Consider the following 69,993-nt stretch of genomic DNA (forward strand, 5'->3'; position numbering starts at 1 on the left):
CGGCCGCCCCTTGAGTGGCCGGCCACCCCCTCCCAAACCCTAGCCGCCCCCTCTCCTCCATAGCTCCCGCGTGCTTTAGCGAAGCTCCGCCGGAGTTCTCCACCGCCACCGACACCACGCCGTCGTGTCTGTCGGATTCAAGAGGAGCTACTACTTCCGCTGCCCGCTGGAACGGGAGGTGGACGTCGTCTTCATCAACAACCGAACGTGTGACCGAGCACGGAGGTGCTGCCCGTTCGTGGCGCCGGAACCGATCGTGATCAAGATCTTCTACGCGCTTTTGCAAGCGGCAAGTGAACGTCTACCGCAGCAACAAGAGCCTCATCTTGTAGGCTTTGGAATCTCTTCAAGGGTGAGACTCGATACCCCCTCGTTGCTACCGTCTTCTAGATTGCATCTTGGCTTGGATTGCGTGTTCGCGGTAGGAAAATTTTTGTTTTCTATGCAACGTTATCCTACACGAAATCCCCTGCCCGCAAAGGCGGCGGCATATTGCGGGCGAGGCGGAGGTGAGTGGTGGCGACGGTGGCAACTTGAGGACGGGTTGGCCTGATGGTCGTTGAGCACCTTTTTAAACTACCCCGAAATCTTCGGCATTTCGAAGTGTGAGGCGGTGCATCAGAGTAGGAGGCGATGGTAGTTTGGCTTGTCAACGTTGGCGCAGGGACGATGGACTGTGCGCGAGAGGCCACCGCAAAGGGTTGGCATATATGGACGCACCATCAATGCCCCGGTGGTTCCGGCGCCTTTTGCATCAATGGCGTGCTAAGAAGCCTAAGTGGCGAGGGCATTGATGGAGGCTGGTGTGCACACCGTTGGTCATCCTTCTGCCACCTGCACTCAAAAGCGCATCGGTCCACGCGTGCTGCTAGCCGGCCAGTGCCTGCACATAAGGCCAGGCGTCCAACATCGACACTAATGACTCTGGCGTCGTCGGCCAACCTTCTGCCAGTGCGAGAAGAAAGGCATTGATGGTTCCACACGCGCTCGGGATACAAACTTATTTGGGCGTCTCGCGCCCGCGTGCACGTGCTTGCCCATGGCGCACCACATTTTGGTGCCCTATGTGTATGTTAATCGCCCATGGCGGACCAGAGTTTGGTGGTGCGACTCGGTCCAATGTGGCCGCACTTAGCCGTGGTGCACCAAATTATGGGGTTGCTCCACCTGTATGGGCATACTAGCGGACCACCCTTTTTTGAGGTGTGCCACAGGTACTACCAACGGCGTACCAAATTTTCGATGCGCCACGGCTAAGGTGTCCATCTATAGCCTTTTTTCTAGTAGTGGCGGGATTTGGCCGCGGTGTAGGTGGGGAGAAGGACGCGAGACACGAAGAGAACGCGAAAGGGGATAATATATGAGGGGTCACGCGTGGCGTGGAACTTTGGGAGGGGTACAATGTAATGCATCCAACGACGCTCGACCCGAAGGATGGGAGCGAGCATTTCTCCGGAGCGGGGGGGTGGGGGGTGGGGTTAAATGGATAAACGTGGGAGAAAAAAAAGTGCTACTCCAAACGACTATTTTATAACATGCACTGGCAAATTATATATAAACTATTTCCTCCGATCTAAAATATTCATCACAAATCTAATTTAAGTGTAGGCTAAAATATGTCTAAATTCATTGACCTGCGGTAAGTATTTAGATCCAGAGAAATTATTTTATTTAAAAATCATGGTATTTTAAGGCAAGACTGAAACACCCCAGTCCACGAAAACCAGCGTGTGCCAAAAAAATATTCAATAGGTTGGTCATATAAAATTAGCACTATGTAAGAATGCAGAAAATCATATATTTACACATTTGTTTGGAAATCTTTAATCGCTTCGAAGCTAATTGCTTTATATTGCCATGGTGAGCTGGATTCTAATTTGTAAGCAGAGAAGGAAGAACCTCATGTCTCCCCAAATTTTAGTGGAAAAAATATGCATTGCATTTTTCTACGAGCTGAATTGAGATGTATTTCATGTCTCTTTATTTTTTACTGAAACAATGGTTATAAAGTTGACAGATACAAAGCATATATGTGTTCAACAATCCAGCAATTATGTACGAAACGGCAAATGGATTTAAACGTTTCTCTTACTATTCCCATAAAGAGCATTACATCCTTCCGTTTCTACCTCTCTCAAGAAGTCTATATAAGACGGCAGCACGTACCATTCTTCACACCACACACCATTGTTCTAGTTGTTCTAGCGACGGTAAGGAAATACTATTACACCAAGATATACACGGTATTTCTGTAACAGTGTAATGGATACACGGGTTGTAGGTGTTTTCGTCCTGGTGCTTCTGTTCCTAGGAAGCCCAACTTCAGCAGGTGTGTTTTTTCTTTCCTTTTTGTTCTCTCAGGTACCGTGTATATGCCGTAAGATTTGGGGAAGATTGTATCGTCTACACATTTCAGTTCTACGCACTATGATTTCACGGTTTTTTTTACGGATCACATGCACGTAACCTTGATAAATTTGCTGCGTTCATACAGATAACTGCCGCACAGACGGGTACAAAGGTTTGATCTTCTGCACCAAACTGTTCTGCAAGTTGACTTGTGCCGATATAGCGCGAGGACAGGGTGGCCATCAGAAAGAAGCTCGGTGCCATGGCCGCGACTGTGAATGCACGATTTGCTTCAACCAGTAAAATTACGTGTATATATAGATTGAATAAGGATGTCTACTACCACTATGTATTCCACGACAATTTATGTCGTTCTTGCAAAAAGAAATAAATAATACACACGACGGTGTTCCGTTTTCTGCGTAATGTTTTTTTGCCAACTCTTGGAACTTTTTTTTGGTTCCAAAGGACAATCTTCACAATAGTTTCTGTGAGTGTGGCGGTACAATGTTGACCACGCTTTGTGGTAGAGAAAAAAACGTTGGCCGTTATGACCCCACGAGTCAGTCTGACTAGGTGGCGGGGATCAGAAGTCAGGTGACATTGCCTGGACCCACTGTCAGAGAAGGGGTCTAGCGGTCTACTGCCGTCGCCGCCGCCGCCGCAGCCCTCCGCTCCGGCGACGGCCGCCGATCACATCGCCGGGAGGAGGAGGGAGATGATGCAGCCGACGCGGATGCACTGGGCGAGGGCCGACGCCTCCGACTTCGGAGGCCAACCCCCCGTCCCTCGCAGGTAATCCCCTCCCCCAACCCGGCCGATCCGCCTCGCTGCCGCCCCCCTGAACCCCGCCTGAAAACTGACGCGTCTCCCCGCAGCGGGCACACGGCGGTCGGGATCGGCAACTCGAAGGTGGTCGTCTTCGGCGGGTTCGCCGACAAGCGCTTCCTCGGCGACATCGCCGTCTACGACGTCGGTAAATCCCGCCCCCCCGCGCACATCCGGCTCCAACCGCCCCCTTTCCTGCTCTCCATACGATTTCTCTAAACCGAACCCGCGTTGCAGAGAACAGGCTGTGGTACACGCCGGAGTGCACCGGCAGCGGCCCGGACGGGCAGCCGGGCCCCAGCCCGAGGGCCTTCCACGTCGCCGTCGTCATCGACTGCAACATGTTCGTCTTCGGCGGCCGCTCTGGGGGCAAGAGGTCCGCGCAGCTCTCCCTCTATTTAGAGTTCTGCCATTGTCTCTCTGTTGCTTACGGTCCGGTGTTTGCCTCGCAGGTTAGGCGATTTCTGGATGCTCGACACTGGTAAGGCCCTCCGTTCCTATATTTATAGAATCCCATGTTACTTGTTCTGTCTCAAAATTGTCACCTAAGCACTGTCAGCCTGTCCTGGTGCTTCTTTCGTTTTCAGACATTTGGCAGTGGTCCGAGATGACCGGCTTTGGTGATTTGCCGTCTCCGCGGGAGTTTGCGGCCGCATCAGCCATAGGAAACAGGAAGATTGTCATGTAAGCATTTTATTCCGTAAAAGTTTCCCCTGTCATTAATGGGTCTCATTATTACCTGTGAAGAAGATGATGTTCATCTTTGTTCAGGTATGGTGGCTGGGATGGCAAAAAGTGGCTGTCTGATGTATATGTCATGGACACAAGTGAGCCAACTGCTCCCTTTATTCAAGCTGTACCGAGCACCGAATGTATTTTGTTCATAAAGTTGATCCTTCATTTTACTTGCATTTTCTGTTGGACAGTGTCACTTGAATGGACGGAACTAGCAGTTGCTGGATCAGCGCCGCCTCCAAGATGCGGACATTCTGCCACTATGATTGAGAAGAGGCTGCTTGTATTTGGAGGCAGAGGTAAATACCACACCTTGAGTTGGGGCTTTTTTTGGGTCTGTCAAAGTTGTGTTTTCTAAGATGATTAGCTAGCTAGTTTCCATTTGATATGTTGCTCGAAGCCAGTAATGCTTCTCATGGCTTCCTGACCCAACCTTGTAAAGCTGTCCAACACTACAAAGTACAATTATGTTTGTTTTGTAAATAGCTACCAAACATAAAGATGAGTGAAACTTGAATAACTTTAGTTTGTAAATTGTAAGAGCATTGCTAGTATTATCCCCCTTTTTTGAAGGAAAACTATAAGGGACGCCCTGACAACATGATAAGTATGAATCCAAATTCGAGTCCATGGGTACTTGAACGCATGTTGTGAGACTGTACATGTTCTCTCCCACCTAAGTGAGCCAGCACATTCTATTCCTTGATCTCCACACTTTGCTTGTAGGCTTCCTGCTGGGTATCAGATTCTATTCCTGAGTAGATTTCTAGTGCGCTGCTGAGTTCAATGATTAATGAGTTTCATAGTTTTGTTTGGTCTCAAACATTCTATCATTCATATATACTTTATATCTTCCTTCCAACAGGTGGAACTGGACCGATAATGGGCGATCTATGGGCTTTGAAGGGTGTTACTGAAGAAGGTATCTCTTCCTATTTTGCTTATGTGTGTATTTGCATTTGAGAAAAATATGTCATGTTAACAGCTATGCACAATATATGTTTGCTTAATTGATTAGTACACTAGCAGAACTCATAGTGCAATTATAAGTATTTGCTTAGACAGTTTATTGCGAATGTGGGTCATGATCAGAGGAGGTTACTTATTAGTGTCAATATATGCTTTCTTAATTGATTAGTACACTAGCAGAATTCGTAGTGCAATTGGAACTATTTGCTTAGAAAGTTTATGCGAATGTGGGTCATTATCAGTGGAGGTTACATACCTGTGTTTATTATGTTTACATACTTAACGACACAAGCCAGAGTATCATACTCACATCTTCTTTGCCTTTTAATGTCCATGCCTGCTTCATCGTAGGAAATGGAATTTGAGATGGCCCATTGGTTTTATTTAGCTATATCATGTTCCATTGAGGGACGTGGGAGATCACCTTTTTAGTTGATATATTTCACATGCTTCTTTACAACTAGGCTGTTTCTGCTTTTGTCCTTTTGCAATGGCCACCTCACATTTGTTTGTATGAAATTGTGCTTCTGATTTAAGTAATGGTTCACTGGATTTTTTTGTTAGACAATAACTGCAATGTTTGTTAATTTGCTATTACTGAACCTGATATTGTTTCTTTTGCGGAGATAATGAGGCGCCAGGTTGGACACAGTTAAAGCTGCCAGGTCAATCCCCCTCTGCACGATGTGGTCATTCAGTGACTTCAGGTGGACCTTATGTATGCAATTTAAAACCTTGATGTTTCTTCTTTCTAAATGCATTAGTATTTAACGGCTGATATATCTGATGTGTGCATCACATATTTGGAATGTTGACTTCACTTGATCTTGCTGTTAGATTGGATATCAATCATGAGTGCCCATTAATCTGCATGTTGTTTGCTATCATGCCAAGTCAGTGAAGCTTAGTATCCTGTAAATATGAATATAATGACTTTCAGGGTTGCTTTTGTCAGATATACATTTTTCTAACATGTTTTATCTTCTGGGAAAAATCATTTGCTAAAATCTGTATCTTACATATTCCTTCCGGTTCATAATAATTCCCTAAAAATGAATGTATCTAGACATGTTTTAGTGTGTAGGTACATCTATTTTTTGGCAATTATTTCGAACTGGAGGGAGTAGCGTATTTTTTTTGTGTGGAATACATTAGCTTTGATTCAAGCTATCTTCTTGTCTGGTGAAACAAGGCTTAGCTACCAAAACCTCCCTCCCTTATTTTTAATTGCATGATAAGAAGTTGGTACTTAATGATCCAAAAACATAATCATGTTCGCTCTTTCCTGAACCTTTGAAACAAAAATTCTGTTATTTACTGGGATCCTGTACCCCACAAGCTGGTCATCAAGTCTACCAGAATTTATGTAGCATAAAAGATTTTTTTGTCCGTGAATTGTCTTACATTTTTGTTGTCTATTTTCGTTTGTGCAATAACATATAGATCTTGGACTTTGTTGTCAGCTCCTGCTATTTGGAGGACACGGAACTGGTGGTTGGCTAAGTAGATATGATGTGTACTACAACGAATGTGTTATTTTAGACAGGGGTAAGCTGAAGCTCCCATGAATTCCTGGTTTGATTGTAAAAAAAATCTGCATTGCCTCTTTGGGATCATTGAACATGAGTTTGCATCTCGTTATCTGCTGAACACACCAAATCTTGTTGTTAGTTTCTTAACATAGATGGCTTTATGAAAAAAAAGAGACTGTTCTGGTAATTAAATAAGAGTGTGATTTCATAACTGGAACTTTGAGCCTAACCTTGAGAAAGCGATCTGGTACTAGTTATACCTGAAAAGCCCCAAATATTATTTATTTTCTGAAGTTTTTATCATTGTTTGAATGAAATATTAATTTCATTAATTGCCAAGTTGAGCTAAGGGTCAGGCTGAAATATTTCCCTGAAATATTGGCATGGGCTGCCCACAAGCAGGTTTAGAATCACATCCCACTATTTGTAGAGAAAATTATTAGTGCTACGCTAGTCGACAGGGATTGACTATTGAATCTCCTGATTGATATATCGAGTGCATGCTTGATATGTCTGTGCTTGCATTATCCTCATTGACGTAGATATGGTACATAGATACTCAACCACATAGTCCACAGTCAGTGTGGCTACTAAACAATAAACACCCTTTCCTATGGTTGCTGTAACCCAGATGGCTCACCACTAGTATCACCAAAATTAGCTAACTTAGTTAGTATGAATTTAATAACACACTAGAGACAGCTGAGATTGTCTCCTTAATTCATTTCATTTGTATGCATGTGCACTGTGGTGCTGACTACTAACCACCTTACATGCCATGCATTCACTCATTCTGCACATGCGCATCATATGTATGTCTATCCACTTCCCTCATCTGCATGCGTCCCGCAGACAATTGTAGAGTATTGTAGAGATGTAGGTAATGAGACTCCCTCCTTCCAGGTATATAACACCCCTGAAATTCATATTTTATTTATCAAATTCGTGGTCAAAGTTGGCTAAATAATCGTTGAGGCCTTATATTTAGGAGGGGTATACAAAATCTATAACATCCAAAATGCCGTCTTAGACTGACCGACCTGTTTCTTATCATCTTATGTGTGAACACACATCTTGGCCATTTTTTTACTGTTCTCATTTTGATTTGTCTAAATTTGACTCCTTTCTTCTGTTGTAGCAACCAGCAGTCCAGCATTACCTATAAATATTTGGCATTGTATATGTTTTTTTGCTGATTAATACTTTGGTATCCCAGTCTCTGTTCAATGGAAGCGCTTACCAACAAGTAACGAGCCACCTCCTCCTCGGGCATATCATTCTATGACTTGCATAGGATCCCGGTTTCTTTTATTTGGTGGCTTTGATGGAAAGAATACCTTTGGCGATTTGTGGTGGCTTGTTCCTGAAGGTATAGTAGTAACACATCTGAAAAAGAAGAATCTCGTATCGGCATCTTGCAGCTTTAATTTTTATCGCATACAACAAACTGTCAAAGCTTTAGAAACAATAGGAGTATGTGTTATCATATGCTGGGCCCGTAGTTTGGCCTTGAATCTAGTAATAACTGAAGTGACTGCACTTGACAGATCCATATTTTTCACTCCATCCATTATCATACATGCAACTGTTTAAGCTGTATGCACATAGAACCAGATATTTTCTTAAGCAGAACTGCAAACATTTATCAATTACTAGTGTATAGTAGAGTACTTCAAGAAGTCACATATGTTGCCCCTACTAATGGCATACATATCCATCTCTGTAGCATCACTACATGTAAGTAACAAATGGGGGCATTTGGTGAATTCTGTTGCCTACAAAAAATTAAAACACTTATACTTGCTAAAACAATATCTTGACTATGTGTACTAGTCACCAAGGAAGACAGTAATATGTTTTAAGAAATTGGACCTCTTACCAGGTTCAAACCTGACTTCCACAATACATCAGCTGGCTATGGCACAATAAGTTAAATCTACAGGACCAATGAATTGTACCAAACCCTTTACTGCATCCAGCTAATGTGCACACTGCACACAGACAAACCGTATTTTCTGAGATGATGGAAAAGATTTCTCCCCTGGCATCTGCATCCAAAGATGCACATAGATGAACCACACAAGAAATGATATGTTTGAACATGAAATCTACTTGGATTAAGATGTTTGCAGGTTGCTGAGGGAAAATTGTTGTGTCCCAGTAATCATGCTTAAATACTAAGTACTGTACTTGCATTTGTCAGGACTAAATTCTATGAATACTGTTGATGGAGAAAGATTATTTCTGCTTCTCTAACTCTACCTGTTTAAATGTTCAGATGATCCTATTGCCAAGCGAGATTTGGTTCCTAATGTTGAATCAGACAGCAACCTAAGCACTGTGACTAGTGATGCCCAACAGTATGCAGTGAAGGTATGTTTATGCGTATACCTGAAGTTCAGAAGATCTTTGTGGAGAGTGTAAAATGCGAACTAATGTCGATTTTTTTGGTGATGTTAGAACCTTGCAATTACTAAAGGATAGAACTGCTGCAGGAATCACAATCTGGGGAATCTCCAATGGTGGACTTGGCAAAAAGATTGGGGATTCCACTTTCTATGGAACCTCCAGCAAGCTTTGTTGATGAAATCAATGATAAAGAGCTAATGGAATTATCAACTAGGCTTATTGGCGAATCACTTCCTACTACTGACCAGCTTGCATGTATTCAGGTGCTGATATCTTTCCCTTTCTGCAACCCTTTGCACTTGTGATGGCTTCTGAGGAAACGGGACATTATTTACAGGCACTTCGTGATCATTGGAGAAGTTCCCCATCAAGCTCCATACAGCTCCAGGAGCTTGGCCCTCTGCTGAGGGACTATCAACGTCTCATTATCCGCCGTTACGTGTATGGTTTCACTCCATTTCCCCTCTGCATCTGTTTTACACACATTTGAACCATTCACTTTTCCATAAAATCAAGAACAGTGTGCTAGAATAATGACATGACTTTGCGGATACTTCTTTGTCTTGTCTATTTGTATTCTCTTCTTGTCATGATAATCATTTTAACGGTTAGATTTTAATCCGTTCTGTTGTCTTTTGCACAAACAATAACCTGGAATAATAACTAACGGAATATTGCCAGTTAATCTCATAAATTATGTGTTTTATCATGTAACTTATGGCATGTTTTGATGACACTTACTTGATTCGAAAGGAGAAATGCAAACCAATCAGGAGTACAACCTGCTTTTTTTTTTTCTGTCAGAGACTTGTTTAGCTAAAAATTGAGACTGAAGAAATTAGGTCTGAAGAAAGACTGGTGCTTATCTAACTACTCAGTAACTCTTTTTGAAGTCCTGCATTTGAAGTAAACGATATTTTCTGCCAGTCTTTCGCATGGACTATATTTTCATTTCCGCCAATTAAATGGATGCAGGGAAAACCCATCCCCAAGGTTCCTCGAAAGGGAAGATCACCGCCTTTTCCATTTGAAAAATGCTTCGCAGGTATGTGAACTCCCATGCCATGGGCGCCTTATTATTGCCATCTGATGCATGTGCTCGTATCAGTTTCTCCTACTGTTTCTCCTACTTACCAGTGCTTTATATTTCTGCTACACTTCAGTTGCGCATGGATGACATCCCTGTCCTGCTGAGCGAATACAGAACTCTGCTTTCCACCTGAGGGGGCTCCACTTGCAGCTCTTTTACTGGCAGGTGCTTGTGGGCTAATTCATTGTGCTAGGACATAATTATTTCTGCTTGTGTGGTTTCTGATGACGCTGACCCTTGTGTCAGCAGCGTGCAGGTAACATATCAAAAAGTCAAGCGCACCGCACCTGCATACATGTCAAGTTAATTGATGATGAACGAGTTGCTAACCAGAGCATTGTGCGCGACACTTCCCCGAGGATGAATGTGTCGTCACCATGCTTTGAGGACTTACATCTCTCTCCTTAGAGAGTCAAAAGAAAGTTGCACAAAATTATTGTGGATAGCAGACTGTAAATGTAACCTCTAATTGTAACTGGAGCTGACGGCTCCCGGGTCTGTGGGAGGTGTTGATAGGAAAACAGTTTCCTTTTGCTCTTTTGGTCCATGATTAATTGACAAGTGGTCCAACGTTTGTTTGCTAAATTCGTGTGCAGTTCCATTTTTCATGGCACGTGCTTTCTAATTTCCTCCATATGCCTTGACCAAACTTTGAGGTCAAGTCCAACATAGTGTGAAGAAAGATACAATTCTCAAGTATTTCCACATGTTAGCGTGACCAACTTGAAATGTCTCAAACTAAATTGGTCAGTTTTGACCGGCTGGCTTTAGAGTTGAGATGCACAAGTGCAAAAATCTACCATTTGCTTAGGAATGCATTCTATAAAGGATTTGCTTTTGTTGGTAAACTGAAATAAATTCAATATAAGATGAACCATAGGCAAACACACCAAAAATGATTAAAATAAACGTCAAATTGAAAACCCTCAAAGTCGTCCCTAATTCATCATCATACTTATAAAATATGTTTACACGAAAGAGATTAAGTGTAAAGGGGGGACAGGAAACCTACCTACCCTTTCTTTTGTTTCTTTTCTGCGAGGGATTTTTTTAACGAAGAACTTGGGTATTGCTTCCTCTGTTCTTTTTGTTATCTTACGCCCGAAATCTGCTCCACTTTATTCTGCACTCTATGGTAATAAACACGTTTTCCATCGCGAGAGTGGATTTTGTACACATGTATGGGTGTAGGTGTTTTCGCCACCGTTCATTTATTTCTTGAGATTCGTACTCACCACGGTAGATAGGAATCTCTCTCTCTCTCTCTCTCTCTCTCTCTCTCTCTCTCTCTCTCTCTCTCTCTCTTGTTAATCCGAATCTCAAATCATAATGGACGGTGATGGAAACATCACACCCATACATGTAATTACAAAAGTATTTTCATTTCCACCGTAACCTCCTCCATCTTAAATCTTAATCATTAAAAGGTTTATCTGTTGATATCTTTTCGATGCATGACACACATTTTTGAACTTTGGGGCACCAGAAAGCTTTCTATTTTACCAGATTATGAATAAATGGCATTGAAAAGATATCAAATGATGTAAAACAAGGCACGGCACATTCGAACTTCGATTTCGACACACTCTAGTACATAGATCAATACATATAGAACTCGGCTACGAGCCTAGGACACACGTTACTACATAGTTCGAAACCCTAAACTCGACTCCGAGTCTCCGACACACTACTACATAGTTCACACACATACTACTCATCACCAGTTCACACTGTCGGAGTCCTCTGACTCCACTTTGATCATCGTGGAGGGGGGGGGGGGGCAGCCTCCGATGTCTTCTTCACATGTTCGTCCATTGCATCGTAGAACTCATACTCCCCATGCACGAGCTCTAGATGCGCTTGGGCGAACCTAGGCACTGCCGCACCATCGGACTCATGGGCGTGGAGTTGCTGCATGACGTGTCGTTGTTCCTTCTCGTCTTGGCGGGACACCACCCACACTTCGGGAGGAAGGAACTTCACCTCCTAATGGCACTCGCGGCTAGCTCCAATGAGTCGAAGGTGCCGATCCACACCCGCTTCGAACGAGACTTTCACGGTGTAGCGGCCAGACTTCCGTAAGCAAAGGACGCCGCAGAATCCGGTGCAGCCTTGACACGACACCATCCCGCGCTCAACGCGGCGGCAATGACCGAGATGGCACGGCATTTTTTACTTTGCGGCAGCCGCGCCATGCCCTAGTATGCGACACGACGGGGCAGAATTTGGGGCTGCCAAAAAATTTGCTGCAACACGAGATAACAATAGATTGAACTTTTTTTTTTGAAAAGCAGTGCACCAAAACTATTCTGCATTTTCTATTGGGTTGCTCTTAGCCGAATGACATTCCCTGAAAGAAAAATGTACCGCCGGCCGGACGATCCATCTAGTCTAGTAGAAAAGAAAAGAGGTGATCCAACCAGTTCTAGAACCTTCCTGGGCCAAAACTGGAAACCACCCAGTCGAGTCGAGAGCACCCGGGTTGGTCACGCAAGGCGGCCGGCTGGCGAAGCGTAGCGTCGCACGCAGGGGCAGACTCGTCATTTCACGCCCGGACTTTTTCGTGAGAATTAATTTTTCCGCGTAGAGGAAAACGACGGGCGGCAGGGCAAAGGGCAAAGGGCAAAGGGCAAAAGGCAGGCACTCTCTCCGCTCCGCCCGCCTATTAAAAGGTGGCCGCCGCCGCCGCCCACTCCCACCAGAACGCAGAGGCGAAGGGAAGGGAAGCGTGGTGGAGGCCGCCGGCAAGGGAATCCGCCGTCTTCGTCCTCGGCCGTGGCAGGTAGCTTCGCCGGCATCCTCGATCTGTTTTTTCTTTTCCTCGCTCGTGTTCGGGTTTGTTTTGCTGGCGACGAACCCTACCGTGGTCTGGATTAGTCCGCCTCTCGTGATTTGTATGCGGCGAGAGGTCTAGTTCCGGGATGGGAAGGGGCGCCGGAATCTCCGACCGGCGAGCCGCCGGAAAATTTCGAACCGCCCCGGCGCCTCGGTAGGTCCGCCCCTGGTACTGCCGGACGGGGATCTCGCTATTTCCTTGTCGGATCAGCGGCTGGTCTGCCGGGAAGCTTTTACCACGCCACTAGGCCTCCCTTGTACCACACCTGTTACTGTAGGAATAACAGCACTACTACTAGCCCACCCCTTGTAAGTTGTAACCGTGGCGATGCAGGTTTACCACTTCTGGGTTTAGGTGTACATCTTTCTCTGCTGGCTTTCCCGATTCGACAGCGATTCCAGCACCGTATTCGATTTTGGGTTCAGTACCGGAGCTTCGAGTGAAGGGCGGGGACGCGATGCCCGCCTTTCTCATACTGCTCCGAGAGTTAACTGTGGCCTTGCAATGGAGGGAATCGGAGGCTTGTCCTCGGTTTTTTCTTCCTTGGTTAAGATACCATTGCCATACATCAGAAATTCAGAATCGGTTGCTAGTGTTGTATAAGCATGTCATAGGTGCGCAACAAGCACGAGCTTTGGTGATGTTCTTTCAATTATATGCATAATTAAGGTTTAGCTGTTTCGTACTAGAACATGAAATTGGTTGCTCTATTAAGCAAAGAAATGGATGCTTATGTTATGTACTGTTGTGTCCTGGAGCTTCGAGTGAAGAGCAGGGACGCAATGTCTGCCTTTCTCATATTGCTCCAAAAGTAAGTATGGCCTTTTCGTGAAGAGAGTGGATGGCTTGTCCCCATTTTTCTTTCTTGGTAAAGATACCGTTGGCATATATCAGCAGCCCATTTTCGTTAAAAAAAGAGAATCAGATTTAGGTTTAGGCATGCATCTTAAGAATAGAGTTCTTTGTTTCCTGTGCCCCAGTTCTGATTGTATATTACATGCATCATCTATAATGGGGCTGATTTTGTGTACTGTGTCCTGGAGCTTCGAGTGAAGGGCAGGGATGCAATGCCTGCCTTTCTCATAATGCTCCAAAAGTGAATATGGCCTTCTCATGGAGGGAATGGTGGCTTGTCCCTATTATTCTTCCTTGGTAAAGATACCATTGGCATATATCACCAGCTCATTTTGGTTGACCTTAAGCTGAAAACAATGTATGACTTCTCTAGTGTTAATGTAGGATATATTGTCAGGCCCAGTGCATATCTTTTGTTGCATATTTTTGTTTTACCTTGCTTAAGTCAGTTCATGATGGTTGAGATCACTGACTTGCTCCTCCTTTGGATTTTATAATTGCAGTTTTCAAGATGTCGACCGGCACACTTGCAACTTCCTGCTTACTCTTGAGCAATGGCAGAACTGATGCCTCACAGAGGGTGGCCAAGAGCCCTTCGTCTGTAGGCTTCTTTGGCCGAAGCATGCTGCAGGTTCCGGGCCTCAAGTCCTCCAGGAAGCTTGATGTCTCTGCCATGGCCGTCTACAAGGTGAAGCTGGTGACCCCGGAAGGGCAGGAGTATGAGTTTGAGGCGCCCGACGACACCTACATCCTGGATGCTGCGGAAACGGCGGGGGTGGAGCTGCCCTACTCGTGCCGCGCGGGAGCGTGCTCCACCTGTGCTGGCAAGATCGAGACCGGCGAGGTCGACCAGTCAGATGGGTCGTTCCTTGACGACAACCAGCAGGAGGAAGGCTACGTGCTGACCTGCGTTTCGTACCCCAAGTCTGACTGTGTCATCCAAACCCACAAGGAAGGCGACCTGTATTAGGGGGCTTGTGCGTACATGTCAGGATCGGTCTTTTGCCCGCTATGTCTACTACTAGCTTGTAAACTTTGATGGTTGTGTTTGGTTGTTAGTTCATTAAGGTTTGTTGGTGCATTGAGATTGTTGGGGAACCCATGGAAATACCAGCAAGGGGAATAAGAGGAACAGCCGCCATGGCATTATGCAAGTTTCTTTGTTCTTGATGTCTTCGGAATACTGCCATTTTCACTACTTGATCTTCAATGTTGCTGCATGCCTCTTGGTTGCTTCCTTTTGAAAACTGATTTGCTCATGACGCTGCTGTCGTCTGGTTTGCTATAGCTGGATGCCGCATCTGCCCTTGAAGTGGCTCATGCATTTTGTGTGCATGTACATGTTCATTATTCATTTATTTTATGCGTAAGTTATATACTATAGTGCAGTTTCCTGGTTTTGCATGCCTCTTCGAGTTACACACTTACACTGCAGTTTTCCCTAGTTGATCCTGAACGTTGCTGTCCCTTGGGTGTTTCCTTTTCAAGCTGATTTGCTTATGAGGCTTATGTCGTCTAGTTAGCTAAGGTGGATGCTGCATATGCTCTAGGCGGTTCATGCATCTTTTGTGAATGTATATATGTTCACTATCAATTTATTGTAGTGGCAAGGAGGTGCAAATGGGATGATTGTGTCCTAATGCCAAGAATCTCGACCCTGTCAAATGGTTGGGGTTGGTGAAGATCCCTGTGATGTTCCTTTTGTTTTGATTTGTTTCTGGGACAGCCTCTCCTTTCTTTTTTCATGACAGCCTCTCCCTTGGTAGTTCCTGAGTTGTTTTTTTACAAGGTATACTTTATGTTTTCAGCTTTGGTTCAGGTCTCCACAACTTGGTGACGCTTTCGTACCGTTTGGTGGCCGGCCGGCGGCTGAGTGATCCGCCACTTATTCCTTTTCTCTCTTGTCCCTTTCATCCATGTGAGGTAGCAGCCGGCAGGGCCATTTCTTCCACGGTGCACAATTATTTTGTGCCAAATTTTCTCCCGGGTGTTGTGACAAGAACAGATCAAAGCATCAAATCAAACTGGAAGCCGTAACAGGGAAAAACAATATAATAACGAATGAAATAGCAAACCAGAATAGACCGATGACCAGCCTGGCTGACCACAACAAATAATAAAAGCATAATAATTCCATACCAATATGGTACAAGACAACATGGAAAGCCATCCCAGCAAATATTTATACATACACAACACAAGCTAATGTTCTGCAGCCACAGAACAGCCATCGAAGCCAAACCCGGCTCAGCAATTCTTCCGCACGCACCAACAGACTAATATTGACATATATGACTAGAACGGACAACATCATCACTAATATAGGAACGTCTCGAACGAACGAACGGAACACGGTTGCCTTCCATCCAGCCAGCAATACACCCCTGCATCTGCGAAAACGGTCGCAGCGACTCGGGGAACACTTGATGCAGAGTTGGGGGAGAGCGTGGGAAATCTCAGAGACTGGGTACGGCGGAGGAAGCCAGGACCGAAGGCTTAGAAGCACTTGCGGTGGACGATCGAAGGGCCAGATTCGTCGTACTCTCCCTTCGATATCCACATCTGCGAAAAAGGAGATGAATCAGGGCATAAGGCCGCAAGTACATCACTTTATTTTCCTATATGACAGCAAATATTACTTGCTAGTTCATGAACCGACTAAAAACTGTTCAAAGTACGATGTTATCACAAGATTAATTTGTTGTATGGTTGGTTCAGGTAAGACAATAAAGTAGATAAGGATAATATAACATCTTCTCCAGAATAACATGGTATGCACCATGCACAAATAAAATGCCATGTAACTAAGTACCTGCTGGAATGTGCTGAGGGAGGCAAGAATGGAACCACCAATCCAGACACTGTATTTCCTCTCAGGAGGTGCCACCACCTTGATCTTCATGCTGCTCGGTGCAAGCGCCGTGATCTCCTTGCTCATCCTGTCGGCAATGCCAGGGAACATAGTGGTTCCTCCACTGAGCACAATGTTGCCGTAGAGATCCTTCCTGATGTCCACGTCGCACTTCATGATGGAGTTGTATGTGGTCTCGTGAATCCCAGGAGCTTCCATACCGATTATCGAGGGCTGGAATAGCACCTCTGGGCACCTGAACCTCTCAGCACCGATCGTGATGACCTGCCCATCAGGCAGTTCGTAGTTCTTCTCGACAGAAGAGCTGCTCTTGGCAGTCTCCAGCTCCTGCTCATAATCAAGGGCCACATAGGCAAGCTTCTCCTTTATGTCTCTTACGATTTCCCGCTCTGCAGTTGTAGTGAAGGAGTAACCCCTTTCCGTAAGGATCTTCATCAGGGAGTCAGTCAGATCACGGCCGGCAAGATCCAGCCGAAGAATAGCATGAGGAAGGGCATATCCTTCATAGATTGGCACAGTGTGGGACACACCATCACCAGAATCAAGCACAATACCTGCACAAGACATAGTACACTCAGAGCATCATATAACTGATAAAAGATGTCACAAAAGATACCATGGCATATAGAAAATGGACACGTACCAGTTGTACGACCACTGGCATATAGAGAAAGAACAGCTTGAATAGCCACATACATCGCTGGTGCATTGAATGTCTCGAACATGATCTGGGTCATCTTCTCTCTGTTTGCCTTTGGGTTTAGAGGAGCTTCTGTCAGCAAAATCGGATGTTCTTCAGGGGCAACACGCAGCTCATTGTAGAAGGTGTGATGCCAGATTTTCTCCATGTCATCCCAGTTGCTTACAATGCCATGCTCAATAGGGTATTTCAAGGTCAAGATACCCCTTTTTGATTGTGCTTCATCGCCCACATAGGCATCTTTTTGGCCCATCCCAACCATGACACCTGTGTGCCGAGGGCGGCCAACTATACTAGGGAAAACTGCTCTTGGGGCATCATCACCAGCAAAGCCAGCCTACAGTGTTCAAAGAGGTTTTCATTTTCCAAACAACTAATTTTATGTACTGAGAAGCTGGATGAAACAAAGGGATTAGCATCGAACCTTGACCATTCCAGTGCCATTGTCACATACAAGTGGCTGGATATCTTCACCGTCAGCCATTGATCTGCACAAGACAATCGGAAACCATATCAACCATTTACTCGATATCACATATTGATTGCAAGATATCTTGCAAACCAGAGTTCAGTTCAATGAGAACAAGAAACATAACCAACTGACCCTTTTATTAAGAAGAAGGTTTGAATTTATTTGTAACGCAACATTCTTCAGATATCTAAGTAACATCAGAAAATGTTTTCTGGTAATCAGGTGTAATACAATTGGATCTAGGTTACTTCTAGATCCCAGCATATCAGGTATTTTCATCCCTTATGAGGTTACTGGACAAAGGGTAGGCTGGCGAAACGAACCACAATTTGTGAAGAAGAAAGCGCACAACACTCACTAATGGGTCATCCTTTAAGCTTAAAGAAGTAAAGAGAGCAATAAGATGTGATAAGCTGTCCTTGCAGGCGGGCATGCTCTACCCATGTGCAACTGTGCCTACCAAAGTTGAATAAAACTAGTGTAGCGGTACTGGATCACAATTATTGCTGTTGCTAAACATTCAGCCTAGTAACAGTTATTGATCGCTGTTTAGGCATCAAACACAAAGTTATGGAGGTGTAAAGTCCATGTGCCAGCAATACTGGCATTCTTCAAACTGTATTTTAAATAAGAACCAGGCACTGATCCGCGCAAAATCCAGTAATCACTAGGCGAAATGCCAAAATCGGAACCAATTTGCATGATCAACGCAGATCGCGCGGTGCGTCAGCAGATCACGCTTCACGCTCGTAACTGAATAAATCGAACTGCTAGGCCGCGGTCCTCGAAGGGGACTAGCGACTGCGCGGACGGATCCACCCCAGTAAGGAACGATCTCACCGAGTCGGTGCGACCACCCACCACCGCGACGACGACGAGCAGGACAGCAGCAGCAGCAGCAGAAGAGCGGGACGACGAACGCAGGGACGGAGTTTAACAGCGGGGTCGCGGCCGGCCAGATCCGCGCCACCCCGGAGCAGCGAGACGGGGAGAGAGAGTGGGAGAGTGGGAGAGGGATCGGACCTTGGGGAGCGAGGCAGTTGGGTCGCCGGCGATGAGTAGACGGAGGTGGCTGGTGGCTGGCGTCTGGCGAGAGAGAGTGGCGTGGTGTGCCGGAGAAGACGAGTCCCTGCTGCTGCGTTGGACTTGAGCGTGCCGTGTTAAATACTAGTACAGGAGAGAGAGGAGCACAGCTGTTTGCCGTTACGGATTTTCGAATTGGGAGGAAGAAGATGTGGAGGAGTTATTGGTGGGATTCGGTTTCAAACGGATCTGCCCGCCCGGAACCGCGTAGGGCCCATCCTGTCAGCCTGTCCAAAATACTTCCCAGAATTTTTTTTCCTGCTATACACTACTATCTACCATCATAAACCTTTTTTTTTCTGTATTGGTTTTTTTTTTGCGGGCAAAAGAGGATATATTAAGCAGTAGGGGTTACATTGAGGTCAAGGTTTAGCTCCTGAACAACACAATCAGGACCCGAACCAAGCCACACCATAGTTCGCGCTTCGGATCTTGCAAAGTTTGCAAGACCGTGACTAACCCTATTCTGCAAACGATCCGCTTTTACAAAGGATATTTGTCTAGTACTACTCAAAAATCTAATCTCTGAAATAAAATGCACCAGGACGGAGCGGTCTTGTGACTTCCCTGTAGCAGCCCTGACTAAGTTTGAACAGTCTGTCTCGACGATAATGGGTTTGGTAGTCAATTGTAATGCTAGCCGAAGACCCTCTTCACATGCTTTAACTTCCGATTCATATGGATCATCACATCCAAGGAGCTGGCGGCATGCACAGAAGATGACTTGGCCTGTTTCATCACGCAGAACCATTCCAGAACCAGCAGTACCATCTTCTAGCTTAACTGATCCATCAATATTCAGTTTCACCCAGCCAGGAATAGGACGCTGCCATCGCTTAGCAGGGGGCACTGTCCAATGCTGAGCAGTGTCAGTCGTTTCGCCTCCAACTGGCTTTTTGCCTTTCAGAATCTCTTCAATAGACATTTCCTTTACATTCCTTAGTGTGTTTAAATAATTGGTTAGGAATCTCTTGGACCCTTCCGTAGATGGTAGGGGCTTTTCATGAGTTGCTTCATTGCGTTCATACCAGGCTCGCCATAACACCAAAAGGAACATATCAATCATGTTTGATGGGATTACATTCAACACAGTTTGCATCCACTTTGTTGAGCTGAACTGAAATTCAGAGGCAGGTGGGATGTGCCAAATACCACGCATTGTATTCCAGAGAGAAGCAGCATGCGGGCATCGCAGAAGTGCATGTGTAATGTCCTCCATCTCATGACAACAAATTTTGCAAATGCCAGTTACCTTCATACCTCGCTGCCGTTTGTTGACTTCAGTAGCTAGAGCATTTGTCGCGGCCTTCCATGCGAACACTTTGACTTTCGGAGGCACTGACGCCTGCCATATTCTAGACCAGCATAAATCTGCACCAGTTGGTCGGTTACTACAAGTTGTAAAAGAGCGTTGTTCTGGCAGATCTTGTAAGCCAAGTTTGTACGCACTACTGACCGAGAACACCCCCGTTTTCTCAGGTTGCCACGCAATGATGTCTACAGGAACACGTGTAGATGGCTTGATTTTGAGGATCAAATCAGCGTCCACGGGTAGGAATATCTCTCTAATCTGTGCTTCCTTCCAGTGAAGATTTTCATCGAGGAGCTCTGAAACTCGCCGGATGCGATGATTGCGTTGAGGAGTGCTATGTTGATTTTTTTAACACATCGACTTTATCGTGAAGCACAACCTGCACAGGTGAACTACGAGGCAGAAGCGTCGACGATAGAAAAAAAAACCCATCAAAGTCATAAAGGTGGAGCCGCGGCGCACACGAATGGGGTGACGATGCAGAATTGAGGAATGATTCTCTTCGATGTTAGGTTAAGGATGGGTTTGTCGATGTGAGAGTTGATAATACTTGTCGGAGATGAGATGTGTGCGACGGAAATGCAGACACAAAGACACCGATGGAGTCAGGGTAGAAAGTAAGGAGACTGCTAGAGAAAATAATAATTGCGGAAGAAGAAATAGATGGAACGTTGCGGTTTGTGGAAAGGAACATGGTTTATTTAAAGCGATTTAAATTACTATGTTTTTTTACAAAATTACTACAATGGCTTTCTTTCGAGGCAGAATTATTATGTTATAATCGAGCATGGGTGTAAATCTGAGTAGATCTTGTTGTTTCCACTTTTCTAGGATGTCCCGCTTCCCTTGCCTTGGCCCTCGGCTGTGGCGGGTCTCCAAAACACGAATGGATTGAGCGTGGACATTTGGCACATCTAAGGGTCTGTTTGTTTGGGCTGCAGCTTTTGAGAAGCAGCTGTAGCTGGTGAGCTGTGAGAAGCAGCTGTTGGAAACGAGATTTGATATTTGGTAGGAGTGCTTTTTATGGCTGTGTTGTTGGTTTTAGGAGTGAAATGTCTGAAATGCCCTGAGTGCTGAAGATGTTGAATATATGCAGATTTGAAACAAATTTTCTATTTATAACACTTTTATTACATAATTATCATGTTTAATAACTAAAATACTTTAATTTGTCTTTTTTTGTTAAAATGATTTTAAATACGTTTTGAGTCAGAATATTTTAGAGTGTTTGTTTAACTGCTCGATCAGCTGAACTTAAGGAACTAATCGGTCGATTGTCAATAAGCGGGGCTGCGGAATATTTACTAAAAAAGCGTATAAGAGATAGAAAACTGATGTTGCGCATGCAAGCTGCAATTGGGCAAATAATTTTATTCAACTATTAGAATCAAAACATAACCAAGGTAACATATGCATTGCAGATTATGATTTTGGCGATAATTCTGGACTGGATGCGAGAAGAGCGAAATTTATACATTAGAAATAGCATCCCGAGTTCACGGCAGTTCATTACTCCATATTACATAACCAGATCCACGAAATAAATCATAGTTCTCTCACAACCAAAATAAAATATTACATAACCAGATCCACAAATAGGATTGTCAAATCCTTCTCGTCTTTCATCGACATGTATTACGAAAATTGGCAGTGCAGAACACCATACAGAACTGAAACTAGCAGCAACCATATACAGTACGCGAGAGGAAAATAAAATTGCATGAACACCGTGCTCTGTACCAACCGACGGAGATGAAGAGAAGCTCCAGGCCCCGCGACGCCTCGAACAACTCCTGTCGCCGGCGGCCGCACCTGCCTGCTCGGCGTCCTCCTCCTAGGCCGCGCCTCCCTGCTCGTCCTCCTACGCTCGGAGGAGGCGGTCGACCTAACCCTCGGCCTCGAGGCTGACCATAGGGCCGCGCAGGCTGTCGCGACGGCGCGCTGCTGCAGGGGCTCTTGCACCACGCGCTCTGGCGCTCCCGACGAGCCTGCAAGCTGACGACAGGGAACGGCGGCCACGCGGGGGACGATGGCGGGGGCGGGGCGGGGATGGCGACGGCCTTGAGGAGGACAGGAATGGAGCGGGGGCGTACTACTAAGACGACGGCGGAGGATACTGGCGACGCCGCCGGCCGGGAACGGCGGCGGCCGGAGCAGGGAAACCCTAACCCTATCCTTCCATTGGATAGGACGGGGAGAAGGGGGAAATGGGCATGGGGCTATCGGGCTGGGAACAATTGCAAGGGGCGGGCTACGCTTATATTCGAGGGCAGTTTTCTGTAATTAGCAGGAAGTGTTAGGGGTATTTTAGTCCACCGCTGCTCAGGAAGCGGGGGAAGCTCGGGAAGCAGGTCTTGCCCTGCTTCGCGGTTGCTAGTTCATTTAGAGGCTGTTTGGGGGATATCATTTAGGGGATAAGGGCACCTCCAACCACTTGGTTAGGGGTAACCATTTTTCTGTTTGGTTGGGTAGGATGAGGAGTGGTTATGGATAGCCATTTTCTGTTTGGATCAAAAGAAAAAGAGTGGATTGATCCATCTGGTCACCTCTTTCATTGAGTTGGTGAGATTACCTCTAAAAGTATGAAATAATATCAATCGATACAAATTTTACTCATACTGATAACAAATTCCAATAAACAAATCTGCTGAAGTATTCCACTTGATGAGTAAAAATGGGTAGTGCATAGAAGATAAAATCTTCAGCGGTATAAAAAACAAGGAAACTTGCACTAGCTAGCTGAAGTTGAGAGAGGACAAGCTAGCTAGTCTCGTCCCCGCAAGCTGCTGTTGCCGTACTCCTGCCTGCATCCCCTAATAAATCTGCTGAAGTATTTGCAGTAGTCAGTGGACTGCCGCCGTCGCTAGACCGGATGTGAGCATGAGAGGCACGAGCGAAAACGTTTCGTCGGTGAGCAAGCGGAGAGTGGTTGACCTCATCCAGCTCTTTTTGCCGGAGCAGCTCAACCAGTTTTTTGAGGCATATTTGTAGAATCTGGTTATCCCTAACCATCTCAACCCTCCAAACCAAACAAGTGGCAACCACCAAAAAAGTGGCTATCCCTTGCCATCCAGTGGATAGCCACTGAACCAAACAGCCCCTTAGGCACAGCGCTTCAACGAAGCGCTTTTCTATTTGTTGCTATTTGTCTGGGCTGCTGCTTTTGGACCTCAAAAGCTCCAAAAGCAGAAGCAGAAGCCTAAGCAAACAGGGTCTAAAAAACTCTACTACTCCGGTTTCCTACAATATAAGCCTTGTATCTTTTGTCTTAAGTCAAAATTTCATAAAAGTTTATAATACGAATAAATACATCATAAACATATTTAATGGTGGATCCACTCATATAGGCTACTGTATATATGTTGAAACATATTGTAAGACTTCAGCTTATATAGGTTTGGCTTTGGACAAAAGCTATCTATATCTTATTAGTACTCCATCCGGCCATCAATACTTGTCGCAACTTCAATAAGTCTAAACATATTTTAGCTTACATCTAAAGGTATATATGATGCCCTCCATAGGGGGCCTCACAGCGATTAGAGCATGTGGATCGTCGGATTTCCCCATATGTGCATCTTGGCCGTTCATTCTGGGCAAAAGGCGACTGTGTTGGTTGGCTCTCCGCGCGCGTGGGGGTATCCACGCTGCTTCCTCCACTAGCTAACCCCATTGAATGGCCATTTCTTACCCGCCTTCGGCTGCGAGTGGGTCCCACCTTCGCCGGGTCCGCTTGTCGGTCGCTGTGGGTTGGCTTTGCTTCGGTCCGGTGTGGCATTGGCCCGTGGAAAAGATCTCCACCCACCGGGGTAGATTGGGGTCTTCCTCAAGCGTGGTTCCTGGACTCCTCCTCTCCCAATCCCCTCGCTTCCTCCTCTTCCAACGCGCTGGCCTCCTCCTCCCCCAATCACCTCGCGTCGATCCCAACCGCGCTTCGTCCTCGTCGTCGCAGCCACCGCCGCCAAACGTCGTCGACCCAGACCACGCCCATCCTCGTCCTGCGTGCCGTCGTGGTTTTCTCTGTAGAGCCAACAGGCGGAGGAGGAAGCCCTCCATGTGCCGCCGGTGCCCTCCATGGGGCCGTCGGTGCTGGAGATGAGGTTTGGCAGCAGCGGGGTGCTTCGTGCCTCTCCTAAGATGCTCCGCCAGGCTCACAGGTCCATCTCTCTCTCTCTCAGCCCTCCTTCTGCACCCAGACAAAGAAAGATACGGGTGGGATGGTGGAGCTTGGGCAGCGTCCGGCCGCCATGAGTCTGAGCATGCCGCCGGGGCCGGGGGTCATGTTGTGCCTCTGGTTCGTCGGTTTTTTTTTTCCAATAGCCCCTGTTCCCCGCTTCCCCTCTCCCCGCCATCGTGCTCGCGTGCTCCTGCACGAGCGCGTGCTGCATAATAGAGGGGTCCACAGCCAAAGCTGACCCATGGAATCTAGGTACCCAGAGTTCTAAACTCTTCCTTATGATTTGTCTCTCTTTAGATCTAATCCCTAGAAGTTCTGTTTATTTGTGTAGATCTGTTTATCTATGCAAACAAGGTGATTGACAAAAGTCCAAGAAGGTTACTCGCTCTTTTGATTTCTTGATTGGGCACAGATGAAGAGGTTGTTGGATGCAGTAAAGGTACTTGGAATCTTGATTGCAGTGATTGGGATTGGACTATTTGTGCAGATCTGTTTATCTATGCCAACAAGGTGATTGACAAAATTCCAAGAAGGTTACTCACTCTTTTGATTTCTTGATTGAGCACAGATGAAGAGGTTCTTGGATGCAGTAAAGGTACTTGGAATCTTGATTGCAGTGATTGGGATTGGACTATATTCATACTTCTGTACCCGTGAAATTAAACCCACTAAAGCATCTCCTCAAGTCACTCAGGCACATTTCCCCTGGTTATTTTCATTGTGATTTGAGGTGCAAAACATTTCTGTATTTTGAAATGGATCTCCTGAGCGGCATGGCTAGTTTGAATACATATGCTGCTTCAATATTCCATTGGGAAGAACTGAGAGGTATTCTCTCTTTGCAAGAAATTCTGCAACCTCTAATGATATGTTTCTTCTCTGGCATGGTATCATTAAGATATTCTCCATGGCTATAGGTATTTGAGACGTGGTTCGATCTACAATGATGTGTGTCCCTTAAGTGATGCCTCACGTGACATACTTTGACCCAAAGGAGGCTGATTCCACCTTATCGAGGTGATCTTTTTTTGCATCAACCTTACTTCTAACATGATTGGGACCTCCTTAATTGTCTTGTGCGGTAGATTAGGTGTATTAACCTAAGGAGGAGCTATGGGGGCAAACCAAGGACATGAGATTCTAACCCATCTGCCTATGAAAGGATTTCTTGATATGTTATAACAATATTATTAACCCTTTTATTTTTCTCTTTACTTCTACCATTTTTTATTCTCTACATATTCCTTTACCGCATAATTTTATATCATCATTCACTTGTTCCTATATATTTTGCATCTAAAATACCGTATGTGAGACTGCAACTAATTTGATATACGTTTGTGTTCCAACATTTATATTTTTATCAGCAGATTTGTTATTGGTTATCGGATGGAGCTAACTAAAAAGTATATTATTCCGTGCTTGGTATTGGTTTATTTTATTTATAAGAACAAATGTATATATGATTCAGGTAGGCACTTTTTGATATCTCATAATTTTGTTCCTGGTGATGATCAATTACTAAAATATATAATATGTTGTTTATGTTAATAATTGGTACTTGCTTGCTTTATGATCTTTGAAAACTTTTCTTGCCAGAAATGATGCCTATTTTGTTGCTCTTCTAGATTCTGGATTGTTATTTTCTATTATCAAATGATATGATTGGAAATTCAGATAATGATTTCTCTTTATTGCTATGCTACACATTATACTTATTATCATTAGAAATTGACATCTCGATGTTGCTCGTGTAACTGCTCATTGAAATCTTTATGATATTTTGTCACTGTAGGTTGATGTCCATGACAATAACTATATTAGTAAAAAAAATAGGCCTATTTCTTATATATGTTTTATGTGTGTAAATTCCACCTTAGTTCTTGTTTTTTCTGCATACATTTGTCTTGATATTGGTAAACGAACTATTCATGTGATGTTGGTTTGTTTAGGTGTACATTGATCTACAAATTCGGATAGATTTTTCTTTTACTGTGCCAACCCATCCTGCACTCTCCCTGGTTTGGTTCCTAGATGTGAGGTTGGCACTTCGCTTTGCTAAAAAATAAATTACAATATCAGGATTTTTCTTTGAATGGGTGAACTACCTCACCTCTCTTGAGAATCACTATTGGGCCTCTTGATGCTTCAAAGAAGTTAGGAGTTCTATCTCATTTTTTGTTTATGTTTTCATCCCACCATGAACAAAATCAGTGGAACAATGTTTGCAAAGAAAAATCACTCGACTCCTGTACCTTTCCAGTACTTTAATTTATAGAATAACTATGACAAATAGATGTCTGTGCGGCTGAATTTAATGGCTCTTCCCTTTGCAAATGCCAGTACAATAATGGCAATGGGATGGCTTACTCGACGAAGTATCATGGTTTATGGTGGTACTCTTAAGGTAATATTACCATTGTTTCCTTGTTATTGACTCTACTGCCTACTGATGCGTAATGCTCTTTGTTCAATAATATGTTTGCGTAGTTTGTAGATGTTGACTAGCTATGATGAAACTGAACTGTTTTTGAGAATTACAAATGATTATGCGGATAAGTAACAATTAAATTGAGCTGTTTGTGCTGGAAACACAGTTCAGTGTGGTTGACCATGTGTTCTCACGGGCTTGCTAATTTAGTCGTGGGTTTGGACATTGGTGTTGCTAAACAGTTTCATAATCTGTTAAATGTGTGCATTAGTGATTCAGTGTTGTTTTTATGTTTTACTGATAATTTTCTCACTTTGAGATTTTGTTAATGCAGCATGGAAACTTCGAGGGAAATTCATATGACATAGTATCTGCTTCCAGGTAAGTGTGTCACCTTTGAGCTGTTCATCAACTCTGTTTCTTATTTACATATAGCTATGTATGCAGCAATGTACTTCTTATGCTTACTTATCTTGATGACTATGCAGAGCTACGGAAATTTGTTAGTGGATCAATCAGCGATGAGGAAAGAAAGAATGAGCTCCACAACTCATGCCCAGGGGGCAGGTCCATGTGGCGGTATGTACACAGCAAATACAGTGGCATCCGCGATTGGGACAATGGGCATGAGCCTTGCATACAGGTGAAAAGCCTTCCATACATGTGCAAATTATATCTTGAAACTTATTACTTCTAGGCAAAACAATGGATCCTTCTTAAATAATTTCACTTTGATCTAACTTAGTATTCTCACTAAAATGGGCATATGAATTGCACCACAAGGTTTTGTAGAAAATATAACTGGCAAACTGGGAATATCACTTTGAGCTAACAGTTTCTTGTTGGTTGATTTTTATTCACGAAGAGAAGCATGGGTTCGTGGAAACCTACAAGAATTTGGAGAGCTGGTATTTTCCTGAACCCTTTATGGTGGAGAAAAGGAGCTTATTGCTTGGAGAATAATATTTTGCGACATTTGGATAGGAGGCAGGTCTAATGTCGCAATGTCGATTTTCAGGTTCATGATTTGTTACCCTTTACACAATCAAGTACATGTTTCATACGTTAGATCGTATTTTACTGAATTTTGTAAATTTCTGATATGTGGTATATTTATTCGCCTATTAGGTTTCTAGATTATTGCCCACTGCCCATCTGCAGTTTGCTTACCGGCGATGGACCATTATTAACCAGATAGGTTTTCCAATTGGCTTATTGACATGAGGTTGTTTCTTTCATTTGAGTACAAAAGCAGCTCTGATAAACAGAGAGCATCATGTGCGCTCCACTTTTTGTAGATGTATCCATGTGCAACCATCTGTCATAGTGTCATGACAAGATTCTCACTATCATTGCTCATTTCACCGATATGTGTGGATACTTATTTTTACATTTGGAGGGACCCTTGCATATTGTTCATCTGGTTCTAAGTTAGCCTGTTTGATGCTTAACTGTGTCTTCTATGTATCACCATTTAGCAATAGTAATATGGAGTAGCATCTATTGGTAGTTTTTCCATCCTCTTGATTACAGAACCAGAAACATGGAGCTGTAAACTATGTTCATTGATTTTTTTCCCAGTATTGGGACCAGCTTAAGCCTTTCTTCATGTTTGTAATATTTTGCCTTAAGACTTTCACGGTTGTAGGCTTTTTTTATATTTTGCCCATGGTGTTGTTTGGGACTTTGGGTGCCCAGAGCAGCTCGTTCACTTGAGCCTTGCATAATAGTGTGTATTATGGCAGATGCTAATTAAGCAAATGTGCTATCATAATGTGTTGTATCTATCTATTTTTTTTTTGAGTTTGCTCTTTATCAAGTTCCACGGGTTACACATGCCTTGATAATAGAACACCAAATGCCCAGGTTTGTCTGCAATTTTATTTGGACACAAGTTGATGCCTTTATTTCTCTCTTGCTTTTTTATTTGCACGGACTCAAACTGAATCTCCCTGGGTGCTTGGACTGATGTTTAGATAATTAAGTTGAACAAATTTTCGAGTCCAAATCTGTTAGCTGCTGCAGTACGTTGCATGTCTTTCTGAATCAATTTAGTGTGACACTCTGCGTGTTTATTAGTCATTAACTAACAACTAATCGTGGATCCTTGCTATATTAGTATGGCTACTGATGCCCCCACATGATTTATGTTTGTTCCTGTATATGTGCTCAAATTAATTTAGTGTGATGTCTTGATTTTCTATATAAAAAGAAGTTTCTTCATTGGGCTGTATAAGAAAGGGTAGTCCTGCCAGAACTAATTATTTCAAACCACCTACAGTTTCTTCTAGATGGCAAGTCACTACAGCATGAGCTATCATCCCTGTCCTCAGGCGTTGTGCGGCCGACCATACTTGGTACGAGAGGCTACGCCGTGTCATAGTGCTACTCCAGCCCACACGACCTCCACTCCGCAATCAAACTCAGTCGCAACATCACTGATGCCGCCTTCACATCACTGAAGGTACCACATTATTTTCATCTAGGGCATGGCATGGACATAAACAAAGAAAGGATATGATATCGTCATGCGGTATTTTGTATACTTGATATGAATCATTTCTAGCAGGCGGTGCTACGACATCGGTAGAGGCAGCTGATACAGAGAACATGACAAAATGCAGCATTGGGTAAGCCCTCGCTGCAACCACCTGGGATTCCTCTCTCTGTTACAACTTTCAATTTCTTAATCCAGGTCAAGAATCATCTTTCTTTAACCAGGTCAAATAGATGGTAAACTCTGTTTTTCCCCATGTAAATCTTAGCGCTAGACAAGTTGCATTAGAGCCATACTGAAATCTCTGAGAAGATTTTTTTTCTACCGTGTTCACATGTCAACAGCTGAAGAAAGTATAAGCGATTTGGGCTTCCATCATTTTTTCTTATTATTAAGCTTCTTTGCATTGAAAAAAAAAAGCTTAATTTTACTTTTGTCAACTGTTGTTTCAGTATTCCTAGCATGGATTTCACTTCACGTGGTTGTGTCCTGATATAATGAATTATGGGCTTGAAGACAAGGGACCCTTCATCTGTTGGCATTTGATTTATTCTCTATGATTTTTAATTAGGAAAGGAAGGTGCCGGGTTTCACTCAAAAGTCCAGGCAGGGTTTCACTCAATTGATCGTTCCATTGGGAAAATATGAAAAAGTTCTTGGATTTAGTACAGATTAAACTTTCATTTTGCCTATATTGTTCTTCCATATTAGGAACTCAATTGGCAATTCGTGTATTTCTTTTGCCTGCTAATTGTTTGATATGCAAGTTAATTGAGCACAAAGATCTTGGTGGTCGCTAACTTAATTTATGCATAACAGATCCTTCTGTTTATGCCTACACGGGTTGACTTTGATGGTTTGCTAAATTATGTACACTAATTTTTGTGGCTAATAAGATGATTGTTTCATTTTTAGCATTGGATGGGTCACAACGCGCCCATGACTATGTTGTGTAGATGGATGTGAAAGAGGAGAAGCAGCTGGCCACCGCCGCGGAAGTTGTGTTGTGGCGCCTAAGCCGTGTAGATTGACAACAATGAGAAGTATATCCATCGCTCCGATCAGTGCTAGGAACAGAAGCTGAAGAGCTTTTGTCCAGTACCAAGGTATCAAAGCCTCCTTCCACTTGCTTCAGTCATCGTCCCTCAATCCCTTCATTTTTGTATAGAATGTTTCCAACTCCACCTCACCTGGGCGTTACTCTCAGCCCTAATAAGTGTATGCAAGGAAGGGGGTGTAGAATTAGTGGTTTAGTTTCCGCTGGTTAGTCCTTAGTGGGGTTCAAAAATGGCTGGAGAAATTTCCCTGTTTCATTTTACTGTACATTGCCACATGCTGAAAAACATATACGGAGGTGCACCGCAAAGCATTACTGACATATAAGTAATCTACAAATAAGAGGTACTCAGGTAGAAAGGAACTGGGACTAATAAACAAATTACTATCTCTTTCTTACAATATTCTTCCATACGAAAGTTTTTACATTCCAACAAAATTAAGTAGAGCAAATGATCCTCAAGACTCGCAGAGTAGTTTAGTAGAGTAGGTAGACTTGCATTTTCCTTCTTTTATGCATTTCAGATGTATCCAGGTTCTAATCTTCTTTGATTTTTTTTAAATCCCTTCAGGTCTTCAGTATAATTCAGTCGTACAATTCTGGACTCTTCTCAAGCTACACGGATGCTATATTGAGAAAAACGGTTTGTGAATAATTTTGGACGAGTTTGGAGTGCTCTGAACAATTGCTGCACCACGCGTCAGTGCTTGCCTCACCCCTCTACGTCTTGAGCGGTTGGATAAGAGAAGTCTACGTCGATGATGCTTATTGCGCAGGCCATATTTCTCCTTTCTTCCTCGCAATCCTCTCCGCTCTCTCCCTGTTCCTTATTCCCTGACCCTTTCTCTCCCTCTAGATGAAACTTATAGGCATTTCTACCTACATCAAAGTTGTGTACTTTAATTTGCAGATGCATACAATATTTTTGTTTTTGCATGCATGTTGGGATGCGAAAGAGCTCCAACACATGTTTCCCAAACAACTTAATTATCACCTTCCTTACAATTCAATTCCTAGCAAATTTTACCCTTGGTTGTTTCCTTGAATCACTTCTTTGGATGTTTAGATACATAATCTCATGTGAGAAGGAAAAAATGAATGTTAGAGTCGAACAGGCTTTGAGTGACAAGGATAACAAAATATCAGATTCTGTCAAGTTGCTTCCAGTAAAATCTGAAAAATGCATTATCATATTGGCAGCTATTTTATCATTGCGAACATTGGCATGAGCTTCACGGGATCGTGCGCCAAGGCGCACATCTAAATCTAGTTTATCTAATTCCGTGACAAGTATTTACAGTTCAATGGAGTAGTATATTTTTGGAATGGAAAATTATTATTCGGCATTAATTGCTGGACTCTGGCTAATAGCAGACCGGCGCGGCGTTGGGCGTTGGCTGGGCCGGGCCAGCAGCCATGGATGAGCGAGCTTCTACCAGCAAGTCATGCCTGCACAAACACACCTGTCTTCAAAATAACTCTCACAAACACACCTGTCATTCATGGTCCACACACGGATCTCCAGAGAGGACCTGACGCGAGACCCCGAAATAATTCGCATGGCCGATCAATTAATCGATTGATCTGATCCCAGGAGAGATTCGGGAAGCTAATCTGGGTCCTTGCTGACACGAATCATAAATAGTTTAGTTTGCTATACCGTTGGTTGCTCTATGGTTTTAGTGTCAAGTCGACATTTCGTAACCACTGCGTTTATATGAGACCGATCTTCATACAATGAACTGATCCAAACTCCAAAAATAGGAGTATATGATTTTGCCTACGTCTCAATAGATCGAGTAAATAGGAGTACTTATTTCTGAGTCCACTTTTTTTTATAAACAGAGAAAGGTCCTGGAAGACAACACAACTTTATTTCATTTCAGCTGTCGGCTACAAATTACAAAGAGGTCGAAAATAAAATAGAAAATGCTAGCATAACCTGCAAATTTGCACAAAGAACACTGGAAATTTGCACAAAGAACACTAGAAAGTGTGGAATGCACCACTTGGGCCGCCGAACATGGATCCTCTGCATAGACATCGAGCTTGGAGGTTGAAGAACAACCATCAACTACTGGCTGAGAAGGGTCACCTCAGGGACGGAGAGAAGGGGGGACTAGGGGGGGGGGGGGGGCTTAGCCACCTCCATGGTTTGGATTTTATGAAGAACACTACTCGCTAGAACTCTAATTTCTTGCTGATTTAGCTAACTTTGCTCCCCTCATCAACTTTACAACACCTTTTTGTCCCCCTCAAGGTCGGAAGCTGGCTCCATCCCTGGGCCACCTTTCGGACATGAAAAGCAGGGACAAGACGACTTCGGGCGTTACGAGTCCCCTCCTAAAGAACTCCTCACAACTCCTGCATCACTCCTGCATCATGATCTCCCCACAACATGGATCGAGGATTGAGCCGGAGATTAGTATCCCCACGCCAACATAACCTTGGATGGCCACACATCGAAGATTGCCAACCAAATCCACAAAATCTTAGTTGCACCTGAGCATCATTGAAAGGGAGTCACCGATGACCACCACCGGCTCCATCCTTTGGAGCACGACGACCAACAACAACACCGTCACCAACCACTAGATGCCGCTTACAAGCTCGTGTGACGAACTCCCTAACGGCATCACGTCAAATGCCACATGGGAAAAACCTAGAATAGGCCCAACCCTACTATTACAGCTATGCACAGGATGATAGGAGGCCAAACTCCTCTCCCCTTGTTCCCGAGCGGCCAGAACCGTCGGAGAGGAAGGGAAAACAGCTCTCAAGCGAGGAGACAGAAAGGTAGGAGAAATGAGAACGGCCAAAAACAGCTCGAGTCCACAGTTGACAGTTCAGTAGACGTGCATCCTGTGAAGTGCGATCGCTCTTCGCCCGACTCAGTGACTCCCATTTCGTTCATTTTGTTTTGACCGAACCCACTTCGTTCGTCTGTGTCCTGTGTGTGAATGTGTATTTTTGGGCTTTACTCAACCCAGAAATATCCATCACCCTGTATGGGCTCCTTACAGAGCATACACGGCCCATCCTGTATTTGGAAGCCAGGTCTCTTCGGTTTATGTACAGATGGGCTTGAAAAGAAAAGGAGAAGTACCACATGCGCATAAGGTTTTGGCCCGATACAATAGAATAATCTCAAGTAAGCCTGGAATGAAGGCAACTCTCAAAAACAAAAAAGTAAGCCTGGAAGGCAGACTCGCCCCTACTCATGAGGAAATCAATGTCTGCCACAAAATTGTGGAGCTAAATTATAGAGAGGAAATAATAGGGTCCCGAAATAATATGGACCCAGGGGCCAGTAACATGCGGGGGCTCCTGTATGCCGACCACTGCAGCACTTGCGGTGTGCCGCACACCCGAACGTCGCCTGACGTGATCAGTTGGGCCGCGGCCCAACATAACAGGTAGTATATTTTTTCCTTTTCCTTTTTCTATTTCTTTTATGTTTTTCAAAATCTGATATTTCAAAATAAATGAACTTTTTTACAATGTAAAAATCTAGAAAATTTTGAATTTTTTAATTTGAATAATTTTTTAATTTTTAAATTTGAGCATTTTTAAAATTTGAACATTTTTCAAAGTTGAACAATTTTACATTTGAACATTTTTTGAAACTTTGCACATTTTTAGAATTTAAATATTTTTTGAGACTGAACATTTATTCAAAATTTTGATTTTCTTTCTTCTGAAATTTTAATATTTTTTGAATATGACCATAATTTAAATTTGAACATTTTTCACATACGAACAATTTTTAATTTTTTTTTTCAAAATTGAATATTTTTAAAATTTCAGCATTTTCGAATTTAAACTTTTCAAAAATTTGAAAAAAAAACAAAGAAATAAAAAACAAAAACAAAAACGAAAACGAACAAAAGAAAAAGCGAAGTTGGGCTAGTCCATACCCAACCACGTGTGTGTTGTGCCTGGTAGGCACCGACCTAGTCGGTATAGATGAGCACTAGTAACACACAGTTTCGTCGAAAAGCATCTAGTAGGAAGCAGAAAAATAATATAAGCAAATTAAAAAAGCATGATGGCTCTACCACCGACCCAGATGAGATAAAGGGTTTAGCAAGAGATTTTTTTATCAAAACCTCTATACGGCTAAAGGGACTCTTGACATGAATGATGTTATTGATACTGTACCTTCTCGTGTTACTGCTCATATGAACGCCTATTTGGTTGTGACATACACGAAAGTAGAAATAAAAAAATGTTTATTCTAGATGTTCCCTACAAAGGCGGTTGGCCCAAATGGATTTTCTGCTCATTTTTTTCAACGCCAGTGGGACCTGTGAGGTGTGACTAGAGTGGTGTTGAATGTACTGAATGGTATTGAATCTCCAGCCTCCATTAAATCTACGTGGATGATTCTTATAACAAAAGTTAATAATCCTCACAATCTAGCTTGGTAGGACAGCATATGTGGGGCTGACATTATCCATGTGTGCTACATCATAAGACCCAATGTCAATGAATTCAAGTACGTCTCTTTGCGATTCAATAATATTTGTGCTCACACATAGAGGGAGTAATGCCCTGCCCTTTTTATTTGCCTCTTATGTTTCGTCACATATTCATTTGAAGTTTCACCTGCATTCTCTTTTATGTCCTCTTTTCCCTTTTTGGTACTTGTTGCCAAGGGGGAGAAGTAGGTTTCTTCGCTCACGGGTTATTTTGTTCTGTGTGGATCTTAATTTGAAGTGTTTTTATTTATTTTGTGATATCCATCTTTTGCTTACAACGGTACTAAGTGTGTGGGGGAGCTCGTTTGTCTCCTCCCGTATTAATACTGCGAGCTTTAACCTTGTTGTCACCAAATATCAAAAAGGGGAGATTGTAAGGGTATTTATGCCCTTAATATTATTTTGGTGTTTGGTGAACACAAGGTTAGAGAGGACTAACATTTTCCTCTAAGATCATCTACAGGTTAAGTCCTCTCTTCCTTTTACGATGTCGGTTCATAAATGAAAAAAGGGAGAAGAAGAAATGAGGAAAGGACTCAAAGTCGGAGTCCGGATGAGTGATTCACGATAGCCAGAGCCTTGCAACAACATATTTTTTCTTTTTCGGGTTTCTCTTGAGTATAGGACCCCACAATATTAAGAGAGGATCGAAGTTTTTTATTTGGTACTTGGCTCAAATCACTCCTCTCCAACCCTATCAAAGTCTGCCATCTTGTTCCCCACCATATTTTGCCTCTTCTCTCTACATTACTCCACTCTCGAAGAGGCTCGAAGTTTGTTCATCTTTGCCAAAGAAAAACATAGAAGAGAAACTGAAAATAGCAAGTTCGGCCTGGCCGATCTCCTTCTTGATTTTTTCTTGGCCCGCAAAGAGCAAGGCGGGTCGGTTTGACCGGGCCTCAGACTGGTCATACCGGGCAGGTTGACTTCCTTGTTTTTTCTTCCCCGCGCGTGCATCCAGTGACTTGGGCTAGTATGACCGGGCGAAAGGCCGGTCATACCGAGCGCCCGCTGCCTTCGTTGCTCTATGAGTCGCCCGCGTGTCCTGCCTAGTAGGTGGGCCGGTATGATGGGGCCCATGGCTGGTCATACCGGTCGATTCAGTTGTTTCCTATTTGTTCATTTATGTCTGTAGCCACTTGGGCCGGTATGACCGGGCCCATAGCCTGTAAACCGACCATCTCTTTTTTCGCACGAATTTAGATAGAAACGTCTAGTTTTTTCTTTATAAAGAAAGGCATGATTTCAGGCTCAATTATCATAGCCATTATTTCTGAGATCCAAATCAAGTTCTTCATTCTCTTACTCTCTCTTGAAACCTTACACGCAAAACCTTGATCTTGAGAGATTCAGCCAACAACTTGAGAGAAGATATGTCCAATCGAAAGATCTCTTCATCCTCTCTCTTTCCACCAATCAAATTCGCGATTTAAGCCTTGTGTTAAGTTCTAGCTTCGATCTTGTTACTCTTGGAGGTTGAGGACTCCTAGGCGGTAGAGGTCGCCGGGAGCAATCGGCTTGTGATTACACATAAATTTTGTACGGGATTGGAGGCCTCCATATGGTCTCCACTAGCGGGTCGAGCTTCTACTTCATGGAAGAAGCTCTCTATCCTTTCAGGAGATGATCCGTGGTGGCGGCTTCACCCTGGACGGACTGGGGACCGAAAGCTAGAGCCAAGGCTATGTCATCGATGGGTTTCCGTTGTTCTCACAATTTGACCAACCAATGGACTAAGAAACTCCCGTGGTCGATGATGGCGAGGGCAATGGCTTTGGAGGAGGGTGATGCCGAGGCCGAGGCCAACGTCGAGAACTCTGGTGATGGAAAGAAGAAGGGCAGAAGCCAAAGGACTGCCGGCGACAACATCAAAGAGAACCTCGTGCTCTGCCATTCTTGGCTCTCCATTGGCCAAGATCCTCGTCAACCTCAAGAATGGCAGAACCGGTGTGCTTCAAGGTAGCGTGGGGCAAGGGCTACCGCATGGTCCACTCTTTTGCATGTGGTGAAGAACGCTCCAAGATAGAAGCTAGGCTACGTGACCTACCTCGTCAACCTTAAGAGTGGCGGAGCCGGTCTTGCGCTGGCCGTCAACGACGAAGAATAAGCCCCAAGCCAACATGCCCTTCCATCTCGTCCAAGGGGCCTCAAGTCCACCAAGGGCGATCTGAAGCGTGAGGCGTCGGTCCTCGCGCTGAGCGAGACCCTGAAGAACAAGATGTGCGAGACACAAGAGGCCCTGGCCAAGAGGGAGAGGAAGCAACACCGGGAGAAGGAGGCGACCATGGCCACCTTAATCGAGCTCTCCAAGCTGGCCATAGAGGTCCCAAGGATGGAGACCTGGCCAACCAAATCATGTTTGCGGACTTGAGCATCATGGAGCTATAACAAATGACATGGTTGGAGAAGAAACGACCATCATCCACGAACATGATGTTTGATCGCCCGCATCTGTATACTTTTATTTCATTCCATTAGAAGGTATTTGGAGTACGTTATGGACTATTTTGGCCTGGGTTCGAACCACTATTTCACTGTTTGTATTGCTGCTTGGCAAATTTGGTTAAAAAGTACTACCTCTGTTCTTTATTAATTGTCGCCAGGCATGTGCGGATGTAGCCTACTTTCTCTGGGATGTAGCATACTTTCTCTGTACAACTCACGTCAATTTAATCCAAACGGAGGGAGTAAAAAATAGGGCATGTGGACAAAATATGGGTCAGACCGTTGGGCTACCCGACCCAAACCTAGAGTTGAAGCAACGGGGCCAATTAAAATAAACACTTTTTTTACCAAAATATATTAAATACTTTTGATGTTCAAAATGCGTCGGGCAGGTGAGTACGCCCATAGAGTTTGTGTACGCGATGTTTTATTGGTTTATCTACGTTGTAGAGCTGTCCTCAATTCTACTCTTCCAATTTTGATGACGAGCTGCTGGTATGTCATGGTTGTTTCTGTCGTAGAGAAAAAAAATGGTCATGCGTGTTGCCCCTTGCCGGTTGAGACGCGGAGATGGCCCTATCCGTGCCCAACAACCTCCCGAGCCGGTGAGTGGACGCACGCGTTCCCCGTTGCTGGGTGGACCCCGCGCGCGGCATCTCTGGAGAAATGGGCCCAGATCTCCGTGACCGGTGGTGGTGGTCCCCGATCTCCGCGCTGGATCCAGCTGGGCCACCGTCAGTACACCAGCTCAGCCCCCGACGCGTGTGGTCTCCCACAGCCAAGCGGGCCCCTCGCTCCCCGCCGCACGCGCTGCCCACCTTTCCCGTTTGCTTTCTCCGTGCGCGGCCGTAGTCACGTGCACGGACGCGAATCTTGAGACACCATCCCCACCAGCAGCGGCAGCTTAAAATACTGCTATAATTAGGCTCGTAATTACGTCTTGATTACCATTAATCACTGCCCCGTAACGCGTTGCGTTTTTTGTTTTGCGAGTAAATTTTGATTTGACCCGTATCCGTGGGGTCAGCTGAGCTTTCTTCTGTGGTGGGGCCAGCTGAGCTGAGCCCGTTACCCTAATCTGGTTGGCCCAACGGTCAGGAAACGTTTAGGCAGGAGACGACACCCGATCGTGGGCCCCACGAGGTCCGGTTGGGCGGCGGGGCCCAGCGGTACAGGTCGGACCTGGTCCCCACCACCACCGCCGGGGCCGGGTTGGGCGGTGGCCCCGGAACTGGACCCCACCACCAAGTGACACCGCTCGATAGGACCACCACCAAGTAACTTCCCACCCACCCCCCATCTCCCTCTCCCGCAACACGCGAAACAAAACACACCCGGCGCCCAGGAGACCTGCCCGCCTGTCCTCCTCCCTCCATGGAGTCTCATCAGGGCCAGGACAGCCCACCGGAGACGGAGCCGCCGCAGCCGCAGCAGCAGGACCACGCGCCGGGGGCCATGGCCATGGTGCCCATGCCCGTGCCCATGCGCGGCAGCGCCGGCGGCAGCGGCTACATGGTGGTCCCGAAGCCGGAGCCCGTGGAGCTCTACGGCGGCGGCGGGGGCGCGGGCGTGGCGCTGGCGCGCAAGGCGCCGCCGCGGAACCGCGACCGCCACACCAAGGTCGAGGGCCGCGGGCGCCGGATCCGGATGCCCGCCGCCTGCGCCGCCAGGATCTTCCAGCTCACCCGCGAGCTAGGGCACAAGTCCGACGGCGAGACCGTGCGCTGGCTGCTGCAGCAGTCTGAGCCCGCCATCGTCGCCGCCACGGGGACCGGCACCGTCCCCGCCATCGCCACCACCGTCGACGGCGTGCTGCGCATCCCCACCGAGTCCGCCGCGTCGGCGTCCTCATCCTCCTCCGCCGTCCTCGACGAGTCCTCCGCCAAGCGCCGACGCAAGCTCCAGCCCACGCGCGCCGCCGGTGGCGCCATGCTCCCGCTCGCCGCCGCCGCCCCCGGCGCCGCCTACTACTCCGTCGTCGCCGACCCGCTCCTGCAGGGCGCAGCCGGCGGCGCGGTATCCGTCGCCAGCGGCCTCGCGCCCGTCGCCGCGGCCCAGCAGGGCCTCGTCCCCGTCTTCGCCGTCCCGTCCGCCGCCGGCGCCGCCGGCAGCCACATGAGCACCGCCGTCTGGATGGTCCCGCAGCCGGCGGGCGCCGCCAACCAGCCCACCCAGTTCTGGGCCTTCCAGCCCGCGCCACAGCTCATCCAGACCATGCCGGCCGGGGCCGTGTACCCCACCGTCGCCGACTACAACCACCACCAGCAGCAGTCCGCCTCCACCGTGGTCCAGAACAGCAACTCGGACCACCAGCGCCACCACCACTTCAACAACAACAACCACAATCTCACCGGCGGCGCCGAGTCGCGCGACGAGCAGCAACGCCAGGGCGACCACCACCCGGAGGAGGATGATGCCGACGACGATGACGAGCCCGTCTCTGACTCCAGCCCTGAAGACTAACCAAGCACTCCAATAGTCGTCAATCCAATGAAAATGCTTAGCTTCTCGTCAGATTTTTATTTTGCCATTATGTATTCTTAGTCAGTGATGATGATATTTATCAGTGTTGCCCCCCTCTCGGACTCAGAGTGTTTTCTAGTAGAACCATAACCATTGTTGGTTGCACCTAATTCTTCTTGACCTTCAAATCAATAAGCATAGGCAACACGGGAGAAAATCTGAGCTTGTAAGATACTTGCAAAATTTTGGTTCATTGGCTCCTTAGCTAGAACAAATGTTGCTAGACTGAGCTCCAGGCGAGTGTCAGCTTGAAAATGTTGCTAGACTCTGTTAGCTGTTCTGTTTCAGGATAATGTTTCCAGACGAAATTGATCTTTAGCAGTAAAATGATTATATTTCTCTTTTTTGCCATGTCAAAGAAAACACATGCTCACATGCAGTGTACCTCTATTCTTTTTTCAGAGCTCACTAATTTAGTTCGATTTTCACACCAATAGCTGCTGCTTGATATGCTCGAATTTGTGAACAAGCTATGCAACTGACTTTGGATCTTTGTAGTATGGTCATAACATTACTGATAAGGATAGTCTTGGCCAGAGTAACTTCCAGTCATTTCTGCTTCTGTAATATTGGACAGTGCACAGTCAGGAATTTTCAGTGTCCTAGCAAATTCCTTCCACCTCTTTTTGTCTCATCTTGTTGCTACAGTCCGGCCTTTTTAATTATTTTCTATAAATCTGCTTATAGTTCAAGGTTTTCGTCTACCGTGCAAGCCAAAACAGTGGCCATGAATCTGGGGAAGTTCGTGTTGAAGTTCAACATGCACGCTGACTGAGATTATTTTCTTCTTGAGTAATGCTGCTAGGATCTGCACATAAAAAAAGAAGCTTGCTTGCTTGCTTGTCTTTGAATTCATTTTTATCATTTGCAAGGTTGAGCCCTGGGATTTGATGCCGGGCCTGAAAAGCCACCTAGAGAAGCTTTACGCCCAATTTTTCCGGATAACGCTTCCATCCTCAGTCTTACCGTGGCTGCTGTACCTTTTTTATATGTTAATCGTCTTATCATCATGGCTTGCTAAGCTGTCTGAGTACATCATAATCCTTGCTCTGTAAATAAACGGTGAAACTAAACACCATTACCCATTGCTTGTGGTAAGCTGTACATGCAAGAATTCAAGTATGCAAGAAAAATCATGTCTTGCCTTAGTCTTGGTTCCTTTGGTGTGCTGTTTCATAACCATAAACAGAGCACTAAAGTACTCCCTCCATTCCATAATTCTTGAACTAAAACCACGTCAAGAATTATGGAACAGATGGAGTATCAGCAAATAAAAATATCAGTACTTGTTTTTTTTGTTACCGGAGTACTTGTGATTTTTGTAAGGAAACCAGTGCCTTAACTGTTTACATACACACATTATACTTTGAGGATTTGCTAAACCTGTTAATCCAATGGTGCAGGATTTGTGCAAATGCCGGCTATCCACTTTGATTATTGTCATATCTTCATGTCCACTATGAACATAAGGCAGTTGGAGAAGACTGGTGTCATTGTGTCTACCTGGAAGGAAGGACTGGTCTCAGAAGGCAGTGCTGCATACAGTTGGTCTAGGTGATCGAAAGTTAACGTTTTGAATTGAATAATTCAATATCCTCACGCAGATGCTGCATTGTTTCTTAGCTTTGTAACTTTGGAATTGGCAATAGTACTTATGGAAACTGCAATGCCATAAATTTCTGAATCTCTTGCTTACACATAATTTAATAATCAGAGCAAGCTAATGCTAATCCATATAGTCTGATAATAGCTATTTTTTTCCTGGCATACATCCGTCTTCTTGTTGTTCTGGTACTGATCTCTTGGGAGTAATTTTGCTATCTGCATCTACAAAAGATGCAGATCATGAGATCTAAATTCTTCTAGAACTCTGCATCTCGATAGAATGGACTTACTGATGTCTGGATGAACCTGGTGGCCAACTTTCCAAACATGGAACTCCTTAAAAACTGTAGTTTTAGCATCAGCGTTCTACAACTGCACTTGCATATTTTGTTTATATCTGCTATGCTATTATTATTTTGCATTTCTATTTCCTTTCAAGTAACTATGGTTTTGTGGTGTTGGCAAGTTGAAATTTGCTGGAATCTTGCAGGTCTTCAGAAGCACAAAGTTTGGTCCAGAAGGCCATTTATAACATTGCTGCACATGGCCTGGAGGAATGTGCTTCTTGGTCCAGGAGGCTGTTCCAGACTTGTTAGCACTAGGGAATGATAGCTATCCTGATAATGGTTTTTCAGTTAAGGTGCCAGTTCTTCAGATAAGGTGTCACTGACGAGTGCGGACGTTTGGGTATGGGGCGAAACAGAGCCCGTTTTTTGAACAGTTCAAAAATGGCGTTTTGAAGTTTCAAAAAATACAGAGAAAAATCCAGGTGTAGAGAATATTGTACTCTACCGACGTGAAAAAACTCTCAACTTGAAATAAACAGTATTTTGGGCTGCTCAAAAAAGACAAAATCTGAGATCTAAAGTAGTCAACATTGCAAAATTTCGAACATCCAAATTCTGTCAGATTTTGTCCTTTTTGTTAAGCCTATAATATATGGTATTTGAGGTCCAGATTTCGTATGTTCATAGAGTACATCATTATCTGCATCTAGGGTTTTCTTTCAGAATTTTTAGAAACTTTGAAATGTTGTTTTCAAATTTTGGAAAAAAGGGCTCCATCCTTAAATTTAATTGCGGATGCATGAAAACAGGCTAGAAGCTGCTATGCAAAGGTTCACAGATCTATCTCTCTGTCCTACAAAAAGCACAACAGGATAATTATGTGTGTTTGCCGTCATATGAATTGGATGCAAGCACTATATCTAGTACTGACCCGACTGAATCTTGCTAGAGCAGATGCCCATTTATTTCTAGTTTGCCAACTTATTGACAACACAGGAAGATGTATTGCACAGGTTCCTCATCCTATATGCAGGTCATCCAACTGTGCTTGCAACACCCTAGAAGCTCTTCACCATTGTTTCTTCAACCTTCGCAAAGTGGACTATGTTGTTACCTCAAGACTTGATGTTGTCTTGACAAAGGAGGCCGGCGCAGCAGCTCCAGTTCACGGCGACGGCGCCTGGGAAGTGTTGTGTATGTATGGAATTTCCGGCAAAAGACAGCCGCGACACCGTCAGGCTGCCTCCACCGGCGGAGCTGTAACCAGAACTATGGACGGGCCAGGCAGTACAAAAGGCCTAATTTTGCTGGAAACGAGAGCCTTTTTGGGCCAGCCCAGCAAAAATAATGAAAAATGAACCAAATCTTGGGCGGGCCACGGCCCAGGTCAGCCCCAACATAGCTCCGCCCCTGGCTGCCTCGCTCTCACTCCTTGCATCGTGGGTGCATCATGCCGTGGTTCTACGAGGTGACCACATGCCCGATGTGTCGCCACGATATGGGCAAGTACCTCATTGCTGTCACCAACACACCAAAGGGGAAGGCTCCAGGTCTTGGACCTTGACTGTGCATTCGCGCGTTGCAAGGATTCAGAACATTTCCCATGTATGCATCTGATGCTGAAACGATCACTCTCCGGGAAGGCTGGAGAGATTTAGCCTTTGAATCGGGCTATCAGGTGCTGGGACTATGTCAGAGCTCAGTTGAGGCCTTGAGGGGCAGGTCAGGTCAGAGGTTATGGGAATGACGCGATAAGTTGAGGAGCTCAGGGGGTGTTTGGTGTGGCTTTTTTTGGCTTTTGGCTTTGGCAAAAGCCACCAAAAGCACCTAAATAGGTGCTTTTTTTGGCTTTTGGATTTTGGAAGCCAAAAGAATAGGATCTTTGTTTTTGGCTTCCAAAATCCAAAAGCCAAAAAAAGCACCTATTTAGGTGCTTTTGGTGGCTTTTGCCAAAGCCAAAAGCCAAAAAAAGCCACACCAAACACCCCCTCAGTTACGGCCAAGGTTTTAGTTGGGTTTCTCTATTTTTCAACCATAGATTGAGAAGCTAGTGTCTGTGCACATCTCTGTGCAAGACTTGCTCTTTTCCCTGACCAAAGGCTTTGGTGTGATGCTGCTCTGGTTCAGCTAGTTACATGTTTTCAGTCTGAATCATGGTCCACTTGTAACATATCTATCCAATAATAATATATTTACTGGAAATTTTCTGGAAATTCGAATCAACATGTCAGATTACATGTTTTGTTGTGATGCTGCTCTGGTTCAGCTAGTTACATGTTTCCTAGAAATTTCCTTTCTTTTTTTGTCTTTCAATAATAGGTTGCAGAATTGCAATGGTGCTATATCAATCCAGCGCCACTGGCACCATCTCCTTCCATACATCATACTAAGGGCATCTTCAACGGGCTGACGCATTTCGGACGTCGAAAATGTCAGGTTGTGTCCGTTTGCATCGGCCCGCGGACGCCATGCGACCCAAGGCGACCGTTTGCGTCGGGTACCTCCAGCGGTGCGGACGCATTTTTTTAGCTGAGACAGCGTCAAGGTCGTTAATGGCGGTTTACGTCCCGTCGAGGCCTGCCGCCGGCGATTAAATGTTCCCGCGCGACGACGGTCGTTCCGCGCGTGCCCAATATATTGGCAAGTTTCGCCGGCGTTTCGCGCGCGAGGGAAACGACCTGCGCGGCAACGCTCACCGGCGGGGGTGACGGGCACACCTTAAGCTAAACCCTAGCATCCATCCATGGCCGAGCACAACCTTAGCTGGGATCAGGTTGTTCAGATGTGCCGCCACGCCCACCCGGAGGAGGACGACGAGCTAGTCGCCGCCGCCGTTCAGGCCGATCAGCTGGACTTGGAGGCGGCGGAGGCGGAGGTTGCGGAGGCAGAGGCGGCAGAGCGCGCGCAAGGCGCCTCGTGGTGACCAGGGCGGAAATCGCCGACGCCAGGGCCGAGCTCGCCGATGCCAGGGTGGCGCTCGCAGAGGCGCGGGCGGCGATGGCGGCCCCTCCGACGGCCCCACCAGCGGACACCGTCATCCACGACATCGCCGACGACGATGCCGCCGTACCCGGCCGCTTCGAGTTTGCTGGCGACCAGTGGGTTCTTCTCTCGTCCTTCGAGACCCTGGCTGAGGATGCCCTGCACCGTCAGGCTTGGGCAGCGGAGGAGGAAGCCCACAACTATGCGGTCGCCATGGCTCTGGGGTACATGTGCTCCGACCTGGACTCGCTCCAGCGGAGGGACCCTTCTCCCGCGCGGGTCGAGCAGGAGAACCGGGAGCTGGTGGACGCCATCGCCGCCGGGGACGAAGCGGTGGCAGAGGCGGCTAGGGACAGGGCCCGCTTCAACGTCTATTTGGCGGGGTTGCAGGTGGCAGCCCAGGCGAATGAGGCAGCGGAGGCGGCAGTGGCCCAGGCGACGGCGGCCCTGGCAGCGGAGGCGGAGGCCAACTCTATGGCCAGGAGAGTCCTGTGGGACTCCTCCCTAGCCGAGGCCCTCGAACGCCGCAGACGGCAGGACAAGACATCCGATCGCCGCCGTGCACGACGCGCGAAGTGCGTGAAGTGCTCCCGCTTCGACGACGACGCTGGCCCCTCCACCGGCCAGTAGTACGCCGCGCGACTGCGAGTAACCCATGTCGTGGTAGGCCGCGCGACGGCGAGTAGGTACATCAGTTGTAGTTTTAGGTTAACTGACTAACCATCTCTGTAAAAATGGTCCTTTTGGCCAATCAATAGTAATGAAGAAATATCCTAGTCACTGACGATCCGGCCCGGATGCATGGGACGCGGACACTTTCCGCGACCGCGCAGCGTCCACGGAGACGCAAACCTGGCGCATATTTGGGCCAGGTTTGCATCGCCACGGACGGCCCAGTCACTATGCGTCGCCCTGCTGGAGGTGCTACCCGACGCATTTTTCGGCCCGGCGGATGCAACGACCGTTTGCGTCGCCCCGTTGGAGATGCCCTAATAACATAATGTACCAGAAAGGGGGTGGCAAATATTATGGCTCCTTTTAATTACAAACACAATTATTTAGAAGATTTGGTTATCTTGGTAACAAAATTTCATTTTCATTTTCAATTTCTCCATCCTTTTTTTTAATTCCCAATATTTGCAGAATTAAATAATATTTGTTCATTTGTCAATCTCATGTATTTGTTGAATATGGGATTTGGCAACCAAGTTAACCAAGGCGACAGGGTGCTAGCTGTTGTAAGCATCTGAGCTCAGACAAACTTATAGCCTGGGTTTAGACAAACAAGACTTCATCTTTGGCATGACCGAATCAACAGTCCAATAATAAATCTTATAATGTTGGCTGAAGACTCTGAGAACAAGTTGGATGTCATGGCATGGACCAAGAACAGGTGGCTTCATCTATGGAGTTTTACCTTAAACTTTGAATAGCTTGTTGCTGATCCCAGGAATATCTTGGGATTTTTGGGAAGCTACCATATTTTTTTTTTTTTGAGAACACAGTACAACGCAGACGCTCACAAACACGCACGTACAAACACCCCTATGAACGCACGCACAACCTACCCCTATGAGCACCTCCGAGAGACTGAGCCGGCATATCTTGAGGTTGACGAAGTCACCACTGGCGCCTCGCTTTTGACGGGCACGTCACCTACCACTGAAAGCATAGCGCCGGTTAAATCCTGGAATAAATCCAGGTAAATGCAAACACCCATGTCAAGTCTAGGACTTGAACCTGGGTGGACTGGTTCCACCACAAGGGACCTAACCACCAGAGCCTACCATATTGTTGATATATTGATCATATAATGGCTCTGCTATCGTAGCATGCATGATTTTCTTCTCCTGTCACAAGTCAAATTTTGTAACTTCCGATAAACTTATGTACAAATTGATCTTGGTACGATCAATTTGATATTGATCCAAAGGATAAAAGATTATACACGTGACTGTACTAAAAACCAATGAAAGATCATTTTCATTTCCTTTGAGTTTTGTGTGTTTGTTAACAACACGCACTGTTAAAAAATCATACAATTTAATGATTAATTGGCTGATTAATCGCTACTTGATGATCACCGATTAGCCGATAAACTCATTTATCACCCGATTAACTTATTTATCGCCCGATTAATCGGCCGATTTGCCTACTAATCACTAATCGCCGGCCAACCGAGTTAATACCGATAAGCGATTTCCTCAACATTGACAACACGCGAACGAATTTTACCGTATGTGCTCAAGTTTGTAGGGATTTAAATCTAGCACAAGACGGTTGATGACCCATAGAAATCCAAAGTTCATCGTCAAGTTCTAGGACTGGATGTGTGGCCTTTGTTCTGATGGTATGTAAAAAGTTGGGGAGAAGTGAAGAAAGAAGAGCAAGAAAGAATAAGGAAGAATCAACTCATGGGGCGGATAGTCCGGCCTGTTGTGGGCCACTATTGCGCGAATCGGATTCCTGCTGAAAAGTGGGGGCCGGAGGCCCAAAGATCCGGCCCCATACAGATGGTTGGAACACTCGTAGAAGGGGGCGGAAGTTCCTAATATCCGGTCCACGGAAGTTCCCTGCATCGGGGGTGGAGCGGATCATCTGGCCCTCACTCCTACTTCACCGAGCCCGGATAATCCATGTGGGGGGGGGGGGGGATATCCAGTCCCCCAACTGTAACGGCATATTCTTACCATACTGGCTATAAAAGGGGACGCCTTCTTCCTCCTCAGGTAAATCCGTTAGAAGAAGAAGAAGAACACACTCTCTTCAATTGTTGTTGAGCTTCAATTGCGTGAATCTCCTTCCCTAGCCAACCAAATCTCTCTAAACTTTGGGAATCGACGGAGGAGGACCCGATCTACCTATGTACCCATGAAAACTCGAAAACCCCAACCTTACCTTTGTGGATACGGAAACCCTAGATCTTCTTGGTGGGGATCCTTGTTGAAAGTTCATCTAGAGGCTAGATTTGGTTTGTACTAGCTCTAGATGTTGTTGGGGAGCCTGCAAGTTGTTTGTGCAGTCTTGCCCCAACGTTGTGTGAAGGTTAGCTGCCTCGATCGGCCTTACTTAGTGGAGAAGTGGACACACCTTTGTGGTGTGCTCACCGAGGAATAAGGTGTGACGCCTTTGTGGCGGTTGGCAACCTTCGGGGTGCCACACCTCCTCAACATAGACGTACTTTCATTGGGAATGAACTACGGAAAACATCTCACGCATCTTGTCTCCACCCGCTCCCCGGTTGTCTCACTTACTTTTACCTCTAAATAGTACTTCCCAACGCTAGATGTACTTTTTGTTTCAAATTTACACCACTAAATAGTACTTGTTCAACCGTCTATCTCATGTATTTGTTCAAATGGTTTCGGAAGATGTATCCAATTGCTTTGGCAACCAAATTACGAAGCCAACAGGGGTGTTGTTGTAAGCAGATGAGTTCAGACAAACATGTAGCCTGGGTTCAGACAAAAAAGACTTTAATAGTCATCTAGTCATCTTTGGTATGGCCTAAGAAGTAATCTAACACTAAATATTATAATGTAATCCAACACTGAATCTTATAATGTTGGATGAAGAATCTGAGAAGAAGTCCTAGCTAGTGGTTTGGATGTAATGGCATGGACAAAAAAAAGGTGGCTTCATCTATGGAGTTTTACTGTAAATCTTAATAGTTTGTTCCTGATCTCAGTAATATCTTGGGTTTTATCAGGAAGCTGCCATATTTTTTAGATAATGGAGGCTTTGTTTTATCGGTGCTGCTATGTATGTGAGATTATGATGAGGTCATGGATGACGTCTTTGTTCCAGACGCCGCGCTATAACATATGCTAGTGGTGTCCTTATAATGGTTTGCTACCGATATGATGTATGTATGATTTTCTTGTCCAGTCTCAAGTCAACATACTGTAACCCCTAAACTTATTTGGAGATTGGTCTTCATATATACCGATCAACTGGATGTCGACAAAGGGATAAAATATATAAGCATGACCGATGGTTAGGGAAAATCGAGACACATTATGATTGACCAGCCTATATATTATATAGAAGAAGTCCTGCCGCGCGCACCTGCTCGACACAAGTGGCTAGATATAACACGTACGTAGCTTATTTGGTTGATCAAGTATTTCAGAATAGATAGTACACCATGTTTTTGTTGTTTCTAGTGGCAAGAAAGTTGACCACAACCTACGATAACTTGAGATCAGTCAGCTCTAGCTTTCAAAATATTTACACATGAATCTGAGAGTTTTTGTAATTCCATGCAAAATTTACAGGTGCACGGCTCGTGAAAAGAAGATACCAGTATTAAGAGTCATTGTGACTATTTACCCACTGTTTGCACATCTGTGACATGTTTTTATCCCGGTTTAAAATGTCTGCAACATTTTACTCCTAGTTGTAACATAGTGTCATGCTTTATCCGATCTAATATTTTCCCCGATTTTTACCAGCCAGGAAAATACATGGTGTATATAATTTTGATACTTCAGAACTCACCTTCTCAAATTTTGTTTATAGCGAGAGCATACTTGTGAGTAGTAGAAAACAAATGTTCGCCTACGTATGTTAACCTCAAGAATAATTCGTTGATGGCCACCATAATCCTTATCAAAGCCTGTCTACGTGCTTTGTGACACAAGTTAAAAACAAAGCTTAGCTCCATGCAAATGACTCACTCTACAAGTCCACAAACAATTTTTGAATCTGTTACAGCTACCTCTATTTTCTAAGAAAAAATGATAGTATGTTTTAGCTAGATGAAAACTGTGAGCAGACATGCATGGTGTATATTCTACTTTGCTTCCCTGGGACATAAAACAAAAACAAGAGAAGGAAAAAACCAAACAAGCAACAAGACAAAGGCTTCCGTCTAAAAACAAGACAACGGCTAAAGCTGAGCAGATTACAATGGAACTCGAGGAATCCTCTGGCATGGCACCAAATGGCTCCCTCTCGTGGTTAACGAACGACGAGGAACAAGAGGACGCATCACAGGACAAAAGACGGCGCTATATAAGAACGAGAACGGCGATGCTGATGATGAGGTGTGAAGAGAGATCCCATCGACCAATGGCCATCTTCGGAGTTCCATTGTCGGTGCTGGTCGCCGTTGCGGCGGCCTGCGGGATGCTGCTCGGGCTGAGGGCCCGGAGGCCGACGGACGACAGGATGCGAGGCATCCCGGGGACGATGGGGTGGCCAGTGGTGGGCGAGACCTTCGCCTTCATCGCCGCCTTCTCCAGCCCCAACGGCATCCTCAGCTTCATGCGCGACCGCCAGAAACGGTAACACACCGCCATGATCGGTCCATCGAAGCTCCAAAGCCAAAGCATGCAATGGTGTACTTGATAAGAACGTGATGGTGTGATGACAGGTATGGGAAGGTGTTCAAGACGTACGTGCTGGGTCGGACGACGGTGTTCATGACTGGGAGGGAGGCGGCCAAGATCCTGCTGTCCGGCAAGGACGGCGTGGTGAGCCTCAACCTCTTCTACACCGGCAAGCAGGTGCTGGGGCCGACGAGCCTGCTCACCACCAACGGCGACGAGCACAAGCGGCTGCGCCGCCTCATCGCGGTGCCCCTCTCCGTGGACGCCCTGAAGAAGCACTTCGACTTCATCAACCACCTCGCTATCCAGACGCTCAGCTCCTGGGCCGGCCGCCGCGTCCTCGTCCTCAACGAGGCCTCCTCCGTACGTAATCGCACAAAGATCATATGTAGTATGTTGAATTGTTGATGGATTTTGGTGAATGTCGTGATGATTTTGTTTACGACTATGTGGTGGATCAGTTCACGTTGAAGGTGATCGCCAACATGCTGGTGAGCCTGGAGCCGGAGGGTAAGGAGCAGGAGGAGTTTCGGGCCAACTTCAAGGCCATCTCCTCCTCCTTCGCGTCGCTGCCGCTCAAGCTGCCCGGCACGGCGTTCCACAACGGCCTGAAGGGCAGGAACCGGATGTACGAGATGCTGGACGCGGTGATCGCGCGCCGGAGGCACGGCGGCGAGGTCCGGGAGGACTTCCTCCAGACGCTCCTGATGAAGCACGCCAGAGGCGAAGGTGAAGCTGCGACCAAGGAGGAGGAGGAGAAGCTGACAGATGCGCAGCTCAAGGACAACATCCTCACCCTGCTTGTCGCCGGCCACGACACCACCACCGCGGGCCTCACCTGGCTAGTCAAGTTCCTCGGTGAGAACCCTGCCGTCCTCCACAAACTCAGAGTAAGCCCACTACCTCAGGTTCCTTGCAGCTACAAATCAAAGCTGTTTTGAGTTCAAAGTGATTAGTTGTTGTTGTGTTGGCATGTAGGAGGAGCATTTGGCGATCAGGGAGGGGCTAAACGGCGAGGCTCATCTGAGATGGGCAGATGTGAACAACATGCCGTACACCACAAAGGTAAGATGTGAACAACATGTTGTGCTGGATGTATCAGGGGCATTCTCCTTCCTACGTTTTAAGTAGGATTGATCTGCAGATTATTAGTACAAAAAGTTGGCTAAATATGATGCGTGACATTTGCAGGTGATGAACGAGACGCTGAGGAGGGCGACCATCCTGCCATGGTACTCGAGGAAAGCCGCGCAGGACTTCACCATTGACGGTAAGTACGATCAGCACCAAGTTGCAAACTGATCCTTTTTCAGTACTACAACAGAGTAGTCTTAAAATAGAGCGATCATCGTACATTGCAGGGTACGAGGTGGCCAAGGGCGCTTCGGTGAACCTGGACGTGGTGTCCATCCACCACGATGCCACTGTTTTCTCCGACCCGGATAAGTTCGACCCGGATAGATTCGATGTAAGTCGTGCACCTCCCTCTTCTTCTTCAGGAGAGCTGCCATTTGTTACTGACAACTGATACGCGGAATACACACAGAGCACCATGAAGCCGTACAGCTTCCTGGGGTTCGGCAGCGGGCCACGTATGTGCCCCGGGATGAGCCTGGCCAAGCTCGAGATCCAGATCTTCGTCCACCATCTCGTCTGCACATACGAGTGAGTCGCCACCGGCGATCTCCAAAACCGCCGGGTCCAATGTCTGCTTCTGTGATCCGCTAATGGTAATTGTGTTTGTTTTTCTTGTTGGCAGCTGGAAGGCTTTGGAGAACGATGACTCGGTGCAGCCGACCCTGGTGCGCATGCCCAAGAACAAGTACCCTGTCCACGCCACCACAATCTGAACTCAAACACCAGCGACGGCACCATTAGGTTTTTGCTGCAGTGGGACATCCGCATTCTGCTCGCAGCTGCTCAGCTTGTGTAGATCCCACAGGCTGCGGAAACAGACTGTCAAGATAAGTACGTATATAGCCAGGTTGTTAGTATAGATTGGTTTGTTAGTAACCGTGTGATTCATCTGTAACAACTTGTACTTATCTGTACATCATCTTGTACTCCACGGCAAGCCTCAGGCTGCCTCCTATATAATGAGATCATCGGTGACCTTGTTTGGCACCGCAGCCTAAACCAATCTACTTTGTAAGTTCATATGGTATCAGAGCCTCATTGACCCATGTCTCTCGTTCCCCATGCCGGCTCTTCCTCCTCCTCTCAACTCGCCCCCATGCCGATCTCCTCCTCTGTCACCGTGCGCCTTGGCCACGGCAACTTCATGCTCTGGAAAGCTCAGCTTCTCACCCACCTCCGGAGCCACTCCCTGCTTGGTCACATCGACGGGTCGACCATTGTCCCTGTTGAGACCATCACCAAGACTATCGGTGATGGCGATGACCGCCGAACTGAGGAGGTCGTCAACCCCGACTACGCCACCTGGTATGTTCGGGACCAGACCGTGCTTTGCTGCATCCTCGCCACGGTAACTGAAGACATCCTGGCGCACATCATGTCCGCGCCCACCGCTCGCCAGGCCTGGAGCATCCTGGAGCGGATGTTCGCGTCAAGGACGCGTGCGCGCGCGATCCAAACGCGCGCCCAGCTCGCCGTCGCCAAGAAGAAGGGGACCCCTGCTGCGGACTACTTCCGCCACATGAAGACGCTGGCCGACACTCTTGCTGCTATCGGCCAGCCACTGCGCGAAGATGAGGTCATCGCGTACATCCTGGCGGGACTGGGCCCCGACTACGACTCGCTCGTCACCACCCTCACCATCAAGGCAGACGACCTGACCCTGGACGAGGTATATGCTCACCTTCTTGCTTATGAGCACAGGCATGATCTGCATGACTCCGACTACGGGCTTGGTGGCGGCGCGTCTGCTAACTTCACGCGCCGTGGCGGCGGTGGCCACGGCAATGGCGGCCATGGCGGCAATGGTGGCAACAGCAACTACTCTGGTGGTCAAGGCGGCCACAACACCAACTCTGGTGGCCGTGGCAATGGTGGCGGCTACCGCGGTCGTGGACAAGGCCGCGGAAATGGAGGTGGCCGTGGCCAGGAGCAAGGCCGCGGCACTGGAAGCGGCAGCAACAACTCCAACAACGACCAACGCCCTGTCTGTCAAATCTGCGGCAAGATAGGGCACGTCGCCATACGCTGCCGCCGCCGCTTCGACCACGCCTTCACTGGGGAGGAGCACTCTGCCAATGCTGCGACAACCTCCTACAACGCCGACCCAACCTGGTACATGGATACCGGGGCCACTGATCACATTACCAACGACCTCGATCGCCTCCACATCCGCGAGCGCTACCACGGCAATGAGCAAGTGCACGTCGGCAATGGCGCAGGTTTGCATATTTCCCATATTGGTCATAGTTCTATTAATACAAATGCCAAGCCTCTTCACCTACGCAATGTTCTCCATGTTCCACACATTACTAAAAACTTGCTTTCCGCTCATAAACTCACCAATGACAATGAAGTTTTTATTGAAATTCATCCACATCACTTTGTTGTCAAGGATCAGGTGTCGAGGGCAAGGCTCCTGCAAGGGAGGTGTGAAGGAGGTCTCTACCCCATCGAGTCATCGTCAATAAGCGTCCCTAAGTGTGCCATGCTCACCGCTAGAGCAAGCAAAGAGCAATGGCATCGACGCCTAGGTCATCCATCCCCTCAAGTGGTCAATTCAATCTTGAGCTTAAATAAACTTCCGTTTTGTAATTCTCAGCATGCACATATGTGCAATGCATGCCGTCAAGCTAAGAGCCATCAGCTCCCATTTTCTTTGTCTACTCATATCTCCACACAACCACTTGAACTTATTTATACCGATGTTTGGGGCCCTGCCATCACCTCTGTTGGTGGTTTTAAGTATTATGTGAGTTTTGTGGATGATTTTAGCAAGTTTACATGGATCTATCTCCTTCATGCAAAATCCGATGTCGAATCTGTCTTTTACAAATTTCAAAAACGTGTTGAATTACTTCTTGACAAGAAAATCAAATGCATCCAATCTGATTGGGGAGGCGAATATCGTCGCCTTCACAAATATTTTGACAACACCGGCATTGCTCACCACGTTTCTTGCCCTCACACCCACCAACAAAACGGCTCCATTGAACGGAAACACCGACACATTGTCGAAACAGGCCTCTCCCTCCTTGCTCAAGCTTCCATGCCTGTCACCTTTTGGGATGAGGCCTTCACCACTGCAACCTTCTTGATCAATCGCCTCCCTACTAGAGTCATTGACAATGCCACTCCCCTTGAGCGTCTTCTTGGAGACAAAGCCAAACCACACTACGGCATGCTTAAGGCCTTTGGTTGTGCGTGTTTCCCCCACCTTCGCCCCTACAATTCCAAGAAACTCATGTTTCGCTCCAAGGAATGTGTGTTCATCGGTTACAGTGACCATCACAAGGGATACAAGTGCCTTGACACCTCTACAGGCCGAGTTTATATCTCCCGGGACGTCGTCTTTGATGAAACACTTTTTCCGTTCTCTCGCAAATATGATGCTACCCTCCACCCACCCATCTACACCGAAACTCACCTAATGACTGATTCTGGCATTTGTACTAATGGTTCTAATGACCCTCAAGGGCCTATGCAATCTCGTGCTGTTTCTGTTGTTGCAGGTTCTCTGACAGCCACGCCCGGACGTGCGTCTGCTGCCCCTGACGTCGATCACGCGGGCGATCATGCAACGGGCCATGCAGCCTCGGGCCAGTCTTCTGAGCCGGGACATGCTCCCTCCTCCCCGGCCCATGCAAGCCCCGGCGTCTCCTCGGTTCAGCACTCGGACGGCAGCTCGTCCACCACGGCTTCGCCGTTGCCGTCCTCCGCCACTTCCTCGCCAGTGGCCACGCCGTCCTCTGCCGCGGCTGAACCTGCTCCTCGTCATCATATGGTCACTCGGAAACGTGACCACACCTGGAAAGCCCTTCAACGTACCGATGGTACTGTCACCTATGCGGCCGTGCGTACCGTGCCTGCCTCTTCTGGCAATACTGTCTCGGTTGTGACTTCAGCACCTGATGGTGATGATGTTCCTGTATCTGCTGCTGCTGCTCTGCATCATCCTCGCTGGAAAGCCGCCATGGATTCTGAGTTCTCTGCTCTCCAACAGAACAAGACCTGGCGCCTAGTTCCTTTTCGCCCTGGCCTCAATGTGATTGACAGTCGCCGGGTGTTCAAGATCAAACACCGGCCGGATGGTACGGTGGATCGCTATAAAGCTCGTCTCGTCGCCAAGGGCTTCAAGCAGCGGCACGGCATCGACTACGACGACACATACAGTCCTGTCATCAAGCCCACAACCATTCGTGTCATCCTCTCTCTCGCCGTGACGCAGGGGTGGCATATGCGGCAACTCGACGTCGACAATGCTTTTCTCCATGGTTTCCTCGATGAGGAGGTCTACATGTTGCAGCCACCTGGTTATGTTGATTCTCGGTATCCGCAGCATATATGCAAGCTGGAGAAGTCGCTCTATGGATTGAAGCAAGCACCAAGGGCCTGGTTTGCACGGTTGAGCAGTAAGCTACATACACTTGGTTTCACTGCCTCTAAGGCTGATGTTTCTCTCTTTGTCTACAAGGACCATTCAGCTGTATACATGCTAGTGTATGTGGACGACATTATTGTAGTCAGCTCAACTGCAAGTGCTGCCGATCATCTACTCAAGCAACTTCGGTGTGACTTCCCTGTCAAAGATCTTAGCCAGCTTGGCTATTTTCTCGGTATTGAAGTCAGGAATGTGGAAGATGGAATTCTTCTTTATCAGCAGAAGTATGTGACCGATCTGTTGAAGCGCACAAATATGCATCAGGCCAAGCCCGTCTGTACCCCTATGTCATCATCAGACAAACTGTCTCGCCATGAGGGTGAACCATTACTAGGTGCGGATGTTACTCAGTATCGCAGTGTCGTGGGAGCACTGCAATATCTCACACTCACTCGGCCAGACATTGCATACAGTGTTAATAAGGTGTGTCAATTCCTTCAGACTCCAACCGATATACACTGGGCTGCAGTAAAGAGGATCTTGCGATATCTGAAGCACACGTCCTCGCTTGGTCTCTTCATTCAGCGATCCTCATCGCTTCTCCTTAGTGGCTTCGCGGATGCCGACTGGGCTGGATGCCCAGACGATCGACGGTCTACTGGCGGGCATGCTGTATTTCTCGGAGGGAATTTGGTGGCTTGGAACTCCAGGAAACAGCCTACGGTCTCACGCTCGAGTACAGAAGCGGAGTACAAATCTGTTGCTAACGCCACTGCTGAAATCATGTGGATACAAGGGCTGCTGCAAGAACTGGGTGTTTTTCTGAGGAGAGCGCCATGTCTGTGGTGTGACAATTTGGGAGCTACTTATCTGTCAGCAAACCCAGTCTTTCATGCTCGAACAAAGCACATTGAGGTGGATTACCACTTTGTTCGCGAGCGTGTGGCACAAAAGGCGCTAGACATTCGGTTCATCTCTACCAGTGATCAGATAGCTGATGTTCTCACTAAACCCCTTGCAACACAGTTGTTTGTCAGGTTCAGACACAATCTTGGTATGGCTATGCCACGTCCAGATTGAGGGGGGCTGTCAAGATAAGTACGTATATAGCCAGGTTGTTAGTATAGATTGGTTTGTTAGTAACCGTGTGATTCATCTGTAACAACTTGTACTTATCTGTACATCATCTTGTACTCCACGGCAAGCCTCAGGCTGCCTCCTATATAATGAGATCATCGGTGACCTTGTTTGGCACCGCAGCCTAAACCAATCTACTCTGTAAGTTCATACAGACCGACACATACTCTGTTGATCCTGTCGTAGGCATAGATAGCCAGACAGTGATATTTTGATTTTGAAGTTATTTGTGTGGAGCAACTACATGCAAACTTTACCCAGCATGCCCAACAGAGTTCTCAGTAGCAATGAGAAAACACTTTTTTAGTACAAAAAACAACACACATAAAGATAAATATTATCGCATCAAAGAACCAGAGATTTCAGCTAAGTCACTGAGATTCGTAGGGACAAAGTATATGCTAACTTTGCATGTCAACCAGAGGTAGCAACAAACACTACATATGATGCACAGACAAGTGATGAGCATAGAAGATCCTATGTTACAACTCATGAAGTTGAACAAGAAAAATACTGAAAAAAATTCTGAAGACCAAACTTATACTATCTGACGGCCAGGCCACGGAACTTTTAGTCGTAATATACTAACAGAACTTCAACTCAGAGTGGTGCGCTGCCAAAGAAGAACATACTTGTAGCTTCACTCAGTTGCATCTCTCGCAAGGTAGGGCACAGTTCGACAGAACATGGAAACAGTGGTTCGGCCTCAAAGGAGCAGACGAAACAGTGACTAGGTAGCAAAGCTGACCAACATGAACAATGGAGAAGCATCAATTCTGAGGCTGCTGCAGAGGTCCTTCAATGCTATGTCACAGTAGCATACGATTGGAATCAACCAACATGCCCTTAGTTACTAGAGAAGAGTCCGTCCGACTAACAAGTCCAACTAACAACAGAAGAACTGAAACCAATCCAGAACAGAAGAAATAACCAAAAAGGGAGCCTGCCAAAACAAAAGATCATTTAAGATGATATGTAAACTCAATCTCGAAGAGGATTGAAGGAAATTACCAGTTTGTTTCCTTTTACAGATGATTCATCACTTGCTTCTTTTCTCATGGTGTTTTCAAGCAGATTTAGTTGGTCATTTCCTTCCCCAATACAATAGAAGCAACACAGTATGCCAGTCCACCCACGTATCCCACATAAAAAGACGATATGCCACATGACCAAGACCAACATGCTGGAGCATCAACACACGGCGCAACAAAAGCCACCTTTCAACCAAACATGTAGCAGGACCAAGTGCCAAGCACTATGACCAAGTCATAGGACTCACATTAAGTAGGAAACAATAATAAGCAGGTCAGCAATATGGTCTATAATAAAGGAGCTGCTTACTCACGGTACATCATAGTTCAAATACATGCTCACAAAGTTTCAAGCACAAGGAAACACACATCGTGGTAGTAGATAGGGTTTTCATACCTGGATGAAACACACTTCTCAAGATCTAGGCCATCAGTAGGGACCAGATCGGTCACGACGGTCACCACCACTTCCACCATCCCGGCTGCGACCAGAATATCGGTCACCACCACGGTCAGAGCGGTCACCACCACGGTCAGATCGATCACCCCCACGGTCAGACCGGTCACCGCCACGGTCAGATCCATGGCGACTACCACCACCATACCTATCATCTCTAGAGTCTCTGCCACCATATCTGTCACCTCTCCCACCACCATCCCCATCCGGGCACTCCCTAGCAAAGTGTCCAGGTTTGCCACACTTGAAGCAATCCCCACCACCACCTCCTCCACGCGGCGCACGACCACCACCATAGTCACGGCCACGATCACCACGAGATCCACGGTCGCGATCATCACGGTCACCATTACGGTCTCTACCAACGCCTTGAGGTTGAGCTTTGTCAACAGTGATGGCTCTCCCATCCAAGTCCAATCCATTCATGTCCTCAATAGCTGCTTCCATGTCTTTCTTCTCATCAAAAGTTACAAAAGCAAATCCACGTGACCGGCCAGAAAACTTGTCAAGAACGACCTGCACGTCATCAGAAAATAAACTTAGTAAAACAAAACAATATCCCACACTAAGTGTGTATATACCATAGTTGTGAAGGTGCAGAAGCTGTATTATTAAGTCAACCAAGGTGAATCTATCATCCTATTTGTTGAAAAACCTACAACACTGGTGGTGGGCATAGAACAGGGATGAAAGTGACAGAATAACTACTGCTGAAACAAAACAATGGCAAACATAGCAACTCCAACGATACTCCATCAAACACTCCGCATAGGTCAAATTGATTCAGATGTCTGATATTATTGGGTTGTCAAAAATGATCACAAGCTGGTGCAGCCACAGTAAGATATACACAGATGTATCCATGGTCACAGTTACGAAAGCAAATACAAGATTAACAGTAGCACACATGAACACCCCAAATCAATAAACAAACGGTTCTGTATGTCACCTTTGCCTCCGTGACATTGCCAAACTTTCTAAATGCATCCTTGAGGCTTTCATCAGTTGTCGACCATGACAGGTTCCCAATGAAGCAACGGTACTCATCCCCTTCCGCCATCTCTGCAAGGGCAGACAAACACATCCCGCATGTGGGCAAGAAAAGAACTGTTAGGGTGTGTCAAAATAGAGCAGTAGTGCAGTACATATTATTTGGTGGTAACTAGCTAATCTGTCCACTGTTCTTCCTAAAAAAAAATACTTCCAAGGCAGCACAACAGATAACATCTTATCCAGCAAAAGAAGAAGTTAGCCAGAGGATTGCATCTGAACTACCAAAAGAAGTTAACCATGCTAATTTGTTACTTCATTTATTTCAGACAGCAAGGAGCGTTTTCATCTTCCATAAAAGGAGCAGAGCAGCAGGACAGGGAAGCTAAACAGCCTGAACTGGACGGTACAAACAGCACAGAATGTAAACAAGCATCCACGACATGATGTAATCAGTTGCTACCTTACTAATTTGTATTAATTTAGAGCAAAATTAATGCAGTCTGTACACTCATGTTTCAACCTGTTTCTCAACTCAACAGCAAACTACTACTCTTTTCATCAGAAGGGAAAAAGAACAAAGCATAGCAGTTGACCAGTGGTTGAGTAGGCATATCGGGCATATATCATGTGAATCGTGTTTTGTGCAAATTTAACATGAGCTCAAGTTTCACTAGAGCCTCGATCCTGTGAATTAGCTACAAATTGAACATAAGCACAAGCTTCACTAGAGCCGAGGTCGAGACAATCTAGACTGTACAAATGGCAGACCCATCAGAAAAAAGAAAAGAAAAGGCTGTATGTAAAATCATCAGCAACACCGGATCTTCTTACATGAAATCGATCGATCAGAAGGAGAGCGGCAGGTGGAGGAAGCTGTACCTTGCGTTGAGGACGGAGACGACTTCCGGTGGAATATTCTTGGGCGGGTCTAGATCGGGGAAGGAGGGGAGGACCTCGTCGTGTTCGCTGGCGTCCGGTTTTTATATGTGGGAGTGGGGCAGAGGAACGCGATGCTGGTTCGATTCCGGGAGTGGAAATGTTGAACCCTAAAATTTCCGGCGGCGGCGCGAGATATTTTCCATTGTGGGAATCACAGGTGGGCCCGGAGGTAACTGTCGCGCTTGCTTGGGTGGCGGCCCAGCAGGCCGCCCGTTTTCGCAACCAGAAAACGGAAAATAACCTTGTAGCTCCCGAGCACACTACTTTTTTTTATGTGCTCTTTTTTTTTCAAAAATCCAATAACGTAATTCTTGATCTATAAAAGTTCTGAAAAGAAATAGACAACTATGCATTAATATTTCGTATGCATGTTCCAACTTCTTAAGAGGTTTATCTAAAAGATTCGCGATATAACTAGGAAGACCTTTCAAATACCACACATGAGTCATGGGACATGCGAGTTTGATGTATCCCATTTGATATCTTCGTATTCGAGAATCCACAAATTCTATTCCGCATTTTTGGCAAAATCTTTCGTCTTCGTTCTCAGCTCCGCTCGCTCGAGAATTGCCACAAGCGCAAATTCCGCTTTTTATGGGTCCAAAGATTCTTTCGCAAAACAATCCATCTTGGTATGCCACACGTTTTGTTCAAAATGACGTTGTATTATGGGCTACATAAATCAGACAAATTTTGGGTTAAAAGGTTTTGCAGAAACTTATATTTATTGTTGACACCGTTGACTCCTCCGCGAAGCGCCATGATAGGCTTCATGATGGATGAGCTAGCTCGGTTACACAGGGTGTTTTTGCAGCATGGTGCATATGCACCCTTTATTTGAAACATACTTTGAAGATATTTAAAAATATTAAATAAATATAAAAAAATTCACTTGTATATCTTGACATGTTACAAGCTCATAAAGTTGTTTCAACCAAAACTGACATGTTTTCTATCCTGTGTAAAATAAATAAATTTTGATGCTAAAATATTTCTCGAGACATTTTTTATTGTCATTTTTGCATAGGGCACAAAAATTTCGGTTTTATATGAAACTTTCTGTGCGCACATAGAATATTCTCTCTACATGCAAAAAAATCTTAATTTTTTTAACTTTTAAAAATATGTTTTATACATCCGGGTATACCGGGTGCATATGCACATGTGATCAGTTCATTGAAACTGGCTATGGTACAAACACGATTATTTTACCAAAACTATGCATATATATAAGATGGGGTTCACGCCTAGGTTCGATATCTAGCCTAGAGACCATGTTTAATGCAGTGAGTACAATGATCCAGAAATAGCTCCACATAGATCAACCGGCTCACTTCGTCCACATGGAGATACCTATTTCATCTACTTGTCCTCTCTTGACTTCATACTTGTCTTTATGTTTGATGCAATAAATACTAAAGATTACCGAGGATCTTGGCCAAGCTTTGCAAAAAAAATCACAAGACATTGCAAATGCCATTCGTGTAGTTTTCTCAACAAAGGCCCGCCTTGATGAGATGAGATCATATGATGGTTGGAAAGCCTTTTTGTTTCGAGGTGTTGAGTTTTGTGCAAACTATTCCATTGATATATTTCAGATTTGGAGAAAACTTATATTCTACACGGTGGTCGTGCTCCTCGCCAACCTGATTGTTTTACTAAGGAGCATTATTTTCGAGTGGAAGTATTCAGTGCAACAATTGATACTCATCTCCATGAACTAGAATTCTGGTTCAATGAGAAGGTGAAAGGACACAGATGATGCCTTGTGGTGATCCAGCATACCACTGCATGATGTAGTATGCAAGTCGTTACCATAACACCAGTGAAACATCATTCCACTAGTATTACATTCCTTGGAGTGGTACACTAGAAATATTGTGGGTCCAAGGCATGTCTATGGAATTATAACATGGACTCCTTACAAAAGATCATCACAGCCTCCTACTTTACAATGAGGTAAAATTGCAAATAAACTTCAGAAGAATAACTCGTAGGCTAGACCTATCTTAACTCTATCTATAGAAATACTTGGCTTTCTTAGGAACTATAGATGATCTCTAGCTACATAGGTTCTATGATTAGGAAATTGGTTTCCTTCTATTCCTAGTCTATATTTCCACAATGTGCTATGTAGTAGTTGACTTCGGTGGCTCCTTTGTCTAGTTCCTGCCCCTAGTAGTGGTTGGCTTCTTCGTCTACAACGTTAATGGTAGCTTCTCCTCATATGACTGCGGATCTAAGCTGGAGGTTCAAGAGGGAACGGGTGAGTACGAGCGTACTCAGCAAGTTCAATAAGAGAAATAGGTGTATCATGCACTAGCTACAACCATAGACTAGAAAGTCGTAGGCAAATGCAAGTTTTCGTAATAATTTCTTCAAAAGGTTTATCTTATTCTGAAAAGTTATGTCAGTCGGCCTTCATAGGGTGTTCAGATCTTCATGGAGCTCTTTTTCTGCAGCGTTCGCAGTTCCAAATCTGGAACAGGCAGTGACGAGCCACAATTCATTACATTCTGCAGAGGTGTGTTACTTTACCTATAAGAGAACTTATTTGTTGCCAACCGAGCACGGAAACCCGTCCACACTTCCTTGGTGTGGGGCCCAGTATAAGATCCAAGCAAATCATTGTCCTTCTCCGCGATCCCGCATACCCACCCTTTATAAGTCTGTCGTGCCCTTTATCTATAGGTAGATCTGCCAAGGCATATGTCCTCCCCTTTACCCTAATGGTAGACCGTTTGGACATCCGCATGCCCTGCCCTATACTCTATTGATAGTACGACCCATACCAACACTTACAATCCATTGTAGATCTCTAGCAAGTTTGCCCTCACCCTTTATCATATGGGTAGACCATTCTAGACCAATGTCTTACCCTTTACACTATAGATAGATCGATCTAGGCAACCCTAATTAGTGATCCATTGATATGCGAAAGGAAGAACATCCATCTGACTTTTCCGTCCCACTCCAGATCTTATGGTTAATACAGTTATTACGGTGCAAGAATCACTGGACGACATTTGTTGTTAATCCTAGATGAATATAAATACAGTTGCAATGGAACCTCAACCACACTCATACCATGGTTCCATTGCCCACTACATAACCATATTCATATTTGGAAAAGTTACTTTGTTTTTAAACGCAGAAGTGATATGAATACTACTGTGTAAGTAATTTGATATAAATAATCAAATGTCATGATCAAATGATGAACTTGCATGGCTGACTGCAAGATTATCCAGGCAACATCTTCGAGATGTGATAACTTCAAATTCTGAAATAGCATCATCGTCCGGTAAGGACAATGTTTAAAGTATTGGCAAATATGCTATAATGCATAAATATGAGATGCAATCGATCTATGTGTAGCTAACCTCGATGGTTTAGGATTGGTGAGTTGTACTGATTTCTTTAGGGTGTGCTGCACTTTTAGAGCGGTTTTACAAACAAGGTTCTTATTAGGGTTTGGTTACCTTGGTACTATATACAAGTGATGTAATGAAGTATAGCAATCATATTAACCTTGTGTGGATCATGGTTGACATAACTTACATGTGATGGATAGTTGTTGACTATAGGTCCTATTAGGCATGGTTGATGATTACTGGTTATTTACTTCAAAAGAATAATTTAAAAAAAAACATGTTTATTAAGGAACAAGAAGTACTTTCAAATAAGGGCCATTGGTTTATAGGGTTTATTATGCGTTTTCGTTTGTTGCACTAAGTAAGTAGTAGACGGATCTTTAAACAAAATGAGTAAAGAGTGATCGATGATCCTATGCAATACTGTGTAGGGTTAAATATGTTACTCCTATGCACATACACTACCACGTTAGCTGAAATAAGCCGAGGTGCACAAAAAAGAGAAAAACAGACAATGGAACAATATCATGCAAAAATATCGTACCCCTATAACATAAAAATAGTGTGCAGAGTAGCACGCGAGCACTAGTCAGATTACTAGAAGCGTCCGTCCGCGCACACTACCATTAACCCAATGACAACGGGTGGATTGAACACACCACTAGTATATGAACTAGGTCGCATCCATCAATCACCTCTTAGAATGCTCATAGTGGGAGTAACATAGCTAGTAACATCACACATCTCAAGGCAGTTTGGTGACATGGCATGCTAATAAATGAAGAAAGAGAGTGAGGTGGTAACTAGCTATGTTACCATAACATCACACACCTCAAGGCAAGATGAGTCTACAACATAATAAATGATATAATGCATGACACCACATATAAGTTACTACCCATTATGAAGGTAGTAACCTAGACTAGTAACATGGCATATGTTACTAGTCTAAGTTACTCCCCACATGACCAGCCTTAGCATATTATCGTAGACAAAATAAATGCTTAAGAGACAACTTCTGCAGTGGATTGTCTGTTAAGTGGTGTCTCTACATTTAATGATTTTTGTGATATGTTGGTATGTGATTGGGCTAGACACTCTTTTTTGCCTATGACTTCTACCTCTTCTCTTTAACTATGTTGCCACATAAGCATTTTGCCTATGGTTCCGTGATAAGAACCTCCCATTGTGAAAGGCCTAAGCTAGCCTCGTCTCCATTGACTCAACGCGAAAAAGGGAAGGTGCCTTCTTCTTAAGCCCAGCTCCACAAATTGATTACTACTGCTGATTCATCCATCACATTTCTGCCACCTACTGATGGCGTGTATTTCACACGTTCGTTGGGCAACCCCAAGAGGAAGGTATGATGAGCACAGCAGCAAGTTTTCCCTCAGAAAGAAACCAAGGTTTATCGAACCAGGAGGAGCCAAGAAGCACGTTGAAGGTTGATGGCGGCGGGATGTAGTGCGGCGCAACACCGGAGATTCCGGCGCCAACGTGGAACCTGCACAACACAACCAAGCTACTTTGCCCCAACGAAACGGTGAGGTTGTCAATCTCACCGGCTTGCTGTAACAAAGGATTAACCGTATTGTGTGGAAGATGATTGTTTGCGAGAGAAAACGGTAGAAACAAGTATTGCGGTAGATTGTATTTCGAGTAAAGAGAATTGGACCGGGGTCCACAGTTCACTAGAGGTGTCTCTCCCATAAGACGAACGAGCATGTTGGGTGAACAAATTACGGTTGGGCAATTGACAAATAAAGAGAGCATGACCATGCACATACATATCATGATGAGTATAGTGAGATTTAATTGGGCATTACGACAAAGTACATAGACCGCCATCCAACTGCATCTATGCCTAAAAAGTCCACCTTCGGGTTATCATCCGAACCCCTCCGGTATTAAGTTGCAAACAACGAGACAATTGCATTAAGTATGGTGCGTAATGTAATCAACAACTACATCCTTAGACATAGCATCAATGTTTTATCCCTAGTGGCAACGAGCACAACACAACCTTAGAACTTTACGTCACTTGTCCCGGTGTCAATGCGGGCATGAACCCACTATCGAGCATAAGTACTCCCTCTTGGAGTTAAAAGCATCTACTTGGCCAGAGCATCTACTAATAACGGAGAGCATGCAAGATCATAAACAACACATAAGCATAGCTTTGATAATCAACATAACAAGTATTCTCTATTCATCGGATCCCAACAAACGCAACATATAGAATTACATATAGATGATCTTGATCATGATAGGCAGCTCACAAGATCCGACAATGATAGCACAATGGGGAGAAGACAACCATCTAGCTACTGCTATGGACCCATAGTCCAGGGGTAGACTACTCACTCATCACTCCGGAGGCGACCATGGCGGTGTAGAGTCCTCCGGGAGATGATTCCCCTCTCCGGCGAGGGTGCCGGAGGCGATCTCCGGGATCCCCCGAGATGGGATCGGCGGCGACGGCGTCTCGGTAATGTTTTCCGTATCGTGGCTCTCGGTGCTGGGGGTTTCGTCACGGAGGCTATTTGTAGGCGGAAGGGCAGGTCAAGAGGCGGCGCAGGGGGCCCACACCACGGGCCGGCGCGGCCAAGGGGGCCGCGCCGCCCTAGGGTTTGGCGCCCCTGTGGCCCCTCTTCGTCTCTCCTTCGGACTTACGGAAGCTTCGTGAGAAAATAGGCCTCCGGGCTTTTATTTCGTCCAATTCCGAGAATATTTCTTTACTAGGATTTACGAAACCAAAAACAGCGAGAAAACGACAAGCGGCACTTCGGCATCTTGTTAATAGGTTAGTTCCGGAAAATGCACGAATATGATATAAAGTGTGCATAAAACATGTAGATAACATCAATAATGTGGCATGGAACACAAGAAATTATCGATACGTTGGAGACGTATCGGCATCCCCAAGCTTAGTTACTGCTCGTCCCGAGCGAGGTAAAACGATAACAAAGATAATTTACGGAGTGACATGCCATCATAAACTTGATCATACTATTTGTAAAGCATATGTAGAGAATGCAGCGATCAAAACAATGGTGATGACATGAGTAAACAAGTGAATCATATAGCAAAGACTTTTCATGAATAGCATTTCAAGACAAGCATCAATAAGTCTTGCATAAGAGTTAACTCATAAAGCAATAATTCAAAGTAAAGGTATTGAAGCAACACAAAAGAAGATTAAGTTTCAGCGGTTGCTTTCAACTTGTAACATGTATATCTCATGGATATTGTCAACATAGAGTAACATAATAAGTGCAATAAGCAAGTATGTAAGAATCAATGCACAGTTCACACAAGTGTTTGCTTCTTGAGGTGGAGAGAAATAGGTGAGCTGACTCAACATAAAAGTAAAAAGAATGGTCCTCATAGAGGAAAAGCATCGATTGCTATATTTGTGCTAGAGCTTTGATTTTGAAAACATGAAACAATTTTGTCAACGGTAGTAATAAAGCATATGCATCATGTAAATTATATCTTATAAGTTGCAAGCCTCATGCATAGTGTACTAATAGTGCTCGCACCTTGTCCTAATTAGCTTGGACTACCTGGATTATCACCGCAATACATATGCTTTAACCAAGTATCACAAAGGGGTACCTCTATGCCGCTTGTACAAAGGTCTAAGGAGAAAGCTCGCATTTGGATTTCTCGCTTTTGATTATTCTCAACTTAGACATCCATACCGGGACAACATAGACAACGAGATAATGGACTCCTCTTTTAATGCTTTAAGCATTCAACAACAATTAATTCTTTTCTCATTAGAGATTTGAGGATGTTTGTCCAAAACTGAAACTTCCACCATGGAACATGGCTTTAGTTAGCGGCCCAATGTTCTTCTCTCACAATATGCATGCTCAAACCATTCAACTCGGTGTAGATCGCCCTTACTTCGGACAAGACGAACATGCATAGCAACTCACATGAAATTCAACAATGAGTTGATGGCGTTCCCCGATAAACATGGTTATCGCACAACAAGCAACTTAATAAGAGATAAAGTGCATAATTACATATTCAATACCACAATAGTTTTTAAGCTATTTGTCCCATGAGCTATATATTGCAAAGGTGAATGATGGAATTTTAAAGGTAGCACTCAAGCAATTTACTTTGGAATGGCTGGAAAATACCATGTAGTAGGTAGGTATGGTGGACACAAATGGCATAGTGGTTGGCTCAAGTATTTTGGATGCATGAGAAGTATTCCCTCTCGATACAAGGTTTAGGCTAGCAAGGTTATTTGAGGCAAACACAAGGATGAACTAGTACAGCAAAACTCACATAAAAGACATATTGAAAGCATTATAATACTCTATACTTGTCTTCCTTGTTGTTCAAACTCAAAACTAGAAATTATCTAGACCTTAGAGAAACCAAATATGCAAACCAAATTTTAGCATGCTCTATGTATTTCTTCATTAATGGGTGCAAAGCATATGATGCAAGAGCTTAAACATGAGCACAACAATTGCCAAGTATCACATTACCCAAAACATTTATAGCAATTACTACATGTATCATTTTCCAATTCCAACCATATAACAATTTAACGAAGGAGAAACTTCGCCATGAATACTATGAGTAGAAACCAAGGACATATTTGTCCATATGCTACAGCGGAGTGTGTATCTCTCCCATAAGGTGAATGCTAGGATCCATTTTATTCAAACAAAACAAAAATAAAAACAAAACGACGCTCCAAGAAAAAGCACATAAGATGTGGCCGAATAAAAATGTAGTTTCGGGGAGGAACCTGATAATTTGTTGATGAAGAAGGGGATGCCTTGGGCATCCCCAAGCTTAAACGCTTGAGTCTTCTTGATATATGCAGGGGTGAACCACCGGGTGCATCCCCAAGCTTAGAGCTTTTCACTCTCCTTGATCATGTTGCATCATACTCCTCTCTTGATCCTTGAAAACTTCCTCCACACCAAACTCGAAACAACTCATTAGAGGGTTAGTGCACAATATAAATTGACATATTCAGAGGTGACACACTCATTCTTAACACTTCTGGACATTGCATAATGCTACTGGACATTAGTGGATCAAAGAAATTCATCCAACATAGCGAAAGAGGCAATGCGAAATAAAAGGCAGAATCTGTCAAAACAGAACAGTTCGTATTGACGAATTTTAAAATGGCACCAGACTTGCTCAAATGAAAATGCTCAAATTGAATGAAAGTTGCGTACATATCTGAGGATCATGCTCGTAAATTGGCATAATTTTCTGAGCTTCCTGCAGGGCAGTGGGCTCAGATTCGTGACAGCAAAGAAATCTGGAACTGCGCAGTAATCCAAATCTAGTACTTACTTTTCTATCAACGGCTTAACTTGGCACAACAAAACTCAAAACTAAGATAAGGAGAGGTTGCTACAGTAGTAAACAACTTCCAAGACACAAAATAAAAACAAAGTACTGTAGGTAAAAACATGGGTTGTCTCCCATAAGCGCTTTTCTTTAACGCCTTTCAGCTAGGCGCGAGAAAGTGTGTATCAAGTAACATCGAGAGATGAAGCATCAACATCATAATTTGTTCTAATGATAGAATCATAAGGTACCTTCATTCTCTTTCTAGGGAAGTGTTCCATACCTTTCTTGAGAGGAAATTGATATTTTATATTACCTTCCCTCATATCAATAATAGCACCAACGAGTTCGAAGAAAAGGTCTTCCCAATATAATTGGACAAGATGCATTGCATTCAATATCCAAGACAACAAAATCAACGGGAACAAGATTATTGTTAACGGTAATGCGAACATTATCAACTTTACCCAAAGGTTTCTTTGTAGAATGATCAGCAAGATTAACATCCAAATAACAATTTTTCGGCGGTGGCAAGTCAAGCATATTATAAATTTTCTTCGGCATAACGAAATACTTGCACCAAGATCACATAAAGCATTACAATCAAAATCTTTAATCTTCATCTTAATGATGGGCTCCCAACCATCTTCTAGCTTTTTAGGAATAGAGGCTTCGCGTTCTAGTTTCTCTTCTCTAGCTTTTATGAGAGCATTTGTAATATGATGCGTGAAAGCCAAATTTATAGCACTAGCATTAGGACTTTTAGCAAGTTTTTGCAAGAACTTTATAACTTCAGAGATGTGGCAATCATCAAAATTCAAACCATTATAATCTAAAGCAATGGGATCATCATCCCCAATGTTGGAAAAAATTTCAGCGGCTTTATCACGAGCAATTTCAGCGGTTTTAGCGGTTTCGAGGCAGTTTTCGCGCTTTGCATTAGAAGTGGAAACATTGCTAACACCAATTCTTTTATTAGTATGAGTAGGAGGTGCAGCAACATGTGTAGCATTAGCATTACTAGTGGTGGTAATAGTCCAAACTTTAGCTATATTCTTCTCTTTAGCTAGTTTTTCATTTTCTTCTCTATCCCACCTAGCACGCAGTTCAGCCATTAATCTTATATTCTCATTAATTCTAACTTGGATGGCATTTGCTGTAGTAACAATTTTATTATGATAATTCTCATTAGGCAAAACTTTTGATTTCAAAAGATCAACATCAGCGACAAGACTATCGACTTTAGAAGCAAGTATATCAATTTTACCAAGCTTTTCTTCAACAGATTTGTTAAAAGCGGTTTGTGTACTAATAAATTCTTTAAGCATGGCTTCAAGTCCAGGGGTGAAT

At 45.2% G+C, this 69,993-nt stretch overlaps 6 protein-coding genes and 1 long non-coding RNA gene across 21 annotated transcripts; 5 read left to right on the top strand and 2 right to left on the bottom strand.

Moving 5' to 3' along the window:
- The first annotated feature begins 3,000 nt into the window (after nt 1–3,000).
- Nucleotides 3,001–10,542, top strand: LOC124682060 (protein GLUTELIN PRECURSOR ACCUMULATION 3). Of its 3 annotated transcripts, none has more exons than XM_047216818.1 (17): nt 3,001–3,144; nt 3,228–3,325; nt 3,415–3,553; nt 3,630–3,658; nt 3,765–3,861; nt 3,949–4,004; nt 4,104–4,211; nt 4,778–4,834; nt 5,508–5,599; nt 6,345–6,429; nt 7,630–7,782; nt 8,692–8,786; nt 8,909–9,085; nt 9,160–9,263; nt 9,798–9,867; nt 9,986–10,077; nt 10,159–10,542. In XM_047216818.1, exons 1-16 carry the CDS (start codon nt 3,068–3,070, stop codon nt 10,043–10,045), a joined length of 1,497 nt encoding a protein of 498 aa, XP_047072774.1. In that variant the 5' UTR covers nt 3,001–3,067; the 3' UTR covers nt 10,046–10,077; nt 10,159–10,542. The 3 variants fall into 3 exon arrangements, with proteins under 3 accessions (XP_047072774.1, XP_047072772.1, XP_047072773.1); XM_047216816.1 differs by having other exon boundaries at nt 10,162–10,542; XM_047216817.1 differs by having other exon boundaries at nt 10,169–10,542.
- Nucleotides 10,543–12,570: 2,028 nt separating this feature from the next.
- LOC124682061 (ferredoxin-3, chloroplastic-like) lies at nt 12,571–14,754 on the top strand. Its single transcript, XM_047216819.1, has 2 exons — nt 12,571–12,694; nt 14,107–14,754. Exon 2 carries the CDS (start codon nt 14,115–14,117, stop codon nt 14,571–14,573), a length of 459 nt encoding a protein of 152 aa, XP_047072775.1. The 5' UTR covers nt 12,571–12,694; nt 14,107–14,114; the 3' UTR covers nt 14,574–14,754.
- Nucleotides 14,755–15,784: 1,030 nt separating this feature from the next.
- On the bottom strand, nt 15,785–18,707 carry LOC124682059 (actin-3). Its single transcript, XM_047216815.1, has 5 exons — nt 18,671–18,707; nt 17,600–17,663; nt 17,119–17,512; nt 16,416–17,029; nt 15,785–16,165 (listed from the first exon to the last, which is right to left on the bottom strand). The coding sequence occupies exons 2-5, from the start codon at nt 17,657–17,659 to the stop codon at nt 16,100–16,102; spliced, it is 1,134 nt and encodes a 377-aa protein (XP_047072771.1). The 5' UTR covers nt 17,660–17,663; nt 18,671–18,707; the 3' UTR covers nt 15,785–16,099.
- Nucleotides 18,708–24,112: 5,405 nt separating this feature from the next.
- LOC124682062 lies at nt 24,113–31,209 on the top strand. 13 transcript variants are annotated; one of them, XR_006996125.1, is made up of 13 exons: nt 24,113–24,199; nt 24,632–24,658; nt 24,788–24,814; nt 24,914–25,047; nt 25,137–25,236; nt 25,590–26,626; nt 26,985–27,031; nt 27,139–27,229; nt 27,516–27,668; nt 27,779–29,114; nt 29,220–29,280; nt 30,063–30,253; nt 30,776–31,209. It is a non-coding gene; the product is annotated as an uncharacterized LOC124682062 (long non-coding RNA). The 13 variants fall into 13 exon arrangements; XR_006996121.1 differs by lacking the exon at nt 24,113–24,199 and adding an exon at nt 24,228–24,471 and having other exon boundaries at nt 24,551–24,658; XR_006996122.1 differs by having other exon boundaries at nt 24,114–24,199; nt 24,788–25,047.
- Nucleotides 31,210–38,630: 7,421 nt separating this feature from the next.
- On the top strand, nt 38,631–39,961 carry LOC124682065 (transcription factor PCF2-like). The gene has a single exon (XM_047216821.1). The coding sequence runs from the start codon at nt 38,643–38,645 to the stop codon at nt 39,591–39,593; it is 951 nt and encodes a 316-aa protein (XP_047072777.1). The 5' UTR covers nt 38,631–38,642; the 3' UTR covers nt 39,594–39,961.
- Nucleotides 39,962–49,600: 9,639 nt separating this feature from the next.
- On the top strand, nt 49,601–51,710 carry LOC124682058 (abscisic acid 8'-hydroxylase 3-like). The gene is made up of 8 exons (XM_047216814.1): nt 49,601–49,815; nt 49,905–50,223; nt 50,322–50,750; nt 50,839–50,925; nt 51,052–51,130; nt 51,222–51,328; nt 51,407–51,525; nt 51,620–51,710. Exons 1-8 carry the CDS (start codon nt 49,601–49,603, stop codon nt 51,708–51,710), a joined length of 1,446 nt encoding a protein of 481 aa, XP_047072770.1.
- A 6,060-nt stretch (nt 51,711–57,770) lies between these two features.
- On the bottom strand, nt 57,771–60,004 carry LOC124682064 (glycine-rich RNA-binding protein RZ1A-like). The gene is made up of 3 exons (XM_047216820.1): nt 59,873–60,004; nt 58,950–59,062; nt 57,771–58,516 (listed from the first exon to the last, which is right to left on the bottom strand). The coding sequence occupies exons 2-3, from the start codon at nt 59,058–59,060 to the stop codon at nt 57,974–57,976; spliced, it is 654 nt and encodes a 217-aa protein (XP_047072776.1). The 5' UTR covers nt 59,061–59,062; nt 59,873–60,004; the 3' UTR covers nt 57,771–57,973.
- Between the last annotated feature and the right edge of the window lie 9,989 nt (nt 60,005–69,993).

The sequence above is a fragment of the Lolium rigidum genome, unplaced genomic scaffold (genome assembly GCF_022539505.1).
Source record: "Lolium rigidum isolate FL_2022 unplaced genomic scaffold, APGP_CSIRO_Lrig_0.1 contig_66933_1, whole genome shotgun sequence".
Lineage (NCBI taxonomy): Eukaryota > Viridiplantae > Streptophyta > Magnoliopsida > Poales > Poaceae > Lolium > Lolium rigidum.

Coding starts and splice junctions, on each gene's coding strand:
- LOC124682060 (XM_047216818.1), top strand. CDS start 3,068: ATGATGCAGCCGACGCGGATGCACTGGGCGAGGGCCGACGCCTCCGAC. Junction 3,554..3,629: donor GGCCGCTCTGGGGGCAAGAG/GTCCGCGCAGCT, acceptor TTTGCCTCGCAG/GTTAGGCGATTTCTGGATGC. Junction 9,868..9,985: donor ATTTGAAAAATGCTTCGCAG/GTATGTGAACTC, acceptor GCTACACTTCAG/TTGCGCATGGATGACATCCC.
- LOC124682061 (XM_047216819.1), top strand. CDS start 14,115: ATGTCGACCGGCACACTTGCAACTTCCTGCTTACTCTTGAGCAATGGC.
- LOC124682059 (XM_047216815.1), bottom strand. CDS start 17,659: ATGGCTGACGGTGAAGATATCCAGCCACTTGTATGTGACAATGGCACT. Junction 17,513..17,599: donor ATGGCACTGGAATGGTCAAG/GTTCGATGCTAA, acceptor TGAACACTGTAG/GCTGGCTTTGCTGGTGATGA. Junction 17,030..17,118: donor TGCCAGTGGTCGTACAACTG/GTACGTGTCCAT, acceptor TGTCTTGTGCAG/GTATTGTGCTTGATTCTGGT.
- LOC124682065 (XM_047216821.1), top strand. CDS start 38,643: ATGGTGGTCCCGAAGCCGGAGCCCGTGGAGCTCTACGGCGGCGGCGGG.
- LOC124682058 (XM_047216814.1), top strand. CDS start 49,601: ATGGCCATCTTCGGAGTTCCATTGTCGGTGCTGGTCGCCGTTGCGGCG. Junction 50,224..50,321: donor TCCTCAACGAGGCCTCCTCC/GTACGTAATCGC, acceptor GTGGTGGATCAG/TTCACGTTGAAGGTGATCGC. Junction 51,329..51,406: donor TCGACCCGGATAGATTCGAT/GTAAGTCGTGCA, acceptor GAATACACACAG/AGCACCATGAAGCCGTACAG.
- LOC124682064 (XM_047216820.1), bottom strand. CDS start 59,060: ATGGCGGAAGGGGATGAGTACCGTTGCTTCATTGGGAACCTGTCATGG. Junction 58,517..58,949: donor GCAATGTCACGGAGGCAAAG/GTGACATACAGA, acceptor GATGACGTGCAG/GTCGTTCTTGACAAGTTTTC.